Below are 72,089 nucleotides of genomic sequence, written 5' to 3'. Positions count from 1 at the left end.
ATCTCATTTTCTTGATAGTTTTCTGGTCTACATTTATTCTCTGTTAAAAGAATTAGCTTATTCATGTCCTCGTCGTTATAATTTTAATAAAAAAGGAATACCCTTCTTTCACCTTTTGATTTAAATATACTCTTAACCTTTGTTTTTAGCTCAAGAATACTCCTCTTTTCACTTTTGGCGTCCACCTCACTAAAATGTCAGTGTCAGGTATGAGTAGATGTCTACCAACTTAACGTAGAAGGCATATATTTGAATCACTTAGGAGCCGTTTGGACATGATTTGAAATTATATTTGGACATGCAATTTGGATTTCTTAAGTTATATTTTTTTTTATAGACATAAAAACCTCACAAGTTGTGAAAACTATCAAAACTTTTCCAATTCTTGAACAATCTGACCAAATGAGCAAGTCATAGTTTATAACAAAATTAATACGCTACTAGAAGACCTTTCTAAAAAATACAATATCAATTGATCAAAGTTTAGTTCAATAAAAAGGAAAATTTAACACGAATAGTAATGTAACTACTCTTTAATATAATCTTCCCACATAAATAAAGGTTGATAGAAGTTAATGAGGTTGATAAATGGTTGGTGGAAGTACTTGTTAAAAATATTTACTAACTTATGGGTTTTTTTTTACAAAATATAAATTTATCGGTCAAGTTTTACATTTAAAAAATTTTGAAATCATGATTTGAAATCTCCAAATCATGCCTTTTTGGATGATTTGGGATTTCATCTCAACAGATGAAATCATGAGATAAAATCGCATGTCCCAACGCCTATTTATATAATGTCATTTTGAACCAATAGTGTAACTGAGGATATATTTAAACTATTTCTGATAATACAAGGGTATATTTGATCTTTTTCAGTATAAAATAACAAAAGGGAATGGATGTGTGTGCACTTAATTTCCTCACTGGGCTAGGAATCATAGTGTTGTAGGAATTGGATTTGGGAGTTAAAAGGAGTATCTTATTCATTTCTGATTTCACACTGATGTAACATTGAGTAGCAAAAGAATCTGATATTGAACTCAGTGATTCCTTAAATCTGGAAGTGGTATTATTGTTTATTCCGAAAACTTATCTTTTATTCTCTTTCTTTTTGTTAAAGTTCCTCGGTGAAATACGCACGAAATATATATAAAATCATCATTAGGACCATCATACTAGCGGATAATCTATTATTGGATTCAAAAAATCTTAAGCCTCGAATAACTTATCAAGAAAAAACTACTCGGATAAAAGGTAGAAAACTACTCGAATAAAGGATCGAATTAAGAGAAATATCAACCAAACTAAAAGATATTAAGCATAACTAACTTTTTATTCTTGGAGATAATTGCATTCAACTGAGTTATAGATATAAGGAAAATACTTTACAGAAAAAGAGGAGCAATAGCATAGATTATTATGGAACTAGTAAATTTGGCCGCGCTTTGCGCGATGTGAGAAAAGTTATTAGATTCATTAAATATTTTTATACCATTCAAAATATTTTAAAGATTCTTTTCGATCTTCAAATCCAAATAAATGAGATTCTAAATTCCAGCTCATTTTAACACTTAAAACTGTATATTTTACTCGGTTCCTGGGGTAAGATTTATCCAAAAAGGAAAAAGATTCCCTAAATTAGCACCATCTAATACCTATCCTTTATGCCAGAGTAGTAATGATCGATAAGTAATATTTTTCTCATCCATTTAAATGGATTCTTTTATAGTGGTATGACATGAAAATAAGTATAAAAATCCATAGAATAGCCAGAGGAAAAAAAGAAAAAGAAAAAAAGGAGTATACAATTTATAGTACATAAATAAAATAAATGTTTATGACATGTCATTTCTTATGTAAATGCATAAAATAGTAGATTATGCTAAAGGTGTATACGGTAAAAACCGGATATGAGTCAAACCGGAGGAACGAGGAACCAAAGAGAGAAGAGGACGAGAGCATACACGAGGATTTTAGTTCTGAACCGGAGGAACGCTTGGACCGGAGCTAAGCAGAGGCGTTGCTTGGTCCGGTCTCTTCGCCACCGGACCGGTCGAGGCTGTTAGTCCGATTATTCGTGGCCATTGGTCCGGTAAAGCCGTTGCGCGTGAGCCATGCTTCGGTAGTGTCCTGCCGTGGTCAACCACCAACCATGCGTGTGTCAGACAGTACGGCCAACCTAATCCCACCAAATCCGTTCAGAGTTGTCCTTGTTATTATTTTTTAAATGACTTATGTTGTACAAGGCCCATGGAGGCAGCACTATAAATAGAGCTCATTGTTGACACCCAATTTTATCCCTCCTTTATTTCAATTTATTTACTCGGGCTTCTAAATTCATTGACGAGCTAAACACTTTATTTTCACTATTATTTTACTGCTTCACTACTCTACTATCAACATTACTAGTATTACTTTATCACAAATTTTAAATGGTTCGCCATCGTTTCATTTTTTGGGTTCGGACTCGTTAAATTTAATCACAAGACAACACTTTGTTAAATCCTTATTTTTCTACATATTTCACATAGTATATATATTGTACTAGTTATTAAATTAAAAGCCCAAAAATAATTAAAATAGAGGAGAAAGGATTAATATTTTGGACTAACATTTGAGCCCAAATCAGTCCACTACCATTCCCATTCGGTACCAGCCCATTTCCCCTTTTTCCCGATCCAGCCCAACCAAAATTTAACCCCAACCCATTATTTGGACTGACCCGGTCCAGACCGATGACCCGACCCGGGTCAGTAAACAAAAAAGAACCCCTAGGGTTCTTTCTCCTCTTTCACCCTCACCGCCGTTCACCCCTCTTTCTCTCACCCTCCCTTCTCCCTCCTTTCCTCTCTCCTACGCTCTCTCCCACTCACCGTTGTCCCCCCCACACCTCTGTCTCCTCACGTTCCTCTCCACTTCCCCTGCTCCCTGCTCCTTTGTCTCTCTCATACGCTCCTCTCTCTCCTCACTCTATAAATTTAGATCGATTTTCGGTATTTGGGGAGGGAAAGAAAAGGACTCAGCATCGTTTGGGAAAGGAACAGAATTATTTCAGTGTTTTAAGGACAAAAGCTATCTTCCACACTGAATTTTCCTTCCCGGTGAACTTTTGCCGTGGGGGGGACAATTACTCTATTTTCAGTTCTTCGTGTTGAAACTTTAATTACTCTAATCGGTTTCGGGTTCGGGTTCGTTCGAGTTCGAGCATAGATTCGAGACCCCGACGCCTCAGTTCATTGCGCACAAAAAAGGTAAACCTCGATACATTTATTATTTCTAGTCTTTAGTTTCTGCTTTAGTTAAATCTTTAGCTGATTCTGCTATTTTTAGTTATGTAGTTTCTTTGTCGTCATATTATTTCTTTGATGTTTGGGAGCTGCTAGGATAGAATGTTAATCGCTAAAATGAATTTGAAAGACGTATACTGTATTTTGGATGTTTAGACTGAATTTCCAGAACTTAGAACCCATTTAGAGCCGAATATACATAGGATATACGGTGGGTTATCAAGGTAAGGAGAAGGTATACATTCGATATACATCTGATATACACACCGTGGTGTGTATATCTTAGGTATGTTGTGTATGTGATTAAAATAGGTCGGCACTGAACCATCTCCATGATTGTCTTTCACCCGTAAGTTTAAGTTTTCTGTTCTGGTTAATGCTAATATGAAATAGTGGCAGTGAGTATTGATTGTTTGTCCTTCTGTGATTTAGAGGATTGCTACTGCATATGTTTTGTACCAATCATGTTCTGAGACTGCATTAAATCACTAAAAGTTTAATTCAGTCCCGTCTGTTATGTGTAGTTGTCCATTGAGGTATTAGTTTGATATTGTGACCTGAGCATGAGGTTAAGGCATCCGTTTGTAGTTTGATTTGTCTGTCTAGTGATATATTGTATCTGTGTTGGTATACAGTGTTAGTTTCTTATTTCTCGCTGGCTGTTTATCTGATTAGTCGTGACCAGTGCTATGCCAATGTAAAATCCTTGTTTCGTTGGTTGAAGAGTTATACTACATTTAGCCTGATTCAATTTTAATAAAGAAGACACATCACTTGGTTTGGTTGTTGAAATTGTGATCATAATCTAAGCTGGAAATGACATGTCGAGATCCCTCTTTTTCCAGTCAACTGCTACTCTGCCTGTCTGTGTTTTATCTGTGACTCAATGCCTTGTTTCCCTCTTTATATGTTCATGGTAAATGAGAAACTGATTGTAAAAAAATGTGAACTAAGAGGTGCTGATATTTTGCTATAACTCTGGTATTACAAGCCACTGGCAGTCATAATATTTTGCTATAAATCTTAGTGTTTTTCCTTGTCAATATGAAGAATACGAACTGAAAATGTGTTTGAATACCAGAATATCCCTCCTGAACTCAATAGGTGTTTTGTATATCCCAAATCTGCCATGTTTAGACTTGGGTGTGTATTATGTGTTGACATTTGAAGAACATGTTATGTCCAGTCATTCTTGATAATCAGTTTTCCCTATTAGCACCTATTCATTTTTTTTAGTTCACTTGAACTGCTATATGGTTATATATGAACCTCCCTTCTCATACTCTATCCTTCTAACTCTTATATGTCGGAAACTACTTTCGGAAAACTAAGAAATAAGTGATATGACCTATTTGCTATTGAAACAAATGATTCCCCAACCTGTGTGCATCATTCTGCTCAATCAGATTGCTCAGTCAATCCCTGTTAAAATGTGTTTTGAGACTTAGTGTTTGTTTATGATAATGGATGTTGTGATAAACTGCAAAAGTTCCACTGAATTGAAGGTTATTTCGATCAGATCCGTCGCGCTACTGCCTATTCAATTTTGTGATCCTTATTTTGCAAGTATACCATGGTTGATTATGTGTATATATGACCAGTATATTACACATGTTTATCGATTGCATACTAATCCTTATCTTTCTTTTTATGCATGACATCTCGCATACGAGTCCAAGCGACTCGTCATCTTCTCCCGCATTTTGGCGTTGGGCCAAAAGCCCAACACAACTCCTCTCGAGTCACCCCCATACAGTAGCAGCCAATCCGCAGCCAAACAGGGAAATAAAAATCTGGGCCGAAGCCCAACAGGTGTGACAACAGCAGCAACACATATAAAAAACTATTACTGGGCTGAAGCCCAGCTGCAAACAGATCACAGCAATCCAAATGGGCCAAGCCCATTTACATTATATCTACCCCTCTATTTTTTATTTCTGTGTGCATTTAACTTGTATTGTATGACTAACATTTGTGCTTGTTAATTAAGATAAACTTTAGTAACATTAAGGGTTTTAGTTTAGTAATGGGTAGTTAATTCCACAAATTACATTCACTTCTATTTTTAAAACTATTTATAGTATCTATAACATTTATTTGAGTGATTGATTTTCAAAATAGCATGACTACATCTTTTGGCTAAGGGAATCATAATTTATGTTTACTATCTTAGAAGTTTAAAACGTCACAAATCTTACACTAACGTTAGCTTATTCTAAGAAATAAAAAGCAAATTAGTTTCAACGGATAACTTTTTCACTTTAGTTCCTTTCCAACACTTGAAATACATATTTGTTTAAAACAACCTTTGCACAATATACGCTGAACTAATAGTCTTTCTATAAAACTTTATTAAATAACTCTTTTAAATTTGTTAGTCATTTTCTCCAAAAACATATAAACATTACACATCCTGTTTCTTTTAGTTCATTTGCAACTAAACTCTTTTATGCAACTATTACTTTTCTACAAGTTTTATTTTAAATAACATTCTATTTCTGTCTATAACTTTAGCAATACTTACAAGATATTTTCTTAAATATTTAAATATTACATCTACATATTTAGCCTTAATTAATTAATATAAGTCCGGTCGGTTAACCATTGTTAATGGGTCTTAAAGGATGCCTAATACCTTCCCTTTAGACTAATTGAACCCTTACCTAGAATCTTAAGTTTCGCAGACTTTTAAAATGGAGTTAACTTTAAAATAACTTTAATAAACTTTAGGTGTCCTAATTCACCATAAATAATTAGGTGGCGACTCCTTAAAATAAACAAAAACAGGAATCACCAATATGTTGTACTTCTAATTTAACCCGGTTAAAATGGGGTATAACACTCATTTCCCTCCTTTGAGGGGGTTGGCACATTCATTTTCAAGAACACATGTAATAGCAAATATATATAACCTCTCCCAAATAACTGATTCGATCGTGATCTATTGTTTCTATCTCTACTGCATCTCCTTTATCAAGTACTTCATATTGCTACAAACGTCCATATTCGCAGCAAATCACTACTATTCGTCGCTTTAATATAAAACATTCGTGTACTTGCTTTCTCTATCAAATATACATCGAGATCCAAACACATATCCTATACTCATTTACAAATTTAATTGATTATCCAAATTCGGGGTAAACAGTTTGGCGCCCACCGTGGGGCTAGGATAATAGTGGTCTTTGGTCTTGATTTCTGTCATATTCATCAAAATCAAGAACATCTCCTGTCCGTCTCTGTAAAAACGGACTAAATGGCTGGCATCGAACAATCCGGTCATGTCAACAACACCGAGATTGTGGCAGAAAATGAAGGCAGTGAGCTACGGGGATTGTCGAATCCCGCTGATCCGAACCCCGTTGATTCGAGGGAGGGCCTCAATCGGCAAAACACCGTGAATCCGGAGAATGCCGCCCTACCGGACACCGATCCTCTAAATACTCATAATTCTGTTACTTTGTCCCGGACACAGGGCCGGAAAGAACCGGATGCACCAAATGACAATGTTAACTTACGTTTAATTTTTGAAATGCTGCAGGAACAGAGAGCGGCAATAGCCGAGCAAGGACTCGCGATTGCCCGGTTGCAAAGCGGAAAAGATGGAACAGAGCCGGAGAGGACAAAGGGTGCTGCCGAAACCAGAAGGGATGAGGCACGAGTGGTTGAGAGCAACGGCTCCGGAGCTGGTTCCTCCACCGAGGTTCTGAAGATGCTCGAAACTTTGGCTAAACGGGTAGACTCGACCGAAAAAAGGGTCGAAACATACAATTCTCGAGTGGACCAAATCCCGGGGGCTCCGCCCTTGCTGAAGGGGCCGAACTCGAAAAGGTACATCCAAAGGCCTTTTCCTCCTTGCGCGGCTCCAAAACTGATCCCAAAGAGGTTCAAAATGCCGGATATACAGAAATATGACGACACAACGGACCCGCACGAGCACGTGACCTCATACACTTGTGCCATAAAAGGCAATGATATGGAGGAAGATGAAATTGAGTCAGTGTTGTTGAAAAAATTTGGGGAGACTCTGTCAAAGGGAGCATTGACATGGTACGATCATCTGACCGAGTATTCGATCACTTCTTTCGAAATGCTCGCCGATGACTTCGTAAAAGCTCATGCTGGTGCCAAAAAGGTGCAGGCCCGAAAAGCATACATCTTCCGTATAGCCCAAAGGGACGACGAGTTGCTCCGAGAATTTGTCAACCGGTTCCAAAGGGAACGAATGGAGCTTCCTCCGGTCCCCGAGGAATGGGCCGCACAAGCTTTCACAAAGGGGCTCAATGTTCGAAGCTCGACGGCTTCGTTCAAATTAAAAGAGAGCCTGCTGGAGTACGAGGCCGTGACATGGGCTGATGTCCACAACAGATACGAGTCGAAGATTCGGGTGGAAGATGATCAATTCGAGCTTCCCCCGGGGTCGGTTAACACGAGCAGGAATTTTGAGAAACCAAAGAAAGGCTACGAAATGAAGACCGAATCGTCGAAGGAAAGATATCGGCCATATTCCCATTCTGAGAAGCCAAATTTTAGAACGGAGAAATCGAGGGATAGCCCGAGCCATTTTTCCAGTCGGGGAAACAAACGGGTCGAGCGCCCATCGAACAGTCGGGGTCTCTCATTCAGGAGCGATGCCGGAAGCTCTGCCGGCACTAGGGAATTACCAAAGATATCGGAATACAACTTCAACGTCAGTACGTCAGGCCTAGTCTCGGCCATTGGTTGTGTTCCGGATGTGAGATGGCCAAGACCTCTAAGGTCAGACCCGGGACAACGGGACCCGAGCATGATGTGCGAATACCACGAAACCCATGGTCACAGGACCAAGGACTGTTGCCAGTTGAGAGAAGAGGTAGCCTGGTTACTAAAGAACGGTCATCTCCGAGATCTGTTGAGTGAACGAGCCAAAAATCATTACAAGGAAAGGGAAGCGCATCGAGGGGTTGAGCCGGTGGAACCCTAGCATACAATCAACATGATAGTTGGGGGTGTCGATGCCCCTCGGGGGACGGTAATGAAACGAACTAAGATTTCTATTGTCCGTGAAAATCGCACCCGAGATCAGTTATCCGGGGGCTCTATCTCCTTCAATGACGAGGATGCAGAGGGCATCATTCAACAACACAATGATGCGTTGGTAATTTATATACTTATCTTTAAAACTAAGGTTAAACGTATTTTGATTGACCCAGGTAGCTCGGCCAACATCATCCGGTGGAGAGTGGTCGAATAGCTAGGGATGATTGATCAGATCGTACCGGTAACTCGCGTACTCAGCGGTTTCAATATGGCAAGCGAAACCACAAAAGGGGAGATCTCATTGCCTGTAAACGTCGATGGCACCATTCAACAAACGGTGTTCTACGTGATCGAAGGGGACATGAAGTATAATGCAAAGCTGGGCAGACCCTGGATACATAGTATGAGGGCCGTGCCCTCAACGCTGCATCAGTTGTTGAAATTCCCCACCCCGGAAGGGGTAAAAACCATCCGAGGTGAGCAGCCCGCCGCAAGGGAAATGTTCGCAGTAGAGGTAGTGGCACCTCGGCCCATAGAATCGGTTCAGAAGGAAAAGGGTGTAACCGGAGGTGAGCGCGCCCAATAGCAATCAAAGTACGCCGGGTTGGATCTAGTGCATGAGGAAGATGATTTCGAGGTACCCAGATCGTTCGTCATGCCGGATGACTCGGATGCAGGCAAGTCGACTGTAGAGGAGCTGGAGCAGATCATCCTGTTCGAGTACCTACCGGACAGAAACGTATACCTGGGCACGGGGCTTACCCCGGAGCTCAGGAGCAAGTTGATTAAATTTGTTCGAGCTAACGTTGATTGCTTCACATGGTCGCATATAGATATAACAGGTATATCACCGGAAGTGGCAACTCACAAGCTCAGTTTGGACGGGAAATTCTCCCCGGTGAAGCAAAAAAGAAGGCCCATGGCAGAGGCAAAACACGCCTTCGTAAAAGGAGAGGTAACAAAGCTTTTAAAAATAGGTTCTATCCGGGAGGTGAAATACCCGGATTGGCTCGCTAATGTGGTAGTGGTGCCCAAAAAAGGTAATAAATTTCAAATGTGTGTCGATTACAAGGAATTAAACAAAGCATGCCCGAAGGACTCATTTCCGTTGCCTCACATCGATAGAATGATCGATGCGACAGCCGGACATGAGATGTTAAGTTTTCTCGATGCTTACTCTGGGTATAACCAAATTCGGATGCACCCGGGGGATCAAGAGAAAACGTCCTTCATCACCCGGTACGGGACATACTGCTATAATGTGATGCCTTTTGGCCTAAAAAATGCCGGTGCAACTTACCAACGCCTAGTTAATGAAATGTTCGAAGAACAAATAGGAAAAACAATAGAAGTTTACATTGATGATATGGTTGTTAAGTCCTTGGAAACAGAGGACCATTTTAAGCATTTGCAGGAAACCTTCGTCGTGCTCCGCAAGTATAACATGAAGCTTAACCCGAAAAAGTGCGCCTTCGGTGTCCGGTCCGGTAAATTTTTAGGTTTCATGGTGTCAAACCGGGGTATTGAAATCAACCCGGATAAAATAAAGGCCATCGAGGATATCGAGGTAGTGAATAACGTCAAGGGAGTACAGAGGCTCACCGGAAGGATAGCGGCGTTGAGTCGCTTCATATCGAGATCCTCGGACAAGAGCCATCGTTTCTTCTCCTTACTGAGGAAGAAGAATGACTTCGTTTGGACACCGGAGTGCCAAGAAGCTCTACAGGAATTGAAGAGGTACTTGTCTAGCCCCCCGTTGCTGCACACGCCGAAGGCGGACGAACCGCTCTTTCTCTACCTTGCTGTCTCCGAAATAGCGGTAAGCGGCATCTTGGTCCGAGAAGAATCAGGTACACAATTCCCTATCTATTACGTAAGTAGAACTTTGGCGGATGCGGAGACCCGCTATCCCCATTTGGAAAAATTGGCATTAGCACTGGTAAGCGCTTCCAGAAAGCTCAAGCCTTATTTTCAGTGCCACCCAATATGTGTAGTAACTACTTACCCTCTTAAAAACATCATGCATAAGCCGGAATTATCGGGCAGACTAACGAAATGGGCCGTAGAAATTAGCGGCTATGATATCGAGTACAAACCTCGAACGGCCATCAAGTCCCAGATCTTGGCCGACTTCGTGGCAGATTTTGCCTCGGCCATGGTCCCCGAGGTAGAGAAAGAGCTTCTGCTGACCTTGGGAATGGTCCCGGGCATTTGATCTCTACACACGGATGAAGCTTCGAACCTTAAAGGTTCCGGGCTGGGGATCGTCCTTAGGACCCCAGCCGGGGATGTCATTCGACAGTCCATTAGAACTGCTAAATTGACTAACAATAAAGCCGAGTATGAGGCTATGATTGCAGGTTTGGAGTTGGGCCGAAGTATGGGAGCCGAAATCGTCGAAGTACAATGCGATTCGCTTTTGGTCGCAAACCAAGTGAACGACGTCTTCGAGGTCAAGGACGAACGGATGCAGAGGTACCTCGAGAAAACCCAAGTGGTACTTCATCAATTTAAAGAATGGACCATGCAGCATATACCGAGGGAGCAGAATAGCGAGGCCGATGCATTGGCAATTTTAGGATCCTTGGTCGACGGGGAGGAAATCAACCCCGGGGCAACGGTGCTCTGATGTGGCGTGATTTTACGCCACAATCGATGCTTTTTAACTATAAGTTTTACTTGTTTTTAAGCAAGTCTATGTCATTTTACGTAGTTTTTATCATGTTTCAGGTAATACGAGGTCCCTAGAGCCTAAGTGTGGAAAACAAGCAAAACAGAGCACAAAACGTTGATCACTGGAAATAACTGGAGGTTCTGGAAAAATTCGTGGAAAAATACTCTGCGCGTTCGCGCAGGTATCCCACGCGATCGCGCCCACGCACAATATTAACTATACGCGTTCGCGCTACAATCCCACGCGATCGCGCACATGCGCGATATTAAATCCACGCGTTCGCGTTGAAAGTTCACGCGATCGCGCTGAAGGAACCGAGTGGAGCTGACGTCATCCACGCGTTCGCGTTGAAAGTTCACGCGATCGCGCTGAAGGAACCGAGTGGAGCTGACGTCATCCACGCGATCGCGCAGACACATGGCGCGATCGCGTTGAAGGAATTTCGGCAATTTTCGACCAGAACTTGAGATTTGACGATTTCTTCCATTCCAGTTCATATAAATAGAAAATTAGGGCAAAACATCAGACATCTTTGGCTCAACACAAGTCCTTGGAGGCTAGGATTTCACACCAACACATTGGAGGAGAAGATTGGAAGCACTTTAATGAGATATTCTTAATCCTTTCTTAAATTTCTTGTTTGGTATTGAATATTTATGTGTGTAGTATTTCATTTCAATACTTGAACCTTGTTTATGGAAGTATATATTGTTTAAGTTTGGATTGAATCTCTTGTTTTGCTTATGTGTTGAATGATTTTATTCCTAATGAAGTGAGTTATTGTTTCTTTAATTAATCTCATTTTGAATGATTCTTAAGGGAGTAGCTAACCCTAAGACTTGCCCATTTATTTCGGTTTAAACTTGGAAGAGGCAAACTCGGGATTGGGAAAGATTAATTAACATCAGAAAATTGTAACGCAAAAAAAAAATTGTAAGTTGGTTAGAAGTAAAACCACACCGAGGTCGAAAACTGAAAGAAAATAAAGGGGTGGAAAGAAAAGAGGCGAATTAAGGTGACAAAATGTTGTAGTGTTCAAGGAGGGTGAGTCACTAATATCCAAAAAGTATCCGACCCGTCCCTAAACCTACATTACAAGCCGAAACAAGTCCTAATGAGATCACAACCGAACGATCTAGGATGAGAACATAGAAAATAAGGGCAAGCCTATGGTATTTGCATGTGTAAATATGAATTGTCTTTGTGAGTGTGAGTGTTTTTCTCTTCTCTTTCGTCTTCGTCCCATTCTTGTCGTATATATGTGTGTTGGGACATTCTTTGGTCTATGTGAGGGCATAAGGATGAGAATTGAACAAAATAAAGTGACCGCCTAAAGTAGCGTTTGTGTGCACCATAATATGTTCGATAATGTAATGTCATTCATTGAAGCTTCATTGTTAGTCGTAGTGTTCTTGAGTTGTGCATATTGCTTTAAAGTAGGAAGTTGGGGTGGTCGTTTAAAGGAAAACATGCATGCCGGTAGTTCAGAGTCAAAACCAATGTAGACATTGTTATTCTATAATATCTAGGTGTTAGATTGAGTCATGGTTTGGTATGGCTTGCTTGAGAACAAGCAAATACTTTAAGTTGGGGGTGTTGATGTGGCGTGATTTTACGCCACAATCGATGCTTTTTAACTATAAGTTTTACTTGTTTTTAAGCAAGTCTATGTCATTTTACGTAGTTTTTATCATGTTTCAGGTAATACGAGGTCTCTAGAGCCTAAGTGTGGAAAACAAGCAAAACAGAGCACAAAACGTTGATCACTGGAAATAACTGGAGGTTCTGGAAAAATTCGTGGAAAAATACTCTGCGCGTTCGCGCAGGTATCCCACGCGATCGCGCCCACGCGCAATATTAACTATACGCGTTCGCGATACAATCCCACGCGATCGCGCACATGCGCGATATTAAATCCACGCGTTCGCGTTGAAAGTTCACGCGATCGCGCTGAAGGAACCGAGTGGAGCTGACGTCATCCACGCGATCGCGCAGACACATGGCGCGATCGCGTTGAAGGATTTTCGGCAATTTTCGACCAGAACTTGAGATTTGATGATTTCTTCCATTCCAGTTCATATAAATAGAAAATTAGGGCAAAAAATCAGACATCTTTGGCAGATCCCACAAGTTGGAAGCTAGGGTTCCTACAAAAATTGTTCTTTCTTCTTTTTAATCCTTGTTGATGGAAATCTCTTGGTGACAATTAAGATTGACACTCTTGTAGTGCTTATTTATTCATTTGCATTGTTCTTAATCAAGTAAGTTTTTGCTATTTTAATTATTCTTGTTCTTGAATGTTTTCAAGGGATTAGCTAACCTTTGAACTTGCCCATTTACTTTGTTTGAAACTCGGAAGAGGAAAAACGGAGTTGGGATAGGATAATTAACATGAATTTGGGGCGTTAACCCTCATCTAATGGAAATTGACCTAGGAATAGGCAATACCAATTGTAGCCATATTCGGGTGTTCTTAATGCTCCTAATTGCTTGAGGGATCTTCAATTGGGTAGTCTAGTTAATCTTCGGAAGAAGTTAATTTAGAGTCATTATCCGAGGCTAAATAAAATAAACTTGCTATTATTTACAATTCGTGAAATAGATTGGATCGTTACTTGAGAAGTAGTTTCCCTCCTTCTATTCTTGTTGCCATTGATCAATTTACTTGTTTTCTAGATTAGAATTTATATTTCCATATTTTATAAAAACCTTATCAAAAACCACCATTGATGCGTTCGGGCATAGCTATTATTAGTGATAATTCCTAATCTGCTTAAATCACCTACATATTGTTCTCTGTGGGATTCGACCCCGACTCATAGTTGGGTAAATTATATTTGCATACGACCGTGCCCATTCTAATTAATAGGGTGGATTTGGACGTTATCATGCTCCTATCAAACACGGCCATAGTAAACGGACACGCCGAGATAAACACAATGGGTTTAACTTGGGATTGGCGCAATAGGTACGTTGACTACTTGCGTGACGGTAAGCTCCCAAACGACCCAAAGGAATCACGGTCACTAAGGACAAAGGCTGCCCTTTTTGCTTGGTAGACGGTCAATTGTACCGACGATCTTTCTTCGCCCCCCTGGCTAAATGTTTGGGCCCCGGTGAAACGGAATACGTGATGAGAGAGGTACACGAGGGAACTTGCGGCAACCACTCCGGTGCCGAGGCTCTGTTCCGAAAGATCATCAGGGCCGGCTATTATTGGAACCGGATGGACGAGGACTCGAAAAATTTCGTCCGAAAATGTGACGGGTGGCAGAAACATGCCCCGATGATTCACCAGCCCGGGGAGCTGCTGCATTCGGTGGTCTCACCCTGGCCTTTCATGAAGTGGGGAATGGACATCGTGGATCCATTACCATGGGCACCAGGTAAGGCCCGTTTCATTTTGTTTATGACTGACTATTTCTCTAAGTGGGTTGAAGCGTGGGCCTTTGAAAAAATCAGGGAAAAGGAAGTCATCGACTTCATATGGGATCACAGCATCTGCCGTTTCGGTATCCCCGCCGAGATAACTTGTGATAATGGTCCTCAATTCGTAGGTGGCAAGGTCAACGATTTCCTCGAGGGATTGAAGATCAAGAGAATCGTATCGGACCAGTATCACTCGTGTGCAAACGGACAGACGGAATCTACGAACAAAACTATAATTCAAAATTTGAGGAAAAGGCTTGAAGCATCAAAACACCATTGGAGAGAAATATTGTCGGAGGTCCTGTGGGCCTACAGAACCACGGCCAAATCAAGCACGGGGGAAACCCCTTTCTCGTTGGTTTACGGGGCCGAAGCCCTTATCCCTGTGGAAGTTGGCGAACCAACTCTCCGGTTCAGATATACCACCGAGGAATCAAACGAGGAGGCCATGGATGTAAAACTCGACCTAACGGATGAACTACGTGAAAGAGCGTTAGTCCGTATTGCATCCCAAAAACAAAGAATGGAAAGATACTACAACCGAAGAGCCAATTTTCGACACTTCCAAATCGGGGACTTGGTACTTCGAAAAGTTACCCTGCACACCAAGAATCCCAACGAGGGAAAGTTGGGTCCGAATTGGGAAGGCCCGTATAAGGTAACCGGGATAACGGGCAAAGGGTCGTACCAGTTGGAATCCATGGACGGGCAGCGGTTGCGCAATAACTGGAATGTGGCTCATCTGAAAAGATATTACTGCTAAGGTATGGACCCTCCATGTTCTCCAAATAACCTTTCTCTTTTGCAGGAAACCGAGAACGGGATAAAGTTAGAGTTTAGGCCTGAAACACGTGTTGCACTCTTTTCCTTAGTACGGTTTTTTCCCAAAATGGGTTTTCCGACAAGGTTTTTAATGAGGCAACAAGTACAACGTGTTACTCGACAAAGATAAGGGACCAGCGCCCGAAAATTCGAGGCCACACTCTCCGATGGGGGACTTAATAGCACTCACCCGACCCCGCGACTCGGATAAGTGCTAGGGGAATACATTACCGTACCCGCAATCGGAGACCCCGATAAGGGAAAACGGAGAAACTCAAAACTTGTTGCGGCAAAACAAAGGCCCGGCCACCGGCCATAGTCTTCAATGTAAGGGCCAAACGATCATAATGAATCGTGCCCCATTTAGCATTTGCTACGGCAATACTACGGCCCGGCCATCGGCCATAGCCTTCGATGTAAGGACCAAACGATCATAACGAATCGTGTCCCATTTTATATTTGCTATGGCAAAGGAAGAAGGAGTTAAAATTCTCATATGTACAAACATTTTGCAAACACAAAGTTATCAAAAGTTGGGATAACAACTTTCTGTTAAATGTACTTTGACCCGGTGATAACCACCGTATTTCGACACTGCCTCATTCACATACCCTATGCCGGGTACTGTGGTCGAAATTCGACAAAAGGTAACAAGGTCGTAACGAGCCGAGCAAAAATCATCAAAAAATTCGACTAAGGCAACGAGGTCACGACGATCCGAGCCAAAATTTGATAAGCTTCCCCGAACGGGGACTGCTACGCCAAATTTTTTTAGCCAAGGCTGAAAGAGAACCGGCCCTAAAATATCGGATAAGACCTACGGGCACGATGAATAAACGACTACGAGTCGACTTGTCCTAGAACGGACCAACGATTATAGCAAAAATAGTAACAAACATTCAAACGAAGAAGCAAGAAAGATGCACTTTTCATTTATACAATGGATGTTTTTTACATCAAAAGAAAAACAAAGTCCTACAAAGGCAAAAAAACAAAGAGATAAAAACCAAATACAGGCCCTAAACTACCCGGAATGGCTGGAGCCGGAATGTTCGGACACCGTCCGCTCAGAATCATCGGATTCGGAACCGAGGGCGTCCTTAGCCTCTCCCTCGATTCTCTTGGCCTCGGCAATAAAGGCCGGAAGATCAGAAAAGCCATGCTCGGCTTGCTCAAGAGTGATCCTCCGAGACTTCCATTTCTCGTGCTGAGCAACGATAGTAATCTGAGCCTCGGCGGCCCCCACGCTCCTCAGAGTTTCATCCAATTCGGCCTCGGCCTGGGCTAGCCTTGCCTCAAGAGCATCCCGAGCCTCTCTAAAAATATTTTTCATTTGGACGGCCGACTCCAGCTCGGTCTTGAGAGCGTCGTTGGCATTGGCCGTCTCCTTAAGCTCATTTTTGAGGTCATCATACATCCGGGCCCTCATCTCCGCTTTCTCTTCAAAAACCCTCGCAAGCTCCTTGTATCGGGCACTCTTCGATTCGAGCAGCCGATTCCTCTCGGCTAAGCCCGCGGCATCGGACTTCACCAGATCCAGCTCCCCCCGGAGTTGGGAAAATGTGGTTTCAAGCTCACCAAGCCTCGAGGATATTTGAGCATTGTCCCGGGTCAGGCCGATCTTGTCAGCTTCGAGACTCCGATTATATTCGGTCATTGAAGCCAGCTCACTTTTCAACTGGTTGTTTTCGGCCCTTGCCGCATCAAGCTCGGGCCAGAGGTTGGAAAGGGCGACCTCCCGGCTCAACTCCTCCTCCTTCTCCCAGAGAAGGTGCTGGTACTTCTCCGTTTCATGGCCTTGGGCATCCATTTGGCCCCTTAGATCATCCACCTCTTGCTGGGAACGGACGAAGGCCTTGTTTGCAAGCACCACACTCTGCAAATGAAACAAAGTTAAAAACTTGGATAAAACGAATTGGAAACTCTCGATGAAGAGATGCAAAGACGGCTAAAGATCTTACCCGGTTGCCAGCATGCATACTCTCATTCATAAGGCACTGCCAGGAGACCCCGGTCATTTTGTGCTTGTCCGAATCCGAGACAAAAGGCCTCAGATAGCTCGCCACGCCCACCGGGTGGGAAAGAAAGCTACAGTCTTCAGGAACGGTGACCGTAACCGATCTTGTTCTCCTCGGATCCACACTCGGTGTCGGAAAAATACGCACCAAGCCGTCTCTAGTACCAGAGTCGGAGGTCCGGCTGGCCGACCTCGTGGCCCGAGGGATCATAAGATGCTCGAATCCTGCAGCTTCGCCGGTTGCAGGAGGAGTGCTCGCAAACATATCTTCAAACTCATCCACCCTCGGAGCCGGGGTAGAGGAACTTGGAGCGGCCTCAGTATTTTCGGCAAAGGCCGGGGGCTCCGCAGTTGCAGCAGGCTCATGCTCGGGGGTCGGATGAACGTCTACGGAGGCTTCGGTCTCCGGTTCCTTCCCAGTCATTCGTTCTACTTCAGCAGCGACCGTCTCTCGGGACCTCTTTGTCCTTTGCAGGGGAGTATCTTCCGAAGAAGTTTCACCTAAAATGTCGACAAAGTCAATCGACCGAAGAGGAGCCGAGGAAAGGATTTCTTTCGCACCTGTGTGAAAAGCGGGAACTAAAAGTCCTTCACCGGCAGAAGGAAGAGGGGCAACGGCGACAGACTCCTCCGGGATCGGGGCCACGGAAGGTTCGGCATCAACTCTCCGAACTATAATGTCGGGCTCTGTTTCATCCCGTAAGGTCCGGGTAACGCTTCTCGCCCTTTTTTTCTTCGACTGTTGCCCTTGATCCGAGGGCCTTTTTCTTTTGGCGGCAGTAGCAGCAGCAAGGGCACGAGATGCGCCCGTTGTATAAAACTCGGATGCCGACGTTGTGGGTTCAGTAGTCGACTACGGTCTGGGGGCTACCGAGCCCTTAGGCAAACCTGATGTTATAGCCCGTATCTTGTGTGTTTGGAAATTCCAAAGTCGTCGTGGAAAGTTAAGGGCGAGACCATTTTCAAAAATTATTTTAATGTACAAGTTGGTTATGGATATTATTTATGGATATTATTGTATGGAAATATTGAGAAAGGTTAAGGGTAAAAAGAGAAATTCACAAAATGGTACATGGTAACAATGTGGAAGCTTAGGGGCAAAATGGTAATTTCACAAAGTGTTCAAGAAAGTTCATAAAAAATTCCAAGTTGGCCATGTGGCATGTGTGGTGTATGTCCACATTTTTATTATTCAATGGGGGCTAATTATAAATTGTAAATGATGTATGGGCTAAATCTTGTAAAAGAAGACACTTAGTCTTCTTTGTATTTTCAAGAAAATTCTAGAAAAAGGATGAAGGAGACATGTGACCATAATTGAGGGGCCTAAACATAAATAAGTAGAAGTGGAGGAAGATAAATATATATATGACTTATTAGGCATAATTCTCATGAAAACTCTAGAGAACTTGGAGAGAAAGAAAGAAAGAAAGAAAGGAAAAAAAAAAAAAGAAGGGGAATTCAGCCAAACAAGGCCAAGAGGGTGTGAAGGAGGAAAATATTTTTCTTCAAGTATTCCTATCAATTGGAGGGTCCTCTATGACATGGAAGAGTTGTTGGAGCAAGTAGAACACATATTCTTGCAAGGTTATAATTTTAGCCAAGTGAAGAATCAAAGGAGAAAGGTAAGGTTTCATCTTCTTTGTGTGTGTTGTGGATGGTTTATATATGTTGTTGTATAGAAAAATGAATGAAATCCATGAGAATATGGAATTTGTGTTGTGGCTGTGTACATGCTAAGTGTGGCCGTGTATGTGTGGTATTGTGTAATGATGATGGACAAGTTTTATTTAGTCTTTTGGTTGTTGGTATAATGTATAGAAATGGATGAAAATGCATGGAACATGAATGTTGTTGTTGTGGCCGAAAATAGGGGTGATGTTGTGAGATATGATGAATTGAATTTATGTAGCATTTTGATTGTTGTTGTGTTGTGGATTTTATGATGTTAAATGAAAGCTTAATGGCTTGAAATGAATATGAAATTGTTGGTGTATTATGGAAGGAGTTAGTGCGACTTTGTTATGGCTTCTTATATTTGTAAGAATGATATTATTAATGTGTAGGCTATAAATATAATTCATGAACTTGAAAGTGAGCCATTGTTTGGAAGATTGTAAGTCGGGTGGTGGTGATTGAATGTGAAAGAAGGGATTAAGTAGTTATTGTTCTTGTTGAAATTGGAAAGTATTGGATGAAGTAGCATGTTGATTGAATTGTTTTGAAAGTTATATGAATTGAATTGAATTGAATTGAATTGAATCGAATTGAATTGAATTGAATGGAATTGAATGTTGGAGTGTTGCTAGAATGATTGCTAGTATTGATGTTGGTTTGGCCGGGTTGAATTCCCGGATTGTTGTTGGTTAAAATTGGCTAAGTTGAAGTTTTGGAGATGGTGTATTTATAGGGGAAGTGCTGCCGAAATTTCGGCAGACAAAGTGTTACTTTAAAGAATCAACTCCTAAATGCCCTAATTAAGTTTGGTAAATGTGACCAATTTGTAGATTTTGGCGGATTTGGAACTTGAATTTGGAGTCGCATAAGGAGCAGAAAAGGTACGTAAGGCTTCACCCTTCTTTCTATGGCATGTCTTAGACGTAATATGTTGGATAAGAACCTCGGGGACCCTTCTACCCTCCAGAATCCGCATCTAAAGTTTTCTCTTTTTCAATCAGTAGAATTGAACTAAAAAGTGTGCAAAATGTTGGAAGAATTTCCTAAACCTCTAGAACTCGCATAAATAGGACCCGACTACCCTAAAACCCTCACAAGTAACGCCATGACATGTAACATATGTAAATTTGGTACGCCGCCTCATTTGACCCGAGGTGGGCCCATGGTCCCCGGATTTTCCTTATTGTTCTGTTTGATCTATTTTGAAGCAGAATCCAAAGAAAACTTTTGATCCTTATCCCGTTCACCGAGTGACAAGTACTGTAACTATGCTAACGAGGATACTTCTATGATGACAATGATAATGATGATGTTAAGAAAGGGAATATGCCTATGATAAGTATGACAAAGATGATTCCATGACTAAGATGATGAATATGATCTTATAATGATAACGATGTAGTCCAAGATGAGAAAATGCCTACGGTAGATGTGTTGGCAAAATGTTCTGCTATGAAAAGGAAAATATGGAAACGTTAAACTAATTCTCTATATCTCAACTCTATTACAGGTAATGACTACTCTAAAGGTCCTAGGTATATGAAATTGTACCCTATGACCCTATTTGATGTTTTCCTCATAATGACACTTTTCATTGGTAGTCTCGCCTCATAATACTCGTTCCTTCAAGGTGAGACAAAGTGACTATGGTTGTTCCATAATGTAATCGGAGGCTACCGACCTTCCGTCACTCCGATGGACACATGGCTTTCTTTGAGCTCTCATGCATGCCAATGGTATGACACATGTATATGAATGTGAATATGTATATGTATATGTATATGGGGAAAAGGGGGAAGGGCCACTGTTATATCACCACCTGATTCAGCTGGATTTCGTCCCGGACGCGGGATGCCCGGACGCGGGATATGGGAGAGCCGGATACGGCGTCTGTATATGTGATATATATTTATATATAATATGTTGGGACACCATTGGGGAGGGGGGTGGGAGAGCCGATGTATTCGGCGTCTGTAAATGTGAATAAAGGATACCGTTTTTCTGAAATGTTCTGTTTTCTGTACATGTAAATAAGAAGTACTGTTTTTCTGAAAAAGGGGCTAAGCATGCATGGCATCTGCCTGAAAGGCATTCATATGTACAGATTACTTCTGTCCCAAGATAAGCTCCATATGTCTATTCCGTTATTATTCATACTGTATATTCCTTTATTATGTCACTATTCATGCCTTACATACTCAGTACATTACTCGTACTAACCCCTCTTCTTCGGGGGCTGCGTTCATGCCGCGCAGGTACTCCCAGATGATTAGAAGACCTTACTGAAGACGTTCCAGCGGAGATGGCGGACTCCATTTGTCCCGGAGAATTGCCAGGTCCAAGTATATGCTATGATGTTTTGTTCTATGTTAGAGACTTTGCAGACAGAGTCATGGGTATTGGGTTGTCAGTCTGTAAGCGGCTCCAGCAGCCGATATGTTATTACGTTTCATGTCACGAGTCTTACATGATGTCAGAGTTTACTTATGAAAAAAAAATAAAAATATTGGAGAGCTTACTATGTATTTATTTCTTAATTGATACAAGAGTTTATCTATGTAATAAGAGTCAGCGGGTTTGCTCGGCTCCAGATATGGGGTCGGGTGCCCATCACACCCTAGTAAAGTCGGGATGTGACACCTGAAAAGCTAAGATGTTAGTAAAGGTCGAAGAGTGAAACGAATAGAGAAGGATGCAGTAAACACGAGTAAAAGTAAAGGGCTACCGTGGTTCTGGGCGACCCATCGACCACGTGACGGGTGAGCCCATGTCCAGTTGTCATAAGGGTGCTGGCCGAGGAGTACTGCAACCTAGTCGCTCAGATTGCGAATGACCGGAGGAACGTATCCATTGGCTGATAAAAGTAAGGAAGAAACAATAATAAAGCGGAATCAAAATTTGACGAAGCATGCTAAAACAATTACACGAGGTTTCGGACTTACGCTTGTTATTCCACTTCTCCGGGAACGGCATGTAATCGACTGGAATAATGTCCTCGGTCTTCACCCAAACATATCGCTCCAACCATCCCCGGTCTCTGTCTTCATCCATTTTGAGAAAAATGGATTCCGGTTGCGCTTGGAAAGTTTCATTACGCTACCCCGGAACAGCCTCGAGGAATATAGACGTATCAGGTGAGCCAGCGTGAACTCCTTCTCAGCGTTGTTTGCCAGTAACCGGAGGCACGCCACAACCCTCCAGATGATCGGACCAATTTGTGCCAATGTCATGCCGTAGGTCCGGCACATGTCCAAAATAACCGGATCTACCGGAGGATCGAGCTTGAAGGTGAAAGGAAAAGTATAGACGTACAAAAAGCCCTCCCGATGGTCGGTGACTGATTCGTCAGGACCGGGGGCGAAAACTCGGACCGAGCGATTGTCCCATCCGCAGTCAGACCGGACAAGGTCGAGCCTGTCCTCGGTAATGGAGGAGGGGTATCGCCTCACATCGAACCCCCTGTCTGACACCGAAGAGGGTTTCTCGACCTCAAGATCTTTGTTGAAATTAGGTCTGGCCGGTATAATGTCCGAGACTGCGGGTTCGAAGGTGCTCTTCGACCTAGCTGGGGATGCAGCCTCGGTTCCTGGGGATGAAACCGAGGGAATTTCATGAGAGGTGGTTTCGGACATGTCGAAAGTATAAAAGGATAAAGATTCAGAAGAGGAGTTCAAGAAGAATGAGGGAACTGATGATTCGAGGGATGACAGAGCACAAAACAAGCAGCACTCGAGCAAGAATAGTTAGCAGAAGTAGTGACAAAATTAATTCTTTTTCACGTAATATAAGGCAAGGAATCAGCAGCAGATTTGCTATGAAGGTAACTGAGAATGGTAAAGACGAAGAAATGCATTGAAAAGTGAAAGATGAAGAGAAAATGATTCGTGAAAGTGTTGGAATGAAGAGGAAAGGAGCCTTATATAGGTAGGGGGCTGTGACGGTTACGATCCCACAGCCAACCGGGGAGCGCCACGTGGCCCGTAATTAATGTGGAATGACTTGAAACGACGTGCATGTGGCGGTTGTCAGAACCGGCCATTCGGGATAGGACACGTGGCCGATAAAGGGGGAACGTGACGTAACTGTTCCCGCCAAAACGAGAAGATAACAACGAGCCAGTGGGGGTCACCGGTTTCATGATTCATCCACTTCCCGTTACTCCGATAGATCGTTGGTCCAGAAAGTGTGGGGGCTATCTGTATATGGTAAAAACCGGATATGAGTCAAACCGGAGGAACGAGGAACCAAAGAGAGAAGAGGACGAGAGCATACACGAGGATTTTAGTTCTGAACCGGAGGAACGCTTGGACCGGAGCTAAGCAGAGGCGTTGCTTGGTCCGGTCTCTTCGCCACCGGACCGGTCGAGGTCGTTAGTCCGATTATTCGTGGCCATTGGTCCGGTAAAGCCGTTGCGCGTGAGCCATGCTTCGGTAGCGTCCTGCCGTGGTCAACCACCAACCATGCGTGTGTCAGACCGTACGGCCAACCTAATCCCACCAAATCCGTTCAGAGTTGTCCTTGTTATTATTTTTAAATGACTTATGTTGTACAAGGCCCATGGAGGCAGCACTATAAATAGAGCTCATTTCCCTCCTTTGAGGGGGTTGGCACATTCATTTTCAAGAACACATGTAATACCAAAGAGATATAACCTCTCCCAAATAACTGATTCGATCGTGATCTATTGTTTCTATGTCTACTGCATCTCCTTTATCAAGTACTTCATATTGCTACAAACGTCCATATTCGCAGCAAATCACTACTATTCGTCGCTTTAATACAAAACATTCGTGTACTTTCTTTCTCTATCAAATATTCATCGAGATCCAAACACATATCCTATACCCATTTACAAATTTAATTGATTATCCAAATTCGGAGTAAACAAAAAGAAAAAAAAATAGTGAAAAAGAGAAAAACAAAAGGAAAATAAAAACACACACGATTGTTAGCCTAGAACCTCCCCCGTATGGTAGTTGTCTAAAATAAAAATGAAAAGATCAAGATCCTAAATCTAACAAAGAAAATGAAAATTACCTCTCATTAACCGTGAAAATGGGGCAATGTTTTCCAATCATATCAAGACGAAAAGTCGATCACCTGCAGTTAATCAACAATATAAACATGCACCAAACAAAAGAAAATTAAACTTCAAGCACTTATCCGTGTAAATAAACATATATTCTCTCTGTTTCAATTTGTTTGAACCTATTTCCTTTTTAGTCTGTGCCAAAATGAATGACTTCTTTCCTAATTTGGAAACAAATTCACTTTATGAATGATTTACAACCACACAAATTTTCAAGGTTTATTTTGAATCACAAGTTTTAAAAGTCTTTCCTCTTTCTTAAATATCATGCCCAGTCAAATTGATTCATATAAATTAAAACGGAGGGAGTACGTAGGATGAGAGGAAAGAAAATAAAATTGAGGTGATATTTACATAATGGCATTAGCCCATTGTTCATTGGAAGTCACCGTGGCAAAAGGCAACACTGGAGAACACAATAAAAACTACCCCCTCTATTTCATAATAAGTGGTATTTTAAGCTTTACATTTTATTTCAAAATAAGTGGTGTTTTAGAATTTCAAGAAGAAATTGATCTTGTTCTTCCAAACTTACCCTTATTTATAATCAAGAATCATTAAGCAGCTTTTCTTTTTCTAGGCATTAATTAGGGGTATGTTAGTAAAAATACTCATAATTTTGTAGAAGTGAGCAATTTCTTAAGGAGTGTACATAAGTTAAAAACACCACTTATTATGAAATAGAAGAAGTAGTAGCAATCATAAGTTAAAAACACCACTTATTATGAAATAGAGGGAGTAGTAGCAATCAACAGAAGTAGCAATTCTCTTTTCCCATGTCCAAGCACTAAAACTTGATTTGGATATTAAGTAGACTTATGTTTCGGTTAATTATGTCATTAAATGTTTCATTCTCTGTCTAAAGTAAAGATGGGAAACTCAAGTAAGGAAATACTTATCAAAACTTTCCCAATTCTTATACAATTTTACCAAATGAGCAAGTCATAGTTCATAAAAAAAATTAATATGCTACTAGAAGACCTTTTTAAAAAATACAACATCAATTGATCAAATTTTAGTTCAATAAAAAGAAAATTTTAACATGAATAGGCGCTTTAATATAATCCTCCCACATAAATAAAGGTTGGTAGAAGTTAATGAGGTTGGTGAGAATAATTGTTAAAAATATTTATCAACTTATGGGTCTTTTTTTACAAAATATAAACTTATCAGTCAAGTTTTACATTTAAAAATTTTTGAAATCATGATTTGGAATCTCCAAATCATGCCTTTTTGGATGATTTGAGATTTCATCTCAACAGATGAAATCATGAGATAAAATCGCATGTCCAAACGCCTATTTATATAATGTCATTTTTGAACCAATAGTGTAACTTAGGATATATTTAAACTATTTCCGATAATACAAGGGTATATTTTATCTTTTTCACTATAAAATAACAAAAGGGAATGGATGTGTGTGCACTTAATTTCCTCACTGGACTAGGAATCATAGTGTTGGTAGGAATTGGATTTGGGAGTTAAAAGGAGTATCTTATTCATTTCTGATTTCACACTGATGTAACATTGAGTAGCAAAAGAATCTGATATTGAACTCAGTGATTCCTTAAATCTGGAAGTGGTATTATTGTTTATTCCGAAAACTTATCTTTTATTCTCTTTCTTTTTGTTAAAGTTCCTCGGTGAAATACGCACGAAATATATATAAAATTATCATTAGGACCATCATACTAGCGGGTATTGGATTCAAAAAACCTTAAGCCTCGAATAACTTATCAAAGAAAAAACTACTCGGATAAAAGGTAGAAAACTACTCGAATAAAGGATCGAATTAAGACAAATATCGACCAAACTAAAAGATATTAAGCATAACTAACTTTTTATTCTTGGAGATAATTGCATTCAACTGAGTTATAGATATAAGGAAACTACTTTACAGAAAAAGGGGAGCAATAGAATGGATTATTATGGAACTAGTGGAAAAAAGTTATTAGATTCATTAAATGTTTTTATACCATTCAAAATATTTTAAAGATTCTTTTCAATCTTCAAATTCAAATAAATGAGATTCTAAATTCCAGCTCATTTTAACACTAAAAACTGTATATTTGACTGGGTTCCTGGGGTAAGATTTATCCAAAAATGAAAAAGATTCCTTAAATTAGCGCCATCTAATAGCTATTCTTTTATGCCAGAGTAGTAATGATTGATAATTAATATTTTTCTCATCCATTTAAATGCGTTCTTTTATAGAGGTATGACATGGTAATAAGTATAAAAAATCATAGATTAGCCAGAGAAAAGGAAAAAAAGGGAGGAATATACAATTTATAGTAGATAAATAAAATAAATGTTTATGACATGTCATTTCTTATGTAAATGCATAAAATAGTAGATTATGCTAAAGGGAAAAAAAATAGTGAAAAAGATAAAAACAAAAGGAAAATAAAAACGCACACACGATTGTTAGCCTAGAACCTTCCCTTATAGTAGTTGTCTAAAATTAAAATTAAAATGAAAAGATCAAGATCCTAAATCTAACAAAGAAAATGAAAATTACCTCTCATTAATCGCGAAAATGGGACAATGTTTTCCAATCATATCATGACGAAAAGTCATCACCTGCAATTAATCAACAACATAAACATGCAACAAACAAAAGCAAATTAAACTTCAAGCACTTATCCGTCTAAATAAACATATATGTAAGGATGAGAGGAAAGAAAAGAAATTTGAGGTGATATTCACATAATGGTATTAGCCCATTGTTCATTGGGAGTCACCCTGGCAAAAGGCAACACCGGAGAACACAATAAAAATTACTCTCTCCGTTCCATAATAAGTGATGTTTTAGGTTTTTCATTTTATTTAAAAACAAATGGTGTTTTAGAATTTCAAGAAGAAATTAATCTTGTTCTTCCAAACTTACCCTTATTTATAATCAAGAATCATTAAGCAGCTTTTCTTTTTTTAGGCATTAATTAGGGGTATGTTAGTAAAAACACTCATAATTTTCTAGGAGTGAACAATTTTTTAAGGAGGTGTGCATAAGCTAAAAACACCACTTATTATGGAATGAAGGGAGTAGTAGCAACCAACCGAAGTAGCAATTCTCTTTTCCCATGTCCAAGCACTAAAACTTGATTTGGATATTAAGTAGACTTATGTTTCGGTTACTTATGTCATTAAATGTTTCATTCTCTTTCTAAAGTAAAGATGGAAAACTCAGGAGACTCAAAACACTATTGGGTAGATTTTAATGTTATTTGAAGCTTATAATGAGGGAATTGTAACTGAAAATTTATGGGAAATTAATATTTAGACATTTTTATATAGACTAATAAGGAAGAAAAAGCTCAAAAAAAGGAGAAAATAAATAAATAGAATCCTTGGCCATAAAGAGGTGTCACATCATCTTGTCTATGTTTAGCTTTATATTATATATAGATATAGATAGTCGAAAGGGTGAATATTATGGTACAGTGGAAAGGACGAATTTCCCAATGTATAATACCTTGCTCCTTATACAAGAACAACTCTGTCTCAATATTTTGTGTATGGATTAAACCGTAATGGAGTTCTTTTTAATGAATATCAACTAAATATCATAAATAAATTGTTCCCGTTACTAAAATATTCTTGAACAAATCCAAAATTCATATAACAAGTTTATCTCATGATGCTAAATCATGCGCACAAGCTAGTGGGCGGTCGGATAATATTTGGTTCAAAATGAAACAAGAAAAAAAGTATTTGAAATTGAAAAAGAATATTGAAGTACTTTGTTTTTTTTTTTGTTTTTTTAATGATTTTTCACCCGGTGTCTTATATCTTTATTGGGATCCGACTAAATCGGATTCGCGCAGAAAGTCTAATATTGAAGGGTATCGCTCCTTAACCACGACAACTCTGTATCCAGAGGCACTCGTGTCACACCCCGAACCACGGCCTGGGCGTAACACGACACTCGGTGCCATACTGCATGTGACCGAGCGAACCACATGGCTTGCTGAATCATCATGAGACGTATCATAAGCGGAATAAGACATGGATGCATAGTGAGCCTTTGTAAAACATAGTAAGTCATAATATTAAATAGAAATACTTGTTTAAATCATGAATGCGGATAATATCATAAAGGAGCCAAAACGGCTAACCGACTCTGAAAGTCTGACATGACATAACTGACTTGTCTAGTCTATGAAACCTCTACATAAGTCTGAACATAAAACGTACTCACTGGGACAAAGCCTTTAAATGCATATCTTATCATGAAAATAATAAACAACAAATGTCTAAGCCCCGGAAGAGGTGGGGCTCACGAACAAGCTGATAAGTGCGAAATCCTACTAGGCATAAGCGTTATCCTGTAAATCAGTACCTGCATCGTGAAATGCAGGCCCCCGAGCAATAAAAGGGGACGTCAACACATTGAATGTATTGGTATGTAAAGCAACTGAATGAAATAACATGGGACAGGAGAATAATATAATAGAGATTGAACTGAAGTGTGATCATGAACATGAGCACATATACATATATAACATGTGTAAAGTATCGTGAGTAAGGAGAGTAGTAAATATAACCGACAACATGGTCTGATACTTGCGTCCTACCAGCAGAACACTCATACCTTGCCAGGGACATGAGATTTAATAATATTATGAAAAGATCCAGTCATTATGAGAGATCGTCCTAAGCATGGGTGGAACAATCCTCATCCTACGGTGGTTATGTAGTTTCAGGCTGCTTGAAGCCTTCTTGGTAATTAATGCAACTCCCAAATACATGAAGGCACTTGCTGTCCATGGCTTTTCATGAATCATAACTTGCATGTACATGGATATCATTCGTATTATTCTTGCATGAACTTATAAAACATAAATAACTTTTCTTGAAAATATCATAATAATTCATAAACTCGCATGTAAGAACCCATGGAATGCAAGATATGGGTTTTCATAGATTACGGATAGATTCTCAATAATCATAATGACGTATCAAGAACACAATGAAGAAGTTATAACAATTTAATACATAATGTAACATGGGGCATGGACCTAGGGTTATCATGAACATGGTTAAAAATCCTAGTTCTCGTAAAGCTTCATACTTTATGGAAGAGAAACGTGGGTAAGAACAATGTTGTTCCCACACGTAGATAGCAACCCTACATACCTGGTAATGCTCCAAGCTTGAAGTAAAAACCTAAACTTGGAAGAAGAATTCTAATCCTTGGTCTTGGATTCCTTTAGGTGGGTTTTCTTGAAAACCCTACTTTAAGAACATGAAATTCCTACTTAGAATTCATGGGTAATTGAATTCACTTAGGATGGTCTTAAGGAGCTTGACTTGATGCTTGGAGAAGTTGAGAGGGGGGAACTTTCGTGTTAAGGCTTGAGAGGAATGAGACTCATGAAATAAAAATTGAATTCCCGTCTTTTAAATTGTTGCAGTCGTGGCACTGTTATGGACAGTGTTTCAGTCCGTAACACAGGTTACAGTCCGTAACACTGGACCGTAACGTGTGCCAAAATTCCAGTGAGGGTCTGATTTTTGAGGTTGGGTTACGGTGACCTGTTACGGGCCGTAACAGGTGTTACTGTCACGCCCCGAACCATGGCTTGGGCGAAACATAGCACTTGGTGCCATACTGCATGTGACCGAGCGAACCACATGGCTTGCTTGTCAACATGGGCATCAAAACAATATACTCTATATATGATGCAATTTAAATAAGTCATGAAAATGTAATTTGCGGAATAAAGTCTTGAAATTATCTCATAGCATGAAATATCATGAAAACATAATGGTCTGCAAACATGAATGCACAACTGACTCTGTGAACTAACATCTGTCTATGAAACCTCTAAAACATGTCTGAATACTAACTACCAGGACATGGCCCTGGACTACCATAAACTGAATACTAATGCAGACTCCATGTTGAACCCCGAGAGAAGTGGGGCTCACCAATAAGCTGATAACTGAAGGGATCCTACTGCGCAGGTGTATGCTCCTGAAAACCGGCATCTGCACCGTGAAGTGCAGGCCCCGGGAAAAAGGGACGTTAGTACATCGTGAATAGTATTAGTATGTAAAACCTGCTGAAATGAAGAACAAGGCACAACATAGGTATATGACATGAACTGAAACTGAATGTAACTTGAACATGAGCATGAAACGTGAGTAAAGTCTGAAAATAGTAAATCAATGGAAATACATGTATGTAAAAACTGCTTGTAACGTGGGGAACGCTATAGTATAACCGACAACATGTTCTGGTACTTGCGTCCTACCAGCAGAACACTCACACCTTGCCAGGGATATGAGATTTAAGTAATAATAAGCATGTAAGGATCCAAACTGCATAATGAAGGTGTTGCCTCCTTGCTGACAACCCTTATCCTACGGTGGCAACATAGTTTCAGGCTATCTGAGCCTTCTCGGTTAACTAAGCAATTCCCAAAAACATGAACATGATATAGTTGGCTAAGAAGCCCATGATTTTCGTGAAATAACTTGTAATAACTTGTAATCATGATTTCACGAAATAACTTGTAACATGGTTCCATGAAATAGCTTGTAAACATGGTTTCATGAAATAACTTGTAAACATGGTTTCATGAAATAACTTGTAAACATGGTTTCATGAAATAAGTTGTCAAAGTCTTGCAAACATGTTCTTGATTCATGAGTAATAACAATAGTTCATAATTATGTATATAATTGACTTGAAAACATGCTTGTAACTTGCTATATAAAATCATAAAGTTTCATATAAACATAATGAGAACACATGAGGAAGAATTCATGATTCATGGATTAAGCTAGGATTCCTATTACCGTAATGGAAGATTAGGAATACAACAATGAATATAGATACAAAATTCATGTACATAAATACATAAATACGGGCTACCAATATGTTGGGTTTAATGCCCTAGGATTTGAACTTCATGAATATCAAGAAACGGAGCATGGGGAAGAACGTAGAGATTCCCACATGTGGATGAAACTTCTACATACCTTAATTGCTCAAAAACTTGAATTAAAGACTTGAATTTTGGAGAAGATTTCCTAAATCTTGAATCTTGAGATGGGTTTTCTTGAAAAAAACCCTAGATTAGGAAGAATGATTTCTTATTTAGATTACAAGGATATATGTTAGAATTGACTTGGAATAATTAGAGTAGGCTTACCTTGATGTTCTTGATGATGGAGGAGAGTAGGAGGTCGTTCTAGGGTTTGAAGGAATGAAAAATAATGAGTTGAACTTATATGGACGAATATATAGTGTTCTGGAAAATTGCACTTTACGTCCAGCACAGTACTGGCCGTATTTCAGTTTACAGGTCGTAAACTGAAATACGGTCCGTATTTTGCATTTACGGACTGCACTGCATCTCTTCAGTAAAATGGTCATAACTCTTTGCACAGATGTCCGTTTGACCCCCATAATATACCGTTGGAAAGGTATTTCAAAGATCTACAACTTTCCTCAAAGAAGTTTTCCCAATTTCCAAATACGTTTTGAAATACGGGCCGTAAATCAAAATACGGTCCGTATTTAACCATTTGACATCAAAATGCCAAATTCCAGAATGTTCAGAAATTCTTGGTTTCAGTTTACGATCACTGTTCATGGGCGTAAACTGAAATATGGTCACTGTTCATGGGCTTAAACTGCCATCTTACAACTGAACAGAGAAATTATAACTCTCACATTCTTTATCTGATTTTCTAAGTCTAGGATCATGATCAAAGTTTAAGTTAGAGGTACGGGGTGTTACAGTTACGGTCCATAACGATGAACCATCCTTTGATCCAAGTTACGAGACAATGATTTTTCAAGCCATACCTGTTACGGTATGAACGACGATCCGTAACACACGTTACCGTCCGTCCCTTGTAGCGTAACGCGGTGATTTCTGAACTGAAACATATTTTTGACTCCAGCACTCTCCTTCTTGGGTTTCTAACCTCCCGAGTCATGAATATGGTTTAGTACGGATTTTACGAGGTGTTACAACTCGAGAAAGTACTCGTTGTGTTTGGAAAGTACTCGTTGTGTTTGGACATAAAATTCTCTTAGAAAATAATTGGAATTTATTGAGGACAGGTCATTATTACATTTGAAATATTCTTCAAATAAAATTTTAACATCAAATTTTATATTTTCAATTTAAGGTGAGATAACGATACCAAATTATAAAATAAACATTAATCTACAAAGAATATTTTACATTTAAAAAGAAATATTCAGTTGAAACAACTCAAATTGAAATTGCAAACAGTCCCATAACGACAGCGAGACAATTGAAATTGAATAATCATAATATTACCAACTCTAGTTGTGGCATAGGCTTATTTATTAGGCGAACTTTGTTTAGTTGCCGTAATTTTCTGGTAATATTTTTTGGTTTATAGAAAGAAGAAAAAGGAAATTTATGAGCCAGAAAAAGAAGCAAATAATTACGAGAATGCCAGAGCACTCGTTACATTTGTGGCCATTGTTACTTCCACGAGAAAATAACTAAAATGGCCTTTAATGTATGAGTTTTGGTTTCAATCTCAACGTATAAATATGATGGTGATCAGGGGCGAACCCACATAGGGTCAAGAGGGATCAAATGAACCCACTTCGTCAAAAAAATCGGATATTTTGTATAGATTAGATTCCGTAAATTAGGATATATGTAGCATTTGAATCCCCTTGAGACTAAAGTCTTCCCGTGGATGGATGGTCTAGTGGGGTCAAATTTGGGTGGTGGTCGGGAGTTCAAAACTTAGCTGCTGCAAACGCTTTTTATTCTTGCACAGTTTGGTGCTGTGCACCGTTACTTTATCCTCCTTCTTCCTTCTTTTTTTCTTTTCTTTTATGATGATGATCTTTTTTGTTTACATTTTTTCTCTTTACTCAAATTTCTTAGAATTATTTTACAGTCAATTACACTTTAAAATATCAAAAATTTCTACAAAGAAAAATCTTAGAGTATTATTTTATCTAAAATATGCACAAGCAATCATGGAAAACTTATCTTAAATTAGTCAACGCTAAATTGTTAGTTTACTTTCATAAGCTCTCTTCTTTATAGCTTGTATTAGTTTAATTTAAGTTATATATCTATATATATTTTATTCTTTTGTTTGTAAATAAACAACTTTTTGTTCTTTATCAATAAGAAAAAGATTTTAGATTTTGTCAAATTTCTCAGAGTTTAATAGATTTCTAATTTAGATAAAATAATTTTCTTTTGTTAAAGTTTAACAAATTGTAAAATTTGTTGAAACAACGTTGTTAAATTAAACATTTTTTAACAATTCTAGTTAAAGTAATAGGTCTTTGCTAAACGTTTTAAAATTCTTCCCCAACTATTTTAGAGAAAAAAGAAGGAAAGAGGAATGCCGATCTCGATTTTTCTAAAAAAGGAGTTTTGGAAAAAGTTCACTTGCCGGTGGCACCTTTATTGTTGATTAACATCATTTTACTGAACCCACTTGCATAAAATTCTAGGTCCGTCACTGATGGTGATAGTCTTTAATGTATTTTAAAATGTGATTAATTTGATTCTAGCCATATATGTAAAGCCAATTGCTATTTTTACTGTCAAAATCAACTAAAACCCTCTGAATTTTCCTCCACACTCAGCTTACTTAATTCAATTGAAAACATTTTATGCTTCCTTCCACAATTCATTGAATATGTTCACTACAAAATTGTTTTTTTCTTCGAATACTCTATATCCAAAGTCTGTTCATCACTCTATCAAGTTAAGGTTAGAAATTTCGATATGGGCATATATAATTATTAATAATAAAAAGAAACTAATCCCTAATTTTGGGGACATTATTAAACACGTTTAAATGTTGCCTTTATCTGTTATGTACTTTCTCCTTCCCATAATAAGTGTCACTTTAACAAAAACACGCATATTGAGAAATCAATAATGCATTGTGAAGTATACTAAACTACCTCTATATAATAAAATAAATTACTTTTTCATATTCATTAAAACATGCATGAGTAGTAATCCTTTTGACATTGAGAATCCACAATACCAAGTTACTATTTTGTCTTGAATACAGAAACTTATCAGTTTTTAACTAAGGGTAGAGTTGCAAAAAACTAGTCAATTTTTGTCTCGATTTCCTAAGACCACACTTACAAATTCTTTCAACTAAGGTGACACTTATTATTTACAAATGAAATATATTACAGTGGAGTATTATTTTTGAAAATTCTTATTAATGCTAAAGTTTTAAAACGATAAAGTTTTGATTTTTTATTTGTCAATCCTAGTTACTTTACTTTGATTAAGTTTTCGTAGTATTTCATTTGTTGAACATGTTAAATTTTGGGCGCACACATATACATATACAAAGTTACAACAATTTCTCAAAAACAGAGTTAAATTCTCAAACAAACATAGTCAATCGCTCCAAAACAGAGTCAATTTTTAACCCGACATAGTGAATTTCTCAAACACAGAGTCAATATCAAAACCAAGCAGTCTTCAAAATAGAAATTTATTAAAAAATCGAAACGTCTAAGTCATTTTTTTTTCTTCTCCTCTCCTGCCTTTTTGGCCGCCTTCCCTTTCCTCTTTTGGATATTCTGTCTCTGTTTTTGTATCATAAAAAAACAAAATATTAGTTCATAAACTGCAAAAACTCACTGCAAACTGAATTGGGGAGTAGGTAGGGTTTTCAGAAAGTAGCTTAGTGGGATGAGTTTACCACTTTGAACTGTTTAGAATTTAGATCTCTTTTCAGAAATTTATGTTATAAGCAGTGTTTTAAAAGGTGGGGACGTAAGGCAGGGCATTTTACATTTGCTCCGGCGAGGTGTAAGCCCCAAGGCAGGAGACGTAAGCCCCACGGTATATATTTTTAGTATTCGTAAAATATTATAATTACAATAAATATTTTTAAATAGGTAAAATTACATAAAAAATAAAATAAAATGTAAATAAATGATAATAGTAACATTAGTATTTATATTAGTGAGGATCAATTCAAATCAATAAGATATTAGCCATGTGTTTTAAATACATTACCTAGGATGTTATCATAAAAACTTTATTTAATAATTTGAAGATTTGAGTAGTTTAATTCAAAGTTTTAAAACGTAGATAGTGTTTTTTCTTTCTTTTGTTATATATATCATATATATTTTGTACTTCTTTTTACAATCTTCAATATTATTTAAGAGAAACTTAAACCATAGAATTCATCGGTAAAAAATTTTAGGACCTCAAAAGTTTGAGGGTCTAAAACAAAAGCTTTACTAGCCTCACCCTTGAGCCACCCCTGCTTACAACTTGTGATTATATATAACATAATTTTATAAGTATAAACAATACAATGAAATAAAAGTTATTATGGAATACAAATCAACTCTAACATCTTAAATTTCCAAACAATGAAAAAATCACAATTTCTTAAAATAATATTACCATCATACTATTCATTTTATATCAATAAATTTTATCAGTATTATAATCAAAACGTAATTCCTTCATAAGTAGAATGCAAATAACTTTCAAATAGCGAAATAATAAAATATGATAATTTTGATATATAGTACTAAAGATCAATGACAAGTGAAAATGTACAAATCGGTTATATATTTTTAAAAGAAATATTAAGTGATATTCACCCTCAAGATGTTCCCAAATAGTAAATATGCAATACTACGACTTGTTATTTAAGTTACACTTAATCCTCTTATTTCTATAGATGAAAAACTATTAGGTATCATTCATTTGTTAAAGAATTCTGAGGGTTAACAATTTTAATTAAAGAATTTAACATATAATTTGTATAAAAACTATTAGGCGAGCCCCAAACATTGGGTGTGTTTAGGGTGCACAATCGAGCGCTTAGGGCGTGAGCCTCACAGGAATTAAGCCCTCTACGTGAGTCTCGGGGCGTTTTGCCAGTGCCTCACCCCTAGGCGAGTCTTGCAACTGGCTTTTAAAACACTGGTTATAAGTAGGTCATTTTACAAAAATTATTAGTAGCATTAATAAGAATTTTCAAAAAATGTCTATGGCCTCTCTTCAGCTTGTCGAGTGCTCAATATAATCATTTTTTGCCCTTCAAATTGTCTTTCTTTGGGGGTGGTCTTTAATTTTTGTGCTTCGCTTAAAAAGGTGGCCGAAAATATCACGAGGGTCTGGGTTCGAACCCTCTCAATTAAAAAATAAAAAATAAAAAAATCGCAAGGCATAAGGCAGACTTTTAGTTATGCCTTAAGGAAAAGTCTGCCTTATGTGGCAAACTTTGTCTTAAGTCATAGCTAAATGCAGACTTTGCCTTATAAGATAGACTTTTAGTTGTGCTTTAAGATAACTTCTGTCGTATAAAGTAGACTTTAGTTATGTCTTAAAGCAAACTCTGTCGCATAAAATGATTATAAGAAGGCACCTTTATTTTGCTATTAATACTCTTTCTATCTCAATTTATGTGATACTTTTTCACTTTTTGAGAGTCAAACGTGTTATTCTTTGATTGTAATTTTTCACATGTCTTTTATGTATTTGAAATTATTAATTATGGTGACTTGTAGTACTTTTTAAGTAGTTTCCAAATATGAAAATTTTATTTCAGAAAAATTAAAGATTCTACGTTTAAACACACAGTTAAAATTAAAAAGTTTGAATCTCGAAAGCGAAAAAGTACCACTTCAATTCTTCAAATGACTTAAGACCAGTTGAACGCTTTTTGAAATATATTAAGGACCATTTTCATCATCTTTATAAGTCAAAGGACCAAATAGAATCAAATCTTATATATTAATGACCATTTTCATCATCTTTATAAGTCAAATGACCAAATAGAACCAAATTCCATATACCAAGGACCATTTTGATCATTTTCTCTTTACTTCTATTAACCTATCAACGGTCCTTTTCTTTTAAGAGCGAAATGCAAAGCTCTCAAGTCAAGTATATTCCCTTAACTTCAAATTCAATTCGAAAACCCAATAATTTTCCTTCAAGAAATTTACGATAATATCAAATTAAGCACTCATTACATTTGTATCTGGATTCAGTTAGTTTAATCGATTTTTAAAGAATCATTGACACTCCCGTTTTGTAATCGAGAAAATGATAAAATTAGTCATTTGTGTTTGAAGGTAGGTTCAAAATAGTCCTTTAAGTATGCACTTGATAGTTTTGGTTCTTTACATTTGCCAAAAGCTAACATTTTTAGTCCAGTTAAATATTTATTGAACTTTGTCCGTTAGATCAAACAAAGAGTATGAAAAAAAATTAGCAAGAATTTACTAGTTAAGAGCCTGTTTGGATTGGCTTATAAGCTGTTTTCAGTTTTTTTGAGTGTTTGACTGACCAGCTTAAAGTCATTTTATGCTTAAAATAAGTTCAAAAAAATAATTGAGCCTATTTGACTTATCTTATCTAAAACAGCTTATAAGTTGCCACAAAAAATAAGTTAGACTACCCTAACTTATTTTTTCAGCTTATAAGCTGCAAACAACTTATAAGCGTAAGTCCATCCAAACAGGCTCTAAATCTTATTTTTTCCGCTGTTTTCATCAAATCTAACGAACAGAATTCGGTAAATATTTGACTGATTGCATACTTAAAAGACTAGTTTTTGAACCTACCCTAAAAATATATGGAACCATTTTTGTCATTTCCTCTCCATTAAAACGGTCCTTTTCTTTTACATTCTTATTTCTTTGCCAAAATTACCTCAAAAATTGCTCTTCAAAATTTCTTAAGAGCAAAATGCAAACCACTCAAGTAAAGTATATTCCTTTAATTTCAAATTCAATTCGAAAGACCAATAATTTTCCTTCAACAAATCTTGCATTTTGCAAAAATGCCATAGTTTCTTCCAATTATAGCCATTTGCAGAAACAACCAATTATATCAGCATGGAAAAAGAAAAGGCAATCTGGGTCTATTAGATCAACAAAAATAATGCTACAATCAGCCTATTTTATTGCATCAAAGTTTAAGATTTTACCAGAGCCATTGGATTCAATTTTAAGGGAATTTGGAGGTGGAAATAGTGGAAATGGAGGTGGGTTTGGGTTCGGGTCGGGTCATGATTGGGGAGGTTTTGATGGGTTTAGAAGAAAAAGAAGAAAGAAGATAAATTGGGTATTTTTTGGGGTCATTTTTGCAATTCTTGGTGTTGGATTGTGGTTAATTTTGATGAAAAGATTGGATTTTGATGTGTTTTTGGGGGGTTTGGGATTAACCCTTTTTGGGTTTTCAGTTAATGTGTGGAAAAGAGGGGTTTTTGATTGGGCATTAGGGTTTTGTTGTTGTGCTGCGTTGGTAGGGTTATTTTTGAAAGAAGATTTGCAGAAATGGGCTAGATTTGCAAGAAGAGAAGATTTGAAGAAATGGGTTAGTTTTGCAAGAAGAAGAAAAAGAAGGCTGTTTTAGCACAAAACTTCGTCGTAAAAATGGAGTTTTATGATACGTTTTAGGTTGTGTTCTTTTTGTAGGAAATTGGTAGAATTATATTTCTTTGATCTTTCTTTTCTCTCGTATATAGATCTCATATGTACCAATTTTGGTTTTGGGTACATTTTCCTTTAATTTATTTTTTCTTTTCAATTACCTTAAATGCAAGGTTCGGTTTTGATTGTGATTTCCTTAATGTTCATACGAGGGGCGGAGCCACACTTCTTCAAGGGTGGTCATATGAACACTGAAAAAATTGTCAGATGCCTATATTTTTTTGTTCTTTCTTTTCTCTCATATATAGATCTCATATGTACCAATTTTGGTTTTGGGTACATTTTCCTTTAATTTAATTTTTCTTTTCAATTACCTAAAATGCAAGGTTCGGTTTTGATTGTGATTTCCTTAATGTTCATACAAGCAGATATAATAATCTATGCAAAAGAAGCTAAAAAATTTCTCTGATTTGTCTACTACATTTTCAGTTATGGCATAATCACTTATTCTTCAATGTGTATTACTCTATGATGTTGCATCTGTTTTGTATTTTGCTATTTTTTTTATCTATTTTCTTACAATCTTGCGTTGAATACCTTTTTTTGAGTGATCCGAAACATCCTATCCTCTCCAAATCCACTTATAGGACTACGCTGGGTATGTTATTATTATTGTTGTTGTTGTCTACTACATTTTCAGCTAATTAGTTGTACACAAATTTCTTCTCATGATAATATGAACACTTGTCTATGATTGCTTATATATCTTTTATATGTTACTGTTTCTGTGTGCAGTTTAACAACAAACTTAAAATGGATCATCTCTTTACATACACGTCGACTTTGAAGAAAAATGCGCCCATCATTTTACTGAGAAACTTAAATCCCTTGAATGACTTATGGATGATATAAGGATGGTATATAATGCAGAAGTTTTGACATACATGCAGAAATATGATGGATTAATGTGCTTATTCCAAGAAATTAACTTTCGTCATCAGAAGAAAATGAAGGATATTCTTTTTAAATTTTATCCTAAAAGTATTTTAGTATACTTGTATTTTGCAATAATAATAAATTTTAGTATATTAGAAGCCGTTATTATGTATATTTCGGAATCAGCCTCCCTACCTTCACAGGAAGGTCTAGATCCCACCTGGTAAGAATATACTGGGTATGTTGTTTTTGTTGCTATATATATGCACCTCAGGATAGGAGATTTTATTTACATACAAGGACATATCAAACATCGTAAATACATATACACCATCATTGATAGTGATAACACTTAAAGCCCGTTTGTCCATAGATACCAAAAGAATTTTGGAGTTAGAGTTGTGTTTGACCATAGTTTTTGAAATTGTATTTTTTGGTGAAATGTAGTTGTAAAAAAGTAAAAAAAGTAAATTTTTTTTAAAAACAAGTTTTTTGAGTTTTTGGTATTCCGGAATACAACTTCAAGTTGTATTCGGAATTCTCATGGCCAAACACTGATTCCGGAAAAAAGTGAAAAAAAATTCCGGAATAAAGTGAATAATTCTTATGGCCAAACGGGGGCTAAGTTTTCCAAGACTAGCTAGCCAAATTATTACGCATTGGTACTGACACTAATTTAGTATATGCTGTGTCCAGCATTTATTTCAGATAATTAATCAATTCTTATGAAACCAAATTGACCCAAGACACATCCAATCGAATATTAAGTAAACTATGCAAAATAATACATTGGATTTGGCAGTTTAAATGATCGTTTTGCCAGTGAAAATCCCAATATATCACTCCACTGATCTCCAGAGTTTCCCCAAATTTTGTATCCTTCCTCTTTTGGGATTTGAAAATAATAGCTGGTATGTCTACTTCAGATGGAGCCCTGTTTTTTTTTTTTTCCTTCAAGAGTTCCATCCTTATGATGGAGGAGTTAGGCATGACTCCAACCTGTATATTTTCCAAAAATCATAATTGCACGGAGGAGGACATAGACCTTAGCCTCATTTACATAGTGGAGGTTGGATAAATCCATCCTATTTCCCATTTGTATACTAATATTAAGTTGGAAGTGGTGATTAGTATTGCCTCTACTGTTTGGTTGAAACCAACAGTAAAAGGATACTAAGTACATCAAGAGGTGCCACAAAAATTCAAAAAAATCAGCTACCATTCGATAGGAATTTATTTCTTTTGCTTCTAAATCTGAAATTTGGGAGCCCATCAAATTCTAGCTTCATTGAAGCTCTAACCTTAGCAGGAAGGACGGAAGCTTCAGTGAAGATAGTAGAAGTTTTTGAGTCTTCTCCCAAGTTAGCAAGTAGGTCCGCTGTAGAATTTCCCTCTCTGTATATATGTTTGAACTCAAAATCACCGTATCTAGTTAATCTCTGAATCTTAACAATGATCTCAGTTAGTTGCCAGGGTGGTTTTAGCTTTTCTTTGATCATGTTGACGACCATAAGAGAATCAGATTCCACCATAACATTCCGAAAACCATTATCCTTACATATGTTAATCCCTTTCCAAATGGCCAACGCCTCTGCCGTATTGTTGCTGCATTGCCCATAAAATTCAGCAAAGGCATGACTCATTATACCTCTGTGATCTCTTATGATGCCTCCTCCTCCAGCTGAACCTGGATTTCCTTTACTACAACCATCCACATTGAGCTTGACCCAATTAAAATTGGGTTTATACCAGTACACTGCCTGAGAGTGAGTTACAGGTCTGAGCTTTTCCACCAAATTACATTTCTCCAACCAAGAACTAGGAAGTTGTAGATCAGGGAACTGTGCTTTAAGAATTAAAGAAATAAGATGGTTGACTTGTTGAATAATGTACCAAGATGACATCTTCTTTTCTTCAAACCTGGCCCTACACCTGTTTTTCCAGACTTCCCAGCATATAGCAATTGGTATACACTGAAGAATGCATGAGTGAACTTCATTTCTGCCTTTAGCTATCCACCATTTCATAGTTGACAATCTTATTTGTCCCTGAACCAAACCAATACCACATGTGTTGCAAAAGAATTCCCATACTTGTTTGGCAATCTGCCCTTCACTCAAGAGGTGTTCAGTGGTCTCTATTTTATGAACTAGACAACAATTACAAATAGAAGGAAGGTAGATTCCAAACCTTTTCACTGCATCATCCGAGGGGATCTTATTTTGCAAAGCCCTCATTAAGAAGAATGAGATCCTAAAAGGAACTCTTCTGTGCCAAGTCTTTGAGCTAACAAGTGTTGATTCTCTTTTCCTTCTCACAATCTGCCAAGCAGTTTTGCTGCTGAATTTCCCTGTAAGATCAGGAGTCCAGATAGGCAAATCCTGTCTCTCAGTGTTAAACTCAATGGTTATAATAGAGTTGATTACACTTTGAGGTAAAATCCTCCTGAGTTTCACAATATTCCAGGTATTACCCCTGTGGAAATCCTTGACCATAGTTTTTTTGGGAGTTCTTTGATTCTGAACTAGGTTTGCAATAGGACCTAGATCAGTCCAATTGTCCCACCAAAAAGATGTTTCTCCTTTGCCCATTTTCCATAGAATGGAGGGTTCCACCACTTTTTTGCTATCCATGAGCCTCTTCCATATGTGAGATTGTCCATAAGCCCATTTCTTAGCAACATGGTGATATCTTTTGCAGTATTTGGCCTCAAGAAATGATTTTAAAATAGTATCTTGAGTCCTGAATCTCCACCACAATTTTGCTGAGAAAGTATTATAGATATCCCTAAGGGATCTGAAACCTGCACCTCCTTCACTGATTGGGAAACATAAGTCCTTCCAAGAGCACCAATGTTTTTTTTTCCTGTCTGATGGAGCCCTGTTACAAGTTACAATCCATTTATATTTATGCAAAAACTCACGAACATTAGTTATATGACCCTTTTCTACGGGAGATAGATAAAGTATAACATAGAAAATCAGTAAACAAAAAGGAGAACTTTGTATAGGCATTTTCTTTCTATTCAAATCATAATTATTCCCAATTGCAAGAAGAATAATATCCGCTTTCCTTTTTTTTTTAATTGTTTCATGTGTCCGCTTATGTGACTTATGAATTACACATGTCGTTCACGTGTCAATTTACAAAGTACGCAGATAATAGAGGCAGAGCTAAAAAAATTACTTTAGGTTCTGGATCATAATTCTCTTTGTTTATTGGGTTCTGATTAGATTATCTATATATATTTAACAAAATTTTAATACAAAAAGGGTTTGAGCTAAAATTACAGAATTTTGCCGACTCCGTAAATATCACTGTAGCTCCACCCCCGCCGGACATCGGCAAATGCAAACAAAGATTTTGTTTGTGAGAGTTGGAAAACAAGGACAAATCATACAAAAGGAGAACAAGTTATTGTAATTGTTTGTTCCCACCTTCTAACGGACATTATATATAGTAGTCCATCTTTTCCATTTTTTATGCATTATCTCATTTTAATCCGTTAAAAAAAAAGACATAATTCTAGTAAATATATTTTTTTTTAATTTTTACTCTTAACGCGCTTTTATAGTCATCGAAATATTGTGACATGTTTCAGACGACAAGTTCCAGATGTCTTCTTTGTTAGACAATCAGACATGTATAATAACAATTCACTATAACGGTCTTTTTTTTTTTTAACCGATTTTTCATGTTATGTTATATTATATGTCCTCTATAATAGCATTTCGCTATGGCGACGAGAAAAATATCCTAACAAATGACGCCGTTAGATGGAACGGTTTGATTGTACTAGGTGATCCATCAAACACGGTGACATAAAATGAAATGGTACTTGTACTTGTATACAAGAATCACCTTGCTCTTATTTTGCTCTTAATTCCTAATTGCTTTTGTTCAACTAAGCAAAGATCTGATTGTTCGTTTGCCCGGAGACTCTAGCTCAAAAGTTTCTCCAAGGCTCAAGCCATTTCTTTAAATTCCTTTAGCTTTCTTTATAATTATCTTGCTTAAATTTGCATATTATCTCATTATTCGGTCATATTGATCCACGTGTCTTGACCACGTACACAAATTCAACTGTAACGATTTTCCGTGTAAACAATACTAGTTGAGGATATATATTATAGTAAAAAGAAAATGTGTACCTTAAAATAATCTTCTCCCAGTTGGTATAGCCCATAAGCTGCAGATTTTTCTCAGTAGAATTTCTTTGGTATTCATAGCGACCAGTAAGCAAAATTAATTTGAATCCTAACTGGTGAAGCTCATTGTACAAATTCAAACTTGCCGGTAAAGCTGGTTGAGGAACTTCTTCTTGCCACTCAATCCAAGTTTTTTTGTCATATGGCTCTGATTTGTATGTGTCCAAACAATTTTTATATCAAATAGTAGCAAAAGAAAAAAAAATCATTTCCTTAATTAAGACAATAATTTACTCTAATATTTATTTTCCTTAAAACTGTGACAAATATATATTAATCCATATTTCTACTCCTAAGGAGCCGGTTAGTTATTCTAATTGATAATAGTAATAAAAAAATTATTTCCTTAATTAAGACAAGAATTTACACTAATATTTATTTTCCTTAAAACTGTGACAATTATATAGGAATCCAGAATTTGAATGTGACATGCATATATTTCTACTCCTAAGGAGCCGGTTAGTTATTCTAATTGATAATAGTAATATGAATCCCCTAAAAAATGGATCTAATTACACTTGAAGCTTCAAATTTCACATATTAGACAGGCATGTATTTATGATGCTTAGATTGGCTATTCAGTGAACAATATAATAATAAAATATTGAATTTATGTGCGCTGAATAGTAATGCAGTTTTTTTCTTTTTCTTGACTTCATCTATTTTTACCTGAAGTTCAATCATTTTTGTTTGAACTTCAAGCAAAAATGATTAAATTTCAAACACAGTATATCCGAAATTGTTCCGAAATAGATACATGTTAAATATATGCAAATTCAAAAAGATTATATACATGTTAAATAACGATGTCCAAATAGAGCATCATACCTGTAAAATTTTAAATCTTTTACCAACTCATGGGTGACGTGCAAGAGCCCACGTAGCAAGCTACCTTGCTGGACTCTCCACTTACAAATTTTTATTATATACTCAATTTTTAAGAACTATTTAAAGTTTAACCAATTTTAGATATATAATATTAGATCGTTCACCTCGCTGATGCTTCTTCTATAGAATTTCGGATTCAAAACCTAACTTCATATTAAAAGTCGGAAGTGTGGACTATCAAAATTAAAACTTCAGAGCTTCGAGTCTAAACTGCATTCAAGCTTCAAATCCGACGGCCTGAAGCTAGTTTTGACAGTTCAAACTTCAGACCTTAAGTTTGATTCTAAACCGGCTAAAGTTTAAAAACTTTATAAATTCTGACTATTCTTTAATTAGCAGCCTTAAAACTAAAATTTGTGCACCTCTCCCACAAGAAGTAAGTTAATATTATGTAGGGGCTGATGTCCCAAGAATCAGATATTAAACTGATACGAACATATACTAGTAAAGTGATTAAAGCTATATATGGCCTTACCCCCAACCCTTTGCAGCAAACAAAGGTGCCGTAGAGAGCAAAGTCTCATCAATGTCAAAAACCCAAACATCTTTGCCATGACCAGCAAGTTCCACAGACTTAGCAAATTGTAAAGAGTTGTAAGAAACAGCTTCCAAGTCTGATAAGTATTGGCCACAGGTCATGTCCTCTTCAACAAAAAGGCACACACCTTTTTGGAACAAGACCCCAATTGCCAGCACCATTTGTTTCCACTGTGAACCTCCAGCTCTCATAATATAATTTGTCTAGTTCCTTAGAAGTACAATCTCCTTCAATAATATTGGAGAACAAATCTAGGCACTTTGAAGAGGACATTATTAGGAACAAGTTTTGGGGAGAATATAATGAAGGAGAGATTGGTGATGAGGTAGAGAGGGAGATGATGAATATATATAGTATACATCGTGTTGGGATCTAAATAAAAAGAGCATCATGTGAAAGTTATTAATTGCAAATCTTCATGACGATAAATCAGACGATCAAGAAAATATATTAAAAGAAGCATATTAATTATTCTAATATGGTTTGGGCAATTGGCCTACATATGAGAAAACTAATATAAAAACATAAAATCCTATTGAGAAAAATAATCACCCCTAAACAATACTCTTTAATGACTACATTGTGGATGCTATTGTGTATATGTTGTATGAGAGGGATTCTTTAATATATAGAGGTCCAAAACCTTTTTCTCGAAAAAAGGGTTAGCTAAATATGGAAGATTTTTTATTTTCCTTTTAGGAAAAGTAAACCTAAGAATGGTAATACTTTGTCTTTCCTTAAAGAGAAAAGTAAAATCAATATGTGGTAAGAAAATCGAGGAAAAAATCCTAACACATCATAGATGTTTGATGGAATAGTCGAGGTTTAGACAATTAGGGGTGGAGGTAAAGCGTCTCTACATTTTGGGAGAAGCTAGTAGCTTTGCCCTAAAATTTGTACTTTTGTATTGAAAATCCACTAAATATGTATAAATAATTTATTCAGAACACAATAAACTATCTTTTTTAGAATTCAAAATTCATTTATAAACTCAAAATCCATGCTCTACCTCCTCTGCTAGCAGTAGTGGAGGAGACGAATTTATATAGGGAAATTCCAAAAAGAGCTTATAATCTAGACAGGATGCCAGGTATAACGGCATAGCAAGGAAATGTGCTAAGGACGTTCAAATTTTGAAGAAGAAAATTATTTTTTTAATGAATAGGTGCAACAATCCTTTTTAATCAAACTATGTCAAATTTACCAAAATTTTGAAAACAATTGTAATATTGTTACAAATGAAAATCTCACATTTAATTAGCAAGACAAACAAGAACATCTTCAAGAAGTAATCATATAATTAGTATCCTATCCTAGTTTCAAAATGTTATCTTTGTAACTGTGTATTATTCTCACGAACATGATAAAACTAAAATAAAGATTGAGGCGTAAATTGACTTGGACACCATAGTTATAAAAAATAAAAAAAAAATAAAAAAAAATTCACAAAGGTAAATATAAAATAAAACCAAGAAAATTATGCTATCTCTATACAAATATTCTCGTCATAATTTAAATGTCAAAGAATTTAAATTGAATTGGACACTACAAAGAGTCAGAATTTCTTAATTTAATAAACAATAAACTCAACCCTTTAATCTAATTTCATCGTAGAGTTTCTTACTGTACTAGAAAACCTTCAAGAAGTGATTGCATTTTTTTTTTTTTAGCAAAATAACCAAGAATAATAATTTTAATAGAGAAATCTTTCTTTACAAGCAAAAATTCAATGACCAAATCATGTCTCAATTACTATCAATACAAGTAAAATCAACACTTTCGATAGGGAGTATTGTTACATAATTAGTACTTACTCTGTCCTAGTTTTAAAGTGTCATCTATGCAAATGCTTATGATTTTCGCAAGCGTGATATAATTAAATTAAAGATTGAGGTGTGCATAAACTGACTCTGATACCATCGTTAAAAATAAATTAAATTAAAGAATTCACTAAAATAAATATAAAATTAGATAAATAAGTCTCGGAAAAATTAGAATTAAGAAAATTATACTATTTCTATACAGATATTCTCATCACAATTTAAATGGAGAATATTTTAAATTGAATTGGACATGTAAGGTTTTTTGAGCATTTTAATATTACAAATGTCTTTCACATTTTGTCCAAGTTCCTCACGTTTTTGTGCCTTGCCATGCAACTTTTTTTTTTCATTTGGGCAGCCACAAAAGTTGACCATGTCTTTCACATTTTTTGTGGTAAAAAATGTGAAGACCATGACAGCCACAAAAGTTGACCATGGCAGCCACAAAAGACACAAATTTGGTATAAATTTCTCACGTTTTTGGCAGCCACAATAGGGACCAAATGTAGTCTTAGTTCTCACGTTTTTTTAGTGGCATACAATGACCATAATGTGACCATTATTCTTGTAACTCCTACTTATTATTCACCTATAAATAAGGTATCATCCTTAACTTGTGAGGGTAGAGAGAAAAAGAAAATATAGATTCTTTGAAGAATTCATAAAAAGTGAGGTAAGTAAAAAATAAAAGAGTTTATCAGTTGAAGGAAGGTATTCTTCTTTTGGTGGAGCTTTGGACTCAACATCTTGTCCAGAGTTTGTTGAGTTATACGACGTGATCGGGCTGTTGTATCCTGGAGGGGACAAGTCAGAAAGATTACTGCTGGACCGGTAAATTTGCTGCAGTGGGCTTGAATCTCCTTAAAGAGAGCGAGATATCCGCGCCTCAGCCGAAGATTCAAATTGTAATTGTAATTTCATTGCAATATCACCAACAATTTTAAGGAGATTCAAATGGCTACAATTGAAAAATCAGCGGATGTCAAAGTAGGAGATCTTAACAAGCCATTTCGGTTCAACGGTACTCATTTTAAGAGATGGAAGGGTAAAGTACTTTTCTACTTAAGTCTTCTCAATGTTTCTTATGTGTTAAATGAGAAGAATCCAAATAAAGTAGACAACTCTTCCATGAATGATGAAGAACTTATTTCTCTTCAAGAAAAAACTGAAAAGTACGATGAAGATTCATACAAGTGTCGGTATTATTTACTCAATTGTCTATCAGATAATTTTTATGATTATTATGATAGAACTTACTCTACTGCAAAGAAAATTTGGAAAGCGTTGCAGAGTAAATATGATACCGAGGAGGCTGGAGCAAAAAAATATGCTGCTAGTAGATTTTTTCGTTTCCAAATGGTGGACAACAAATCAGTGGTAGAACAAGCCCAAGATTTTATAATGATCGTTGGAGAGCTCAGGTCCGAGGAGATAAAAATTGGAGATAACCTTATTGTTTGTGGCATAATAGATAAACTTCCACATTCATGGAAGGAATTTCAAAAAACCATGCGCCACAAACAAAAGGAAACCTCTCTTGAGACGTTGATTATGCGAATCCGCATGGAGGAAGAAGCAAGGGACCAAGATGCACTTTTACAAACGGAAGAGAGCAACTTACAACCCGTCACAAATAAGGTAAATTTAATTACTTCAAATAATGCTGCTCCTAATGCTAACAAAAATACCTCTATGAAGCCTAAGAAGAAAATATTCAAGAAAAATAATGGTAGACCTCCCAAGAAAAATAATGGTGGTATCAACCAAGCACAAAATCAACAAACACAAAATGGAGGACCATGCTTTATCTGTGACAAGAGTGGGCATATTGCTCGATTTTGCAAGTTTCGGAAACGTGGTCCTACACCTCAGGCGAACGTTACCGAAGAGCCACTTGTGGCGGTGATAACAGACATAAATATGGTTGAAAATGTTGATGGATGGTGGGCTGATTCTGGTGCAAACCGTCATGTCTGCTATGACAAAGATTGGTTCAAAGTGTATACTCCATTTGAGGAGCCCAAAACCATCATGTTTGGTGATTCTCACACTACTCAAGTGCTTGGAAAGGGAGATGTCGAGTTGAGCTTTACCTCAGGAAGGGTGTTAACTCTAAAAGATGTACTTTTTACTCCTTCCATGAGAAAAAAATTGATGTCTAGTTTTCTTCTTAATAAAGCAGGCTTCAAATAAATTATTGAGTCTGATCAATATGTAATAGTGAAAAAAGGTATTTTTGTGGGAAAGGGGTATGCTTGTGATGGGATGTTTAAGTTGAATGTTGAGATGAATAAAGTTACTAATTTTGTTTACATGCTTTCTTCCACTAATTTTTGGCATGCTCGTTTGTGTCATATTAATAATCGTTATGTGGGAATCATGAGTAGTTTAGGATTAATCCCAATGATTAAAAAGGATTTTGAAAAATGTGAAGCTTGTAGTAAAGCCAAAATCACAAAAGGCCTCATTTTCAAGTTGAAAGAAAAACTGAATTATTAGAGTTAATTCATACTGATATTTGTGAACTTGGAGGAACCTTAACTCGTGGAGGAAATAGATATTTTATTACTTTTATTGATGATTTTTCCAAGTATACATATGTTCTCTTGATGAAAAATAAAAGTGATGCTTTTGAAAATTTTAAAATTTATCTCCATGAAGTTGAAAATCAGTTTGGTAGAAAAATAAAAAGAATTAAAAGTGATAGAGGCCGTGAATATGAGTCTAACGAGTTTAATTCTTTTATTAGATCGTTGGGAATAATTCATGAAACTACTCCACCTTACTCTCCTGCATCTAATGGTGTAGCGGAGAGAAAAAATAGAACTTTGGTTGAGTTGACAAATGTCATGCTTATTGAGTCTAGTGCACCTTTAAATTTTTAGGGTGAAGCTATTTTACCTGCTTGTTATGTGTTGAATCGTGTGCCTCATAAAAAGATTAAATTAACACCATTTGAGTTGTGGAGAGGTCACAAGCCAAATTTGGAATATCTAAGAGTTTGGGGTTGTCTAGCTTATGTAAGGCTAATGGATCCCAAAATAAGTAAATTGGGTAAAAAAGTTACTACTTGTGCTTTTCTTGGTTATGCTTCAAATAGTACAGCCTATAAATTTTTTAGCCTTGAAGATAATATACTAATAGAATCAGGAGATGCTATTTTTCATGAAAACAAATTTCCATTTGATTCTAAAAATAGTGGGGGTCATAGGACTAATGAAAATATTTTGTCACTACCTAGTTCTTCTACTTCTGTTTTGAAAAATAAAGAAAGTGATGATTTTGAGTTAAGAAGAAGTAAAAGAGCTAGAGTAGAAAAAGATTTTGGTCCTGATTTTTATGTTTTTAATGTTGAAGATGACCCTCTCAATTTACAAGAAGATTTATCTTCACATGATGCTATTTTTTGGAGAGAGGCTGTAAATGATGAAATGGAATCACTTATTTCCAAAAAAACTTGGAAGTTAGTTGATTCACCACCGGGTTGTAAAACAATTGGGTGTAAATGGGTCCTTAGAAAAAAATTAAAATCGGATGGCTCTGTTGATAAATATAAGGCTAGACTAGTTGCTAAAGGTTTTAAACAACTAGAAGGCCTATAATTTTTTGATACTTTTTCTCCGGTAACTAGAATTACATCCATAAGGCTTTTAATTGCTATTACTGCAATTTTTGATTTGCACATTCACCAAATGGATGTAAAAACTGCTTTTTAAATGGGGACCTAAATGAGGAAATTTATATGGAAAAACCCGAAGGTTTTATTGAAGCAGGCCAAGAAAGCAAAGTGTGTAAACTTACTAAATCCCTATATGGCTTGAAACAGGCACCAAAGCAATGGCATGAGAAATTTGATTCCTGCATGATTGAAAATGGTTTTAAAACAAACGAATGTGATAAGTGCATCTATCACAAGTCTTGGAATAATTCACATATAATTGTTTGCCTCTATGTTGATGATTTATTGATCTTTGGCTTTAACATGAATGGTATTGATGAAACTAAAAATATTCTTAGAAGCCATTTTGACATGAAAGATCTTGGTGAGGCAAATTTAATTCTTGGAATAAAAATTACTAAAACATGTGATGGAATATTCCTTGACCAGTCACATTATGTTGAGAAAATCTTGAAAAAATATAACTTTCTTGATTGCAAGCATGTTATAACTCCTTTTGATTCAAGTGTTCACTTGTTTCCTGTTCAAAGTGATAATGATGTGATAAATCAAAAGGAATATGCTAGCTTAATTGGAAGTTTGAGATATGTGACTGATTGCACTAGGCCTGATATTGCGTATGCAGTTGGAGTACTTAGCATGTTTACAAGCAAGCCGGGTAGTGAACATTGGCATGCCATAACTAGAGTTATGAAGGCTTTACTGATGCAGATTGGAACACTTTATCTGGTGATTCCTGTTCTACCACTGGTTATATTTTTACGTTGGCAGGTGGTGCTATTTGTTGGAAATAAAAAAAAAAACTATTATTACTAACTCTACCATGGAGGTTGAACTAATTGCTTTAGCTTCAGCTAGTGAAGAAGTGAATTGGTTAAGAGATTTATTATTTCAAATTCCTTATTTTGAAAAACCAATTCCTCCTATTTTAATTCATTGTGATAGCACCGCTGCAATTGGTAGAGTTCAAAAACGTTATTATAACGGTAAATCCAGACCTATAAGGAGAAAACACAATAGTGTGAGATCATATTTGACAAGTGGTACAATTAATGTTGATTATGTCAAATCTTGTGATAATCTTGCAGATCCACTAACCAAGGCCTTGGCAAGAGAAAAGGTCTGGAGCACATCGAGGGGGATGGGATTGAAGCCCATAAATTCATGAGTCGTATATGAGGAAACCCAACCTGGTGACTAGAGATCCTATAACCAGGTTCAATGGGAAAAACGAATCATATGATGACTTGTTGAGAAAAATGCACTATTTTATTTATTCCCTCCCTATGGTGTAAGTGCATTATTCTGTAACAATTTGTGGAGGTTGAGTTTATAAACTCTTAATGAAACTCTGTAGCTCGTATGAGTGGGGTGTTAAGTTACAGAAGCACTCTTGACAGATTTCACCTATGTGAGTGTGGAAGTAGGCCGCTTTCTATGAGAATTGGGCTCGTTCTCAAAAGCACTCATGAAAACTGGGATAGCACAAGGCCGTAATGTGCTGGCTATTAAAGCTCATGTCAACACCTTGATTATTATGTGTAAGCAGTAATTCTTTATTTCCCTAAAGTAGTCATAGTTCAAGTCTGAGACCACTACGGCTCTGGAGTAAAGATTATTGTTTTACTAAGTGGAGGTTCAATGCAGAGCACACCTTCATTACGCATATTAATCTACCTTCAACTGATAAACTCTCTTATGTTAATATTAAAATGAGTGGGGGATTGTAAGGTTTTTTGAGCATTTTAATATTACAAATGTCTTTCACATTTTGTCCAAGTTCCTCACGTTTTTGTGCCTTGCCATGCAACTTTTTTTTTCATTTGGGCAGCCACAAAAGTTGACCATGTCTTTCACATTTTTGTGGTAAAAAATGTGAAGACCATGGCAGCCACAAAAGTTGACCATGGCAGCCACAAAAGACACAAATTTGGTATAAATTTCTCACGTTTTTGGCAGCGACAATAGGGACCAAATGTAGTCTTAGTTCTCACGTTTTTTTAGTGGCATACAATGACCATAATGTGACCATTATTCTTGTAACTCCTACTTATTATTCACCTATAAATAAGGTATCATCCTTAACTTGTGAGGGTAGAGAGAAAAAAGAAAATATAGATTCTTTGAAGAATTCATAAAAAGTGAGGTAAGTAAAAAATAAAAGAGTTTATCAGTTGAAGGAAGGTATTCTTCTTTTGGTGGAGCTTTGGACTCAACATCTTGTCCAGAGTTTGTTGAGTTATACGACGTGACCGGGCTGTTGTATCCTGGAGGGGACAAGTCAGAAAGATTACTGCTGGACCGGTAAATTTGCTGCAGTGGGCTTGAATCTCCTTAAAGAGAGCGAGATATCCGCGCCTCAGCCGAAGAAATTTTATTTCTTCATTTTTATTTTTCAATTATAATTGTAATTGTAATTTCATTGCAATATCACCAACAGGACACAATGGAGGGTCTAAATTTCTAAATCTAATAAACAATAGACATAGACCTTTAATTTGATTTCATTCTGGAGTTCCTTAATGGACTAGGACATCTTCAAGAAGTAATCACATATAGAATTATAGCCTAGCTAATAACTAAGAATATTAAGTTTAACAGAAAATCTCACTTTTACAAGTGCAAATGAAAATTTTTAGTAGGCGAATCATACCTATACTACTACTGATACAAATAACTCAACACCCTTCTAGCTAATATAAATTTAAACAAGTTGAAACAAATATTTCTATAGGGAGTATTGTTACATAATTAATACCCTATCCTAATTTCAAAATGTTATATATGGACACTACGTGAGCCAAATTTTCTTAATCTATAGACACATGCCTTTAATTTGATTTAATTCTAGAGTTCACTTTAGAGAATGTAATGAGTGTGGGTCTTGTCCACTTCTTGATTGTCTTCTTATTATTTGCCGTTGCGTGTTTGAAATATCTTATTGTACTTGCAACTTAGTGACCATATACAATTCTATAATTGATTATTGAATTGCTCTATTATTTTGATGATTTCTGAACACAAAATTATTATATAATATATTTAATACAATTACTAATTTCATAACTTGTGTTGTCTCATTTATATGAGATTAATTGCAATTTTGTAATGTTAAATTATTACGATAATACAGATCAATCTAAACCGTTGTGATATTTAACTTATCTTATAGCCTGTTTGGCAAAGCTTTTAAAAATAACTTATTTTAAAAAGTATTTTTTTCAAAAGTACTTTTTAAAAAAGTACTTTTAGCTAAAAACAGTTTGTGTTTGGTCAATTAATTTTAAAAAATACTTTTGAGCAGCAATTAATGTTTGACCAGGCTTTTAAAAAGTGCTTCTAAGTGTATTTTTTTCAAAAGTACTTTTCAAAAAAGTACTTTTGGGCAAAAACTATTTTTTTTAGCTTCTGAAAAACTGTTTCTACTGCTCCTCAAAAACACTTATTTTCTCTTAAAAACTTAGCCAAACACCTTACTTTTTTTACAATAAGCACTTATTAAAAAAATAAATACTTTTGGGGGAAAAATAAGCCTGGCCAAACAAGCTATTAGTAAGAGAAAGAAACGTGGGAGAGGAATCGGAAAAGCCGAAAGAAGATCAATGAACATTTAATTCTTAATTGTTATTGTTCCTTCCAGGTTTTTACCGTCTCCAACAAAAATAAAAGGGAAAAGGGTTAGAACTGCTTCTCTACTTTGGGAAAAGGGCAAAAAATATCCTCATTACAAATTTGGATCAAAAATACCGTTCTCGTCATTAAAGTTTTCAAATATACCCCTGTCTTAATGGAAATCTCTAACATAACTCGATTTCATTTTTAAACACGCTTTATTTTAAGCCTGACCCAACTAAATAAAAAGCGCATATGGGTTACCCGCTCCTATGCCTAGTGGCTCCAGATGTAAGACTCGGGAATAAGTTGGTCACCCTTGGGTTTTTTATGCAGTTGGGTCGGGTTTAAATGAAGCGGGTTTAAAGATAAAATCGAGTTATTTTGAAAAATTTGGGATTTCCGTTAAGACAAGAATATATTTAAAAACATTAATAACGGAAAGGATATTTTTAACCTAAATTTATAATAGAATATATTTTTAACTCTTTTTCCAAACTAGAGAGACATTTTTGACCCTTCCCTCAAAATAGAGGGACATTTTCGACCCTTTTCCCAAAATAAAACAAAGAAATGAAAGGAACTTCATATGAAAAGAGAGATAAGGATGTTTTCAGAAAAGAAAAGCAAAAAAAAAACATAGAGAAAGATGGAGAGGAAATGAAGAATAAAAGGTGTGAAGTAAAGTTACAGGTAGGACCCACAGTTTCCATTTGAAAGAGCCAGCCTAGCACACCTTTTGTTGGTTGTGCCTCAATCATAATAAAAAATTTTGTTGACGTATATAACTTAAACTCTAAAAGAATATATGTGTATATATATGTGTCTGGTCGAAAACAGTTGAACAAGTATAACAATCTAGTAGTTGGAACCGGCAATTGGAGAAATTAGGGATGGGTTTAATTGATTTCAATCGAATCGGGGGAATTGGGAAAATGGAGTTAGTAGTTGAAATTAGAAGGGGGGGGGGGGGGGGGGAGGAGGTCACGTGAGGCGCATGTGACCACTTAAAATCAACAGATGAGATTAGAGGACAACTAAGCAGATCTAACGGCCCAAGTTAAGTATGCAATTGAGCTTAAATCAGGTTCATACATCGAACCCAGCTGGGAGCAGTTATTCCTAACGAATTACTTTTTTCTTGTTCGAATTACATTTCTCAAATGCATTTCCTATTAAATCATTACAGCAAAATAACATAATTAGGAGAAAAAGGGTAATCTTCCATGCTCAAACCAGAGTTCACATTTTGGTCATCACTGCATATGAATGAAAAAATAAAAGGGTTAGAGCATTGTTTAACCAAGTTTAGAAGTATGATTCTTGATCATCATGGCAAAATTCCTTCCTGAGTATTTGACAAAAAAAGCCTATAAGCATCCATACTAAGACCAATCGCAGCCAAAAGCGCGATTAACAGGGCAGTATCAGCCATACAAGTGACATGTTGCACCCCGACTTGAACCATCGATGCACCTAATCTTGCCTTCACCTTCCACATTCGACACCATCACAAATCCTCGAATCGGTGAATTTGAGTTCAAGGCTGAATCTTTCACTGTATTGTCAAATGCAAAATTGACCACCCTTTTTCAAGCTCATTGTGTCTTCAACTATTGTCTATCAGAAACAGCTTCTCTATCTCCAAAGGTAGGGGTAAGGTCTGCGTATACTCTACCCTCCCCAGAACCCACTTGTGAAATTATACTGAGTATGTTGTTGCTGTTGTTTCTTAAACTATTGGTCGGTGTCAGTAACAAAGCTCAAATTTATAACCGAGTCCGTCAACCGGCCCTCTTTCTCTCCACAAAATATCACATTGCAAACTGACAACATGGCTAAGTGGGCGCAATATGTCTCTGTTGGACAGTATATTTTTGAAAAATTCCCTGATCTTTATGATAAACATTAATCAATAATCTGGTAAAAATGAAAACTAACATTAGGAGACAAGGGGCAAAACCTGCTGGGAAACACTTCGATGAGTATATAAAATGAATGAACAAATTTTAACAAACAAATCACTCTTTTGTCTATACATTTTAAATTTGCAATTAAACAACTTAAACTTATACAAAATCACCTCTATCGAAAAAAAAAAGGAACCATGAATGTTTATCTGTTAACAGAAACCAGTTACCTTAAGAAGTGAGCCAGCAAGATATCTAAAGCTTGTAAGGCATTCCAATGTGGAGCCTCTATAAGATTACAAAATGTCAACAGTGTTTTCTTTCTCAAAGAATAATAAATAAATAGGTTTACATTATATACACCGTCATTATAAAAAATTTGCACTATCAGGTCACTCAAAAAATTCTATAAGTAAGCCTCCTTAAAATGTGAAATTTGTGATATTGAAAATAAGACATCTTACCTGCTAAAACAGATAAAGATGACCAGATAGTGTAAAAATTCTTTATATTGGCCGTGTATATAACTTAAACTCTAAAAGAATATGTGTGTGTGTATATATGTGTTGTGAAAATCAGCTGAAGAAAAGAATATCAATAGGAGAAGAAGGGTATATATCTTCCATGCTCAAACCAGAGTTCACATTTTTGGTCATCACTGCATATGAATGAAAAATAAAAGGGCTAGCGCTCTGTTAACCAAGTGCTAGACTATGTTGCTCGAGCTCTCCAAAATTGTTGTTGCACCCATATTGTATCCTCCAAAAATACACTATTTTTGGACGACCTGACACACACACCTCGGCATTTTTGAAGAGTCCGAACAACATGGGATTTAGAAGTACAATTCTTGTTCATCATGGCACAGTTCCTTCCTGAGTTTTTGAGAGAAAAGCCTACAAGCATCCATACTAAGATCAATGGCAGCCGAAAGCGCGATAAAAAGGGCTGCATCAGCCATACAAGTGACATGTTGCACCCCCACTTGAACCATAGGTGCACTAATTTTGCCTTCGCCTTCCACATTTGACACCATCACAAATCCTCGAATGGGCGAATTTGCGCTCAGTGCAGAGTCTTTCACTGTATTGTCTATGCAAAATTTACCGCCTTTTTTCATGCTCATTGTGCCTTCGGCTATTGGTACAGTACTAGTAAGGCCGGTGTCAGTAACAAGCTCGAACTTGTAACCGAGTCCGTCAACCGGGCCCCTTTCTCTCCATGCCTGGAGTCGGCCCCATGGCTTCCAGCTACTAATGGAGGGGCCATTAGGTCGGAGGATGAGCCATGCACCAGCATTTGATCGTGAAACGCGGTCGGAACCTGGAGAGGGTACAAATGGAGTGATCATTGAGGCAGCTGCAACGGCTGAGCCTGAAAGGTCATAGATTATTATCATCCACCCTTTTCTTTCCCTTCCTTGTCTGTCCCTTTCTCCAGAAAATGTTCTCATCCATCCTCTGTTGTTTAAGTTGAAATCAGATGGGAGAGATCTGTTTAACACACATGAAAGAGAGACATATATCAGCTTAGGGACAACTTATTAACAAAATCAGTACCTTGAACAATAAATTAAGGGTGCGTGTGAAAAGTATTTTCTTGGAGTTGGTCGCAGGTGGAGACGAGATTTTTATCGTGGGGGTTCATCATCTAACTACATAAACATAAAAATGGTTTTGACCTTACATATACAATGTGGGTTTTCGGCAAAGTTGCCCCTTTAGCTTCACCCCTGGTCAGGGGTGGGGAGGTAGGATGGTAAGGAGTGGGGTTGGGGGTGGGAAGTAGACAATGAGCTTGGTATAGCACTTAAGAAACCTCAGTTTCAAGAAAAAAAAAAAAAAGGCACTCATGAAACTTATTTTCCATGCTCCCACTAGGAAAGTTATTTTTTATTTTTATTTTTAAGTAACTTATTTTCCTAGAAAAAATGTATTTCCATACATTTTGACCAACCAAACATGAAAAAATTGGATCCATACCGAACACAACCTAGAGTTTAACTGCTGCGCACTAACATAGTGATTGTGTATTTTTTTTAACCCCATCAGATTAAAGATGCATCAACAGCTAACTATGATAGTAAGCTTAATTCAGTAAACTAGACAGTAACGTAGGTAGGTGGCGTATTCAATAATCCACAAATTAATGCTGAGACAGATGGTGGATCCAGCTAAATAAACAGTCAAAGAAGAATATTAACTAGTTAATGAAGAATTTGGAACTAAATCTTTGCACATGGGAAGGGAATCAATGGTGGTTGCTAATACAGTTACAAGTTACTTTTTGTCTGTTAGATCAAACTTAATATGTTGACTGACAATTTCTAATCTTTGTCATTAAAGGCCAACGCTCAACTTGATAAATAGTTAATTTGTTGGACCGACAATTTGCTAAACCATTAAGAGAATAAAATCATGAGATAATCTTTGAACAACTTTAATATCTCCACATGCTAAGAGTCAAGACAAATCTTAATACAGAATTGTTCCATAGCTAGTTGATTAATTAGTTGCACAAACAAAGAAAGCTAGTAGTATATTTTCAACACCAATTTAACTTTTACTATTAAGATGCGTAAAAGAAAACTGCAGGTAACTGTCCATAATAAGTATGTATAATATACTAAAACATAAGGCAAATTACACACTACGGCCGGTGAAAATACGCTAATAGTATATATTCTTGTCAGTGTATATAAATTAAATCTTAACAACGGTAGCTTCAGAATTGCTTCCAAGAAATATTGATTATTTTAATTATTTAGTAATGAGTATTACTTGTTTGTTCGTCTTCTCAACCAACTTGATTATTGTCTCCCTAATTTCAGCAATTACAAACTGTCAACAGCATCCAATGACAAAACAGGTAAAATTTTGTCAAGAGCATCCAATGGCAACCATTATTTTCTTGCAAAAAGTGACCAAGTGGCAAATACTATTATGTGAAAGTGAAATTAACAAATATATTAGTGCATAATAATTGGTGACCACCACGTTCAAGGGGAGTCAATTAACATCCTTTCACTGAAAATTACACCGTGTAGATAGATGAGAAAAAATTATGTATATGTTGAATCCCTGGCTTCTTCGTGTGTTTACTTTTTCATATTTATATTTTTTACTATATATTGAATGTGTTTATTTACTTATATTTTGACTCTCCTTATTGAAAATTCTGATTCCGTCAATAATAATGGTAATTTTTTTTGTCCAAAGACAGTCAATTATATGGTCCCAGATTTTCCAATCCCCACGACATATTTCAACAAGAAAGGTTCTTGTTTCCACCGCAAGTATAGCGATGTTAACTAAAAAGAAGCGACAAAACTATATCTCTACGTAAAAACCAAGCCAACCTCTAAAGAAAAAGTTAAGTCTTTATAAATATTTAGAGTTAAAAAATAAATAATAGATAAAAGTTATATAAATTGATAGTGAAACTATAGCATAAATTTAACATAGATCGATAGTGAAGACTTTCTTATACTCCCTCTCCGTCCATGTTTGACTTGACACACCCCTTAAGAAGCAATAAATAAAATGACATTTTTACTATATCACTCCTAATTGTTATAACTTATAAGTCATGTCACTCATTGGAAAATGAATTGGAAATAATTTACTTAATAATAAAGGTAAAATATATATTAAATGATAAATTATCTCTTGATTTTTTAAACTGGAACAAGTGAAAATGAATATTTATTTTTGATAAGTAGGCAAGTAATAGTCGACAGAGGGAGTACTATCGAAATCATTTTTATCTATTGTAGTAAGTTACAGTGTAATTTTCAAAACTTTAAATCTCACATTTTATTGAGACTTATCTATAAATGTTATTTTTGTGACAAATAGTGTGAAAATATTTTATAAAAGAGAGAGTGAGTGTAACTAGTAGACACTGACTGAACAAAAGAATTTTTTACATTATCACATCAACTGAAAGATAAACTACTAAGAACAGTCCATAATAAGTAAAACCATAACATGAAAAATAATAAAGTCAAAAAGGATTAACTTATATATATACAGACAATATAATTTACATCAGTGTACTTTAACTACCTTATTTTTCGCGTTGCTTTCTAATATTTTTATGTATAATTATCTTTTTAAGTGACTTAAGCAATTTAAATTCATGTACACTGATAGCGTACAAAACTTAAAAGCACCTGAAAAAACAAAGAACATACTTATAGTAAAGTGATAATTTAAAATTAATACCATAGGTTAAAATTAAAAAATAACTGCATAGAGTAGCAATAGAGACTAACCGCGAACGATTATTCCGATCAGCACTAAACTTGCAACTAAAAACCGGTTGTTTAATATTCCCTTGAATCTGAAAAACAACCGGGCTACACTCCGGTTCACCACCAAACTGAAAAACAAACCGCGGGTCCGGTTCAGCTCGAACCGCTAGATGCAACATTGCCACCGGTTTCTCAGCCGATGCATCCCCCAGTTTCATCCACCCGTTTTGAAACACACGCGCCTTTGAATGCGTCCCATTGAAATCAACACTCACCTGTAGACATCGAAAAATTAGCCCATAAAAACATAATCCGTCCGAGTTTGGGCGCGTTATTGACCCGCCTATTTATTAACTCAGTTATTTTGGACCATCAAAATTTGGGCTAATATGTAGCTAAAATTGACTCACGATAAATGTTGTTAAAATATTTTAACAGCATTTTTTTTCATTTGATGCTATGTTATATACTCTATAATCGTAATAAAGAAAAGTGATAATTTATTAAGGTACTAAGAAATTATAAAAGAACAAATAAAGAAATTAAAATTTTATAAAAATTGAGTGAGTTGGGTTATTACCGCATTTTAGTTATCAATGACCCGCTTATTTATTAACTCATCAATTTTAAGTTTTTAACATGCTCAATTTCAATCCAACCCGCTCATTTGACACTGTTGCCGCTGGGCATTTGCACAAATGCCTCTATTTTGGGGAGGTGTTTAATTTGTGTCCTCAAATTTATGGTCTTTAATTTTTATCCTTCAATACTTTTCGTGCGGTATAATTTCAGATTTCGCTATGCATAATTTGGATTATATCATCACAAATTATGTCGGACACAACAAAACCTTCTAACTTCACACAAACAACACTTATGCCTAGCGGATTCAATTTCTACGAAACTTATACCCGAAAAAACAGAATTTCAGTTTCCAAAATTAAATATTACTCCTTCTATTTCAATTTGTTTGAACCTATTTCCTTTTTAGTCCGTGTCAAAATAAATGACATAATTTGGAAATAAATTTACTTTATGAATGATTTACAGTCACATAAATTTTTAAGGCTTATTTTGAATCATAAGTTTCAAAAGTCTTCCCTCTTTCTTAAATATCGTGCCCAATCAAATAGGTTCATATAAATTAAAACGGAACGAGTATAAAAGTTATGTCGACCGAAGCAAGTCTGAATATTTTTTATTAAATAAATACCATAGGTGAAATTTAAAGACCACATATAGGAGGACCAAAATTTAAAGACCAGTGCAGGAAATCCTTGCAAAAACTTGTTACTAACCTGAACAGAACCCATCAATTTCCCTGAAGTAACTCCACACGCGCGTCCCATACGTCCCGTAAAAACCGAAACAGTTAACGTAACCGGTTTTCCAGCAAGCCGCCGTAGTGCGGCGGCGTCAAGGTGGAAACCCGCCGCCACGGCAGCAGATTCCGGCGGCGATTGGTGGTCGCCGGAAGTTGGAGAGAGGGGCAATATTGTCATTTGTGAAGGGAAATTTTTTAGCTTAATTTTAGCATAACATGGTGTTGATGAAGGATGAATTCCATGAGAAGCTGATTTAGTTGCTGTTAATGGTAGTTTAAGCGCTAATGATTCAATTATCAAACGAACAAATGGACATGGATCCATTAGTAGTAAGTAACAATGTTGTTGTTGTTGAATTGTTGTATATTTGTTCTGTTTTGTTTTGTTTTGTTTTGGTTTGGTTTGGTTTGTTCTTGGAAGCTTCAAATAGTATGATGAAAATGGTTATCATCTATACATTTTGTTTCAATGGATGACTGTAATGTTTATAGTAGTATTTGCTTAGTGGACCCCACACATACCCTGCCAGGTTGTCTTCCTGTAATTGTTTTTTTCATTTTTTCATTTTTTTAGCTGTAATTTGTTTACAAAAAAACTATAATTTTGTTTTTGGGTTTCCCATTAGTTGTCTAGTACCTGATTCGGATTCCGACTATATCTGTATTCATGTCATGTAGGGCCCCATTCGTAGGGAAGAGCTACTTACCAAAAAAATTTCCATACTCAAGGTTCAAACCGAGACTTCTGGTTAAGGGAGGAGCGGCCCCATCCGCTGCACCACATCCTTTAGTGGTTAAAAAAAGAAATTGCAATTTTACTAGTTGTCTACTATTCATAATTTTTTTTTAAAAATGTTTTATGACCTTTTACGAGAAATTTGAAAATGTTATTTTTTTTATTCAAATTGTAAGAGGGTAAGAGATCTCATTTGCTCCCTACGGCCCATAATAAGTGACCTTTTAACTTTTTAGTTTGTTCTAAAATAAGTGTCTTTCACGTAATTAAGAAAATTAATTTTATTTTTCTAAATTTTCCTTAGTTACATATCTCTAATCTATTAAATTACTCCAATTAAAAGTAATTTAGCCAAAAAAAAAACATATTTTTCTAGAAGTTAATATTTTGGGTTTAAGTTTTGCATAACAAGGTGTTGAAGAAGGGTGAATTCCATGAGAAGCTGATTTACTTGCTGTTAATGGTAGTTTAAGTGCTAATGATTCAATTATCAAACTAACAAATGGACATGGATCCATTCGTAGTAGTAGTAGCTTTGTTGTTTTTCCTGAATGTTTGTATAGATTTTTTTTTTTTTTTTTTTGGGTTTGTTCTTGGAAGGTTCAAATAGTATTGATGAAAATGGTGATTATGGAGTTTTTAAGGAACATCTATACATTTGTTTAACTGTTTCAGGAGTATTTGCTTTTAGTGGACCCTACCTTTCCCTTGCCAGGTTGTCTTCGTTGTTATCTTTTTTATTTTCAACTTTAAGACGTGACATTAACTTGACACTAATGTTACTCTTCAAAATTTATGTGACACGTCAGTGTCACGTCAGCATTTGTGCTTACATATTTAATTTTATATAAGTTGAGGTGCCTACTTATGCACATCCAAAGTTGAAAGGCATATTTGTCAGCTGAGGCCAAATTTAAAGGCCTATTTATGTATTATGCCTTTTACTTATCGTCTACTACTCGCCATGACATGATTTTTATATCTTTTTAATTGGTAGAATACATAGAGATCTTCTAAATTTGACGTGTTTAATTTAGATCACTTTTAAATTATATTTAGTTTTAGTTACTTTCATGTACTTGGTTTTTTTATATTTGTTATCCATCAAACAGTAAATGGTGTTAATTACCCTCCTATACTTGAATATTTTTATAGTTGTTAACCCCTCAAAAAAATGAAAAAGAAGGAAAATTGGGTTATATTTTAATGGAGGGATAAAGAAGGCTTAAGTTTACTTTTTTCACCACTTGATTCTTGTACATGGGAAATGAGACTCAACCTTTTATTTTAGATTTTTTACACATTAGGTTAATATAATGTGGCTGTTTTTTTATACTTTCATGCGTCAAACGTCATTTAAAAATTGAAATCACTTGAATTATAGAAAATCCAAGTACAAGGAGTAATTACGACTAGTTATTGTTTGAGAGGTAACAATTATAAAATTAAAAATTAAAATAAAATCAAACAAACAAGTACATGGGGATAATTAGGACCATGCATTATTTAAAGGTAATATGAATAAAAAGCGCCAAATTTAGAGGGATCTTTAGGTAATATGCCCTTTTTAATTTGATAGATATAACCATTTGATATCGGTTCTTAGTTGTCCATAAATATATTCGTGATGAGTAGAACTCATTTAAAAATAACGTTTCTTATTAGAGAGAAAAATCTATTCTTAGAGCTCAAATTTGATACCTCTGACTTGGTTGCTGATTATGATACTTTGAAAGCTAACAACATCAAACGAACAAAGGACATGGATCCATCAGAGAGTAATATACTCTTTTTCTTTTTTGTATTTTTTTTAATATTGTTTGAGATTTCTCAAGAAATATAGTACTTACCGCATTGTTCCTTAATCTAATGGGAATTGGTTTAGCAATTTCTTGTTTTTGGTGTTTCCGAAGAACATGCACATAATAAAAAATTGAATCGATTATTAATACTTTAGTGTATTCTTTATGTTATATTTAGACTAATTTTACAAGTATATTACCTCAAATATATTTATTCTCCATCAATATATGTTATATCAAGGTCATTATAATAACAATTTTATGAGAAAATTTATTCAGAGATTCTTGCAATTGATTAAATGGCAACTCACAACTATCTATGGGAGATATCGAATATCTTCATAGCATTTTGTTTATACTCCTAATTATTAATTTATCCCCTCAAATAATGGCTAATGATTAATTCTCTCTAAAGTCTCAACCATTCTTCACCAAAAACAGTTAGTATAATACGTAGAAATTTTAGAATATGGACAGTATCTTTAAACATGCAAAGCAGTGCAATCATTTTTTTTTTTTTGGAATATGACTTTTTAATTAATAATTACTAATTGAAAAACAATTCCTTGAGTAGCAGAAGAACTATATAGAAGACTTTTGTTCTCAAGTACGTATTAAGTACTAATCCTTCATTTCTTATACCTTAAGCTTAAAGGCCTAATTGCGTTCAAATAATTCATTGAGTGGCCATGAATACCAAATTACCATAATTGTGGCGGCATTAAATAAATAATATATTTGACAAATAAAAAAAAATCCCTTGTAGTGTAAAAATATGTCAAGGCATTTTTTATACACAAGATAAACTGCTCTAATGATTCAAAGACCACAATTCAAAATGTAATACCACTAATTTAAACCAAAGATAATACATTGTCCTCCTAATTTAACTCTGTTAAAAAACTATGTAGCTAATCACCGGTTAAATATTTGTTCTTTTAGAAATTAAGTAAAGAACTTTTAGAAGCGTCAGACCGTGTGTAATAGCTCGTCCCTAGTGTTTTTGAACGAACTAAAATGCTTCTCTTATCTCTAAAGTTTGAATTTCCAACCAACTCTTTAACTGCGAGTCATAAAAAAGAATTAATGGTCACTAAAGGAGGAAAGCCATAAAAATTAGTTTCCTCCGATATGCTTTTTGTTGTCATGATTTATGAGAATCATTGTAGCCAAGTAGTAGCATAAATATAGTGAGAGAGGGTCCAAATTTATCCTAGACCATTCAAATTTGCTTAATTTGTCATTCATTACACTTTTGATCCATATATTTCATTTTTGCCTTGATCATTGATGTAGTTTTAATGTGAAATGGGTGAACTCGTACATATATGTCCTAAATTCTTTGAGGAAAATTGTTCAAATTTATCCTTTAATTTTTTATTATAGTTTAAATGATCCTCATGTTGAGAGCTTCGGTCGAAACAAGGTAAGAAATATTGCTTAATTACACTGACAAATTTAATTTTTTTTTCCTAACATAATTGCTTTATTTCCATGGAGAGGCATCCATCCACATAATTACAACCGACATTCTTAAATTTTTGTCGACCAAATCACATGAAAGATCATTTCAATTATTATGACATAATCTTTGTTTTTTCAGAAATTGTTTCAAGTTTTTTTTTTTTTTTTTTTTTTTTAACGACGATAATTTGCAGAGGAAAAGGACATAATTCACATAATTTGAAGTCTCCTTGGGTCTTTAGATAATGGGTCCCATAACAGCTTGGCAAAGGCTGTCACCAACTTTTTTTAATTTATTTTATTTTGTGTATTATTTTCCCTTTTTTGTTAATCAGTTTGGTCGTTATAAGCTTTTTTTTTTTTACTTAACAGAAAAGTTTATTTCGTGCATTTGTCTGCATCCTCAGATTATCCGATCTTTTTGACGGCTGTCAAGCGGCGGCTCTATTAACCAACTATCTAAATTAATTACATATATGAACAGAATAATTAGTGATAATAATTATCTATTTAATTTTATATAAGAATGTCTGACTGGCCACAAAATTATAAGGAGGAGTTTGATGAGTCCGGAGCCAAAATGACATATTTTTGAAGCTAATACTCCAAAATAGAATGCTTTTTTTTGGGAAAATACATTAAAACCCCCCCAACATATAACCGGATTAATTATGACGCACCCAACCTTTGCGGGCGACCTATTATCCCCCCATTCTTAATTTTTCAGTATTTTAGTAGCATTTTCGGCTGATGTGACAAAAAAAAAAAACCTGGCGAGTGAAAATGAACCAAATGTGATATTTTAATAAAAATTAATCTTTAAAAATTTATTTATATTAAAATATTTCACCCACCCCCACCCTCCCTCTCTTTCTTCTTCTTTCTCCTTTTTATGTTTCTTCTTCTTTCTCCTCAACCACCGATGCCGCCGCCATCACACTGCCGCCGCGGCCGCACCGCCATCAGCAGCAGCAGCAATGGGCGGAGACGTGGCAGTGACGTAGGGTGGAGGTGGGTGAGATATTATTAATGTGTTATTTTAATGTGTTAATTTAATTATTAATGTGTTATTTTAATTTGAATTATTAAATGAAAAAAAAGTGGCGGTGACGTGGTGGTGACGTGGCGGATAGTGTGCACCACTCTCCACTGTGCAACTAGGATTCAATATTTTTTTTGCCACGTCAGCCAAAAAATGCTACTAAAATACTGAAAAATTAAGACTGGGGGGTAATAGGTCGCCCGCAAAGGTTGGATGCGTCATAATTAATCCGGCTATACGTTTGGGGGGGGGGGGGGGGGTTAATGTATTTTCCTTTTTTTTTTTAATACCAAAATGAGTATTTCGTTGGTTATCCAAGAAATACCCGCAAGCAATACTGTTCCGGTCCGGTATTTGTTGCATTTCGCTACACTTGTAGCGAAATGTAACAAATATTTTTATTTTTTTTGCATTTTGTTGGTATATAAACGAAATATGATTTTTTTTTTGTATTTCATTTATTAAAAAAAGAAATATGATTTTTTTTATTTCATTCATATAAAAACGAAATAGGAAAATATTTTTTTTATTTCATTTATATAAAAACGAAATATGAATTTTTTTTTATTTCGTTTATATAAAAACGAAATAGGAAAATATAAATTTTTTTGTATTTCGTTGGTATATGAACGAAATAGGATAATTTTTTTTTTTTTGCATTTCGTTTATATTCCAACGAAATAGGAAATTATAATTTTTTTTTTCGTTTATATAAAAAAGAAATAGGAAAAAAAAAAATATATATATATACCAATGAAATAGGATAAATATTTTTTTTTTGTATTTCATTTATATAAAAACGAAATAGGAAAATATTATTTTTTTTTCGTTTATATACCAACGAAATGTTTTGTTCCATTTCGCAGGTATATAACGAAAAACCTTTTTTTTTTTACCGTTTTTCTGCTCTCCATATCGCTATGGTTTTAATTTTATTTTTTTGTTCATTTCTGTTGGTTCAATCTGTTTCAGACGAGCATTGAATAATTGTCAAAATAATATCTTTTACATTTCGTGACTTAATTTGCGAAATTTTTTACTTTTCTCCATTTATAAATATTATCCTATCTTTATCTATGGTATATCCTTCGTCTTTCAATTTTTTTTTATCCATCTCATATCTTTCATCTATTGTTTTTCTCTTATCTGTTTTATATCCTTCAACTTTTATTTTTTCTCTCATATATTTCATAAAAGATGACGGAAACTCATGTTAAAGCGTATTATTTTGGAGTGGTGAAGTTATGTATGAAGCAGGTTCGGTTAGATACATCCGTGGTCCTGAAATAGGGCAAAGGTTTCTAATTTCTCTAAAATATGATCGTCTCCAACGCGTCTTAAGGAGTAAAATGTTCGTAAATGATCCTGAACTATCGGTGGTTATAACCGGACGATGTCCAAGTTCATTTATACAAAAAAAAAAAATATATTTATCCTATTTCATTGGTATATAAATGAAATACAAAATAAATATATATATATATATATATATATATATATATATATATATATATATATATATATATTCCTATTTCGTTTTTATATAAACGAAATAAAAAAAATTATAATTTCCTATTTCGTTGGAATATAAACGAAATGCAAAAAAAAAAATTATCCTATTTCGTTCATATACCAACGAAATGCAAAAAAAAAAAAAAAATTCCTATTTCGTTTTTATATAAACGAAATAAAAAAAAATCATATTTCGTTTTTTTATAAACGAAATACAAAACATAAATTATCCTATTTCGTTCATATACCAACAACAACAACAACAACAACAAGCCCAGTATAATCCCACTGTGTGGGGTCTGGGAGGGTAGAGTGTACGCAGACCTAACCCCCACCTTGAAAGGTAGGGCGGCTGTTTCCGAAAGACCCTCGGCTCAAGAGAGGAGAAAAAGAGAGGAAAAGACAAAAGGTTAGATATGGTCAAGCGTATCGAAAACAATATGAAAGCAAAAAATAACAAGAAATAACAAAGCAAGAACGTCATGGTAAAAGGAGTATCAACTGCTATAGATAACTATGAAAATGAAACAATGAAAGTAAATAAGTCATTCGAAACCAACAGATATTCGCAGAAATCAAGATACAAGAAACTATAAAACAACATAATTACTCTTAAGGGAGGATAAACGCGACTACCTACTATCCTTCTACCCTAATATGAGTCCTTCATACCCTCCTATCTAAGGTCATGTCCTCCGTAAGCAGGGAATGCTCCATGTCCTGTCTAATCACTTCCCCCCAATACTTCTTCGGCCTACCTCTACCTCTTCTGAAACCGTCGCTGGCCAACCTCTCGCACCTCCACACTGGGGCATTTTCATCTCTCCGCATCACATGCCCAAACCATCTCAGCCTCGCTTCTCGCATCTTGTCTTCCACTGAGGCTATTCCAACCTTGTCTCGGATGACTTCATTCCTAATCCTATCACTCCTAGTGTGCCCACACATCCACCGCAGCATTCTCATTTCCGCCACTTTCATCTTCTGAACATGCGATTTCTTGACTGGCCAACACTCCGCCCCATACAACATAGCTGGTCTAACCACCACTTTGTAGAACTTGCCTTTGAGTTTCGGTGGCACCTTCTTATCACACAGCACACCGGAGGCAAGCCTCCATTTCATCTATCCCGCACCAATACGATGTGTGACGTCATCATCAATCTCCCCACTTCCTTGTATAATAGACCCAAGATACTTGAAACTATCTTTCTTCTGTATGACCTGGGTGTCAAGCTTCACTTCCACGGCAGCCTCATGTACTATATCACTGAACTTGCACTCCAAGTACTCTGTCTTGGTCCTACTCAACTTGAACCCTTTGGACTCCAGAGTTTGTCTCCAAACCTCCAACTTCGCGTTAACCCCACTGCGAGACTCGTCAATCAGGACTATGTCATCCGCAAATAACATACACCATGGCACCTCACCTTGAATCTGCCGCGTCAATCCATCGATCACCAAGGAGAATAAAAATGGGCTAAGAGCTGATCCCTGATGCAGCCCCATCATCACTGGAAAGTACTCTGAGTCTCCTCCCAAAGTTCTTACCCTGGTTTTGGCCCCATCATACATGTCCTTAATCGCCCTACTGTACGCCACAGGTACACCTTTAGCCTCCAAGCATCTCCATAGCACCTCTCTCGGCACTTTGTCGTATGCCTTTTCTAGGTCGATGAATACCATGTGCAAGTCCCTCTTCCTCTCCCTATATTGTTCCACCAGTCTCCGTACAAGATGAATAGCTTCTGTAGTTGAGCGCCCCGGCATGAATCCGAACTGGTTCTCTGAGATAGACACGCCTCTCCTTACCCTCATCTCCACCACCCTTTCCCACACTTTCATAGTGTGGCTTAGCAGCTTGATCCCTCTGTAGTTGTTGCAACTTTGAATGTCGCCCTTGTTCTTGTACAATGGAATCATTGTACTGCATCGCCACTCTTCAGGCATCTTAGTCGTCTTAAAGATGACATTAAAGAGTCGAGTCAACCATTCTAAACCTGTCCTGCCTGCAGTCTTCCAAAATTCCCCCGGAATCTCATCGGGCCCGGTCGCTCTTCCCCTACTCATCCTACGAACAACACCCTTAACTTCTTCAACCTTTATATTCCTACAATATCCAAAATCACGACACCTTTCGGAGTACTCCAAATCTCCCAACACAATATCTCTGTCCCCTTCATCGTTTAAGAGTTTGTGAAAGTATGACTGCCATCTCCGTCTAATGAGAGCGTCCTCCACTAGTACCCTACCATCCTCGTCCTTGATGCACTTCACCTGATCCAAGTCACGCGCCTTCCTCTCCCTCGCCTTGGCTAGTCTGTACAACTTCTTATCCCCGCATTTGTCCTCTAGTTCTGCATACAGGCGTTCAAAAGCTGCTGTCTTTGCCGCCGTAACCGCTAACTTTGCCTCCCTCCTCGCCATCTTGTACAATTCCCTATTCGTTCGCCTCTCTTCATCATCCTTGCTGTTTACCAACTTCGCAATCGCCACCTTTTTTGCTTCCACCTTCTCTTGAATTCCTCCATTCCACCACCAGTCCCCTCGGTGCCGGCCACGGCTACCCTTCGAGACCCCAAGCACCTCTCTAGCTACTTCCCTAATGCAACTGGCCGTCCTATCCCACATATTGGTCGCCTCCCCACTACTCTCCCAGGCTCCCATAGATCTCAACTTCTCCCCCATCTCCAGTGTACCCGTCATGGTCAAACTCTCCCATTTGATCCTAGGCCTGTCATCCACGACCCTCTTTCTCTTCTTCATCTTGATTTCCAAATCCATCACCAAGAGCTTATGCTGGGTCGTTAAATTCTCACTCGGGATCACCTTGCAGTCTTTACAAAGACTTTTATCATCCTTCCTAAGGAGTAAAAAGTCTATCTGCGTCTTAACCACCGAACTACGAAAGGTTACCAAGTGCTCCTCCTTCTTCGGGAAACTCGAATTGGCCACTATCAGCCCACAGGCTTTTGCAAAGTCCAACAGTGCAACTCCTCCTCCGTTCCTGTCACCGAAACCACAACCTCCATGCACATCGTCATATCCCCCTGAAATTGACCCAATGTGCCCATTGAAATCTCCTCCGATGAATAGCTTTTCAGTGGACGGTATACTTCCCATCATCTCGTTCAAATCCTCCCAAAAACGTCTTTTCTCCTCCACGCCCAAGCCCGCTTGCGGCGCGTAAGCACTAATAATGTGCAAAATAGACCCTCCAACAACCAGCTTAATCGTCATCAACCTATCGCTGACTCTCTTAACCCCTACCACCTGTTCTCGTAAGTCATTATCTACTAAAATGCCTACCCCATTCCTATCCCTCGACCTACTTGAGAACCATAACTTATACTCATCCACATCTTGAGCCTTAGATCCTACCCATTTAGTCTCCTGGACACAAGCTATATTGATCCTCCTCTTCTTAAGAATCTTAACTAGTTCGATAGACTTCCCCGTTAGAGTCCCAATATTCCAAGACCCTACTCGTAGACTAGAGACTCCCTTAGCCCACCTACCCCCTCTAACCCTCACCCCTCCCATATACCAACGAAATACAAAAAAAAATATATATTTTCCTATTTCGTTTTTATATGAACGAAATTAAAAAAAAATCATATTTCGTTTTTTAATAAATGAAATATAAAAAAAAAATTCATATTTCGTTCATATACCAACGAAATGCAAAAAAAAATAATTATTTGTTACATTTCGCTACAAGTGTAGCGAAATGCAACAAATACCGGACCGGAACAGGCATCCCATTTTGGGTATTAGCTCCAAAAACATGCTATTTTGACTCCGAATTCGGAGTTTGATAGAGACAGAATAGTACTCAATAAGTTTGGTGGTTAATAAGTTATAACTTATGACTATGCAATATAAATAGAATTCTATTTGGAAGATTCTTTCTTGTTTATCACTCTTTTGTGGAGG

The 72,089-nt window shown here is 36.5% G+C and overlaps 2 protein-coding genes across 2 annotated transcripts; one reads left to right on the top strand and one right to left on the bottom strand.

The window, feature by feature from the left end:
- Positions 1-37,637: 37,637 nt before the first annotated feature.
- Positions 37,638-38,869, top strand: LOC132638792 (uncharacterized). The gene has a single exon (XM_060355561.1). It carries the CDS (start codon positions 37,739-37,741, stop codon positions 38,405-38,407), a length of 669 nt encoding a protein of 222 aa, XP_060211544.1. The 5' UTR covers positions 37,638-37,738; the 3' UTR covers positions 38,408-38,869.
- Positions 38,870-56,612: 17,743 nt separating this feature from the next.
- On the bottom strand, positions 56,613-62,056 carry LOC132636845 (uncharacterized). The gene is made up of 3 exons (XM_060353887.1): positions 61,572-62,056; positions 60,295-60,548; positions 56,613-57,511 (listed from the first exon to the last, which is right to left on the bottom strand). The coding sequence occupies exons 1-3, from the start codon at positions 61,920-61,922 to the stop codon at positions 56,854-56,856; spliced, it is 1,263 nt and encodes a 420-aa protein (XP_060209870.1). The 5' UTR covers positions 61,923-62,056; the 3' UTR covers positions 56,613-56,853.
- Between the last annotated feature and the right edge of the window lie 10,033 nt (positions 62,057-72,089).

The sequence above is a fragment of the Lycium barbarum genome, chromosome 4 (assembly GCF_019175385.1).
Source record: "Lycium barbarum isolate Lr01 chromosome 4, ASM1917538v2, whole genome shotgun sequence".
NCBI lineage: Eukaryota > Viridiplantae > Streptophyta > Magnoliopsida > Solanales > Solanaceae > Lycium > Lycium barbarum.
This window is presented reverse-complemented; position numbering and strand designations above follow the sequence as displayed.

Bases quoted from the DNA above. Each gene is read 5' to 3' on its own strand.
- LOC132638792 (XM_060355561.1), top strand. From the start codon at position 37,739: ATGCAAACCACTCAAGTAAAGTATATTCCTTTAATTTCAAATTCAATT.
- LOC132636845 (XM_060353887.1), bottom strand. From the start codon at position 61,922: ATGGATCCATGTCCATTTGTTCGTTTGATAATTGAATCATTAGCGCTT. The intron at 60,549-61,571 runs GTTAGTAACAAG...CGATGTCTACAG, and splicing joins AATTGATGGGTTCTGTTCAG to GTGAGTGTTGATTTCAATGG. The intron at 57,512-60,294 runs GTTAGTCTCTAT...TGTGTTAAACAG, and splicing joins GATCGGAATAATCGTTCGCG to ATCTCTCCCATCTGATTTCA.